The sequence below is a fragment of the Asterias rubens genome, chromosome 6 (assembly GCF_902459465.1).
Source record: "Asterias rubens chromosome 6, eAstRub1.3, whole genome shotgun sequence".
NCBI classification, from domain to species: Eukaryota; Metazoa; Echinodermata; class Asteroidea; order Forcipulatida; family Asteriidae; genus Asterias; species Asterias rubens.
Window position 1 is genome coordinate 1,339,313 of NC_047067.1, and position 72,089 is coordinate 1,411,401.

General features: G+C 39.5%; 1 protein-coding gene across 3 annotated transcripts; it reads right to left on the minus strand.

The window, feature by feature from the left end:
- Positions 1-14,690: 14,690 nt before the first annotated feature.
- On the minus strand, positions 14,691-43,505 carry LOC117291962 (transcription factor Sp9-like). Of its 3 annotated transcripts, none has more exons than XM_033773988.1 (2): positions 43,154-43,505; positions 14,691-17,532 (listed from the first exon to the last, which is right to left on the minus strand). In XM_033773988.1, exon 2 carries the CDS (start codon positions 17,497-17,499, stop codon positions 16,117-16,119), a length of 1,383 nt encoding a protein of 460 aa, XP_033629879.1. In that variant the 5' UTR covers positions 17,500-17,532; positions 43,154-43,505; the 3' UTR covers positions 14,691-16,116. The 3 variants fall into 3 exon arrangements, with proteins under 3 accessions (XP_033629879.1, XP_033629877.1, XP_033629878.1); XM_033773986.1 differs by lacking the exon at positions 43,154-43,505 and adding an exon at positions 18,000-18,129; XM_033773987.1 differs by lacking the exon at positions 43,154-43,505 and adding an exon at positions 17,727-17,823.
- Between the last annotated feature and the right edge of the window lie 28,584 nt (positions 43,506-72,089).

Below are 72,089 nucleotides of genomic sequence, written 5' to 3' on the forward strand. Positions count from 1 at the left end.
CTCACATTAAAACAGCTGGAACTAAAACCTGAGTTAAATTACTCCTGGTTTTTGGGGTTGAACAAAGAATTGACTAGAGTGGGATTCGAACCAACGACCTCCGGATTAACTGTCTGTATTAATTGTCTGTTTAGTGTTTTTTAGTTGCCTTTTATAGTAAAGCGCATTTTAGACTAATGGGTGACGCACCTTGTAAGAGCTATGTGTAGTAATAATTAAGACATTGGAATTTGAAGGTTGTGATTTTTTTTTCTTCTAAGTTATATCTCCCAAGAACTCAAATCAACAAGATGAGATAATAAGGAAATGTGTTTAAGGTTGGCCTTCCTTGTCATTTACGTTTTCATTCATAAAGGGGACGGGTTGGGGTGTTTCAACGTTTCTCCTATATTAATACATTCTTAATCCTCCCTGTTAAGTACATGGTGTTTATCTTCCACATAACCTACCCATGTCCGATCGCTTACCAATATGTTTTCCTCATCTGCTGAGACCATCAGCCAGAAGATCTTTCAATAATACCCTAGTACTACGTGAACCCGCCCTCCCACCCTTCACTTCTCCAGACATCGCGGGTCTCTCTCCTTCTCTCACGGCATGGTCCTACCGTCCAGTCGACCTTCACACCGGCAGTGGCAATGACCGAGAGTCGAGAGCGTTGAACCGTCGCGACTGTGCAACATCGGCATGTCAGACACTGATATCCCGGCTGTGAAGCCATCTAGAAACTGAAGCTTTTTACCATCTTATGGAGTTCAACTTTCTAGCGCAAAAAGGGGGATGATGTTTTACGGTTTTTAGTGTGTTGCAACAGCTCTTTATCACCTGCTACATCACGGGAAAGTATCGTTACAACTTTGAATGAACACCCCCCCCCAAGTGATTATTTTACAAAATCGTCTCTAGACAAGGAATGTTTACTTTGCAATTTTCGATAGTGAAGAATGCGAGAATCAAATAAATGAACGACCGAACCCCAGAAGATGGACAAGAGCAGGGGGTATCTAAGGTAGTAAGCCTTTGAAATATGAAGTATTGCTCCTTGACTTAAAGGCAGTGGACACTATTGGTAATTACTCAAAATAATTATTAGCATAAAACCTTTCTTGATTACGAGTAATGGGGAGAGGTTGATATATAGTATAAAACATTGTGAGAAACATCTCCCTCTGAAGTGACGTAGTTTTCGAGAAAGAAGAAACTTTCCACGAATTCGATTTCGAGACCTCAGATTTAGAATCTGAAACAAACAACTTCGTGTGACCATGGTGCGACAAGGGTGTTTTTTCTTTCGTAAATATCTCGCAGCTTCGACGACCGATTGAGCTCAAATGTTCACAGGTTTGTTATTTTATGCATATGTTGAGCTACACCAACTGTGTCCAGTGTCTTTAAAGACACTGGACATTAATGATAATTGCCATAGACCAGTAAACAAACCTGTCGTCAATTGGTCGTCGAAGTTGCGAGATAATAATGGAAGAAACAACACGCTTCTCAAACAAAAGTGTGTGCTTTTAGATGGTTGATTTCGAGACCTCAAAATCTAATTCTGAGGTCTCGAAATCAAATTCGTGGAAAATTACTTCTTTATCGAACACTACTTTACTTCAGAGGAAGCCGTTTCTCACAATGTCTTATACTATCAACAGCTCTCCATTAGTCGTTACCAAGTAAGGTTTTATGCTAATAACTATTTTGAGTAATAACCAATAGTGTCCACTGCCTTTTAAGGGAATGTATCTGTTTAAAAATCACTCTCGAAATTAATGGTAATAACAACTTTTGGTCAGAAGGCTATAATAACAGCTTTCAATAGCACAAAGCATTTTGCGAAATAATTCAAAACAATTGGTGAAGTCATGTAGGCCCTATATGTATCAAGATATCATTTTTTATGCCACAAAATTTGAATCTGGAAAACGTTACTATCAGAAACTTGTTAATTCTAATGTCCCCATTTGCTGCAGTATATGTTCCGGATAGTGTAATTTCAACTTAGATTTGAATCTTTTGCTGATTCTAGAAGCGCATTCGTATAAAAAGGTGATCGTCATTATTAGTCATTGACATTCTTCCACAAGTATCCAACAAAACTCTAGAAAATGTTATCAAAAATTGAGATGGTTCTGTTTTCTTGAAAACCAAAGAAATAAAAACGTTTGTCTGATTGTAAGTGTAATTTTTGATATCCATGCTTATTTCACTATCGGTAATCGTATAAGCAAAGGGACTTGGGGGGGGGGGGTCTTCAGATGCTATTTTCATGATTGGAACTACTTCGAACGGAACTTGAAGATTTTCATCTCGTATGAACTTTATGATGAGTGAGTGTTTAGATCGAAACGAATAATTCGTTTATGGTAATTAAAATTACTTGATATTTAACGAAAATTATGAGATTATAACAATGGGATCTTTTTTCGGTATCCACACGAACGTGCTCAAGCGCCAATATAAACAAAGGTGCTCATGGCGCTTGCTCCAAACATTGTGGATGTCTTCCAATGGTGCAAAAGCAAGAACATGATACTGCATGCACTATCAGCAGATTGATCAGTAATCTAAACTTTCTATGTAAATTAAGCGTGTCTTCATTCAAGGCTATATCAATGTTATGGTTGCAGTTCGCGTCACTTTAAATCAGAAAGTACGTGTCATACCAATTAATATTTTGCATAATCTACAATCCATGTTTTACATTCAGAGATGACATCTGCGACACCTTGAAGTGTCTTCAAAGATTGAGACAGAGTTGGTATAACACGGGATTTGGGCTCCTCGGTCAGCCTTGGGTTTGGGACACGCACCTAAGACACACGTTGGGGTATTGAATGAGATGACATGACAGAGGTGCTGGACTCGTATGTCTCGTGTTGTAAGAAAGGATTTGATTTCAATTTAGAAGAATGTCATTCGGATAACATTCCAAGAAACATCCCTCAAAAGGTGCTGGTCTTTAAGACATGTTCTCTAATGGTGAAGCCATTCAAAGTTTTATTTTGAGGAGTTATTTTAAGAGGACTGGTCTATGAATAGACAAACAACCCCCCCCCCCATGTTTTTCATTTTCTTTAAAGCACTCGAGCGTTGGCAAATGTCAAGGACCAGTCCACACTATCTGTGACCCAACATCAACATGAACAAAACCTGTTGAAATTTAACCTCAATTATCTGTCATTGGAGTTAGGAGTGAAAAACACCTTTATATTCTGTTCATTGTTTTCAAACAAAGGAATCGCTAGATCAAAACTAGCCGTTTCCTCCAATTTTCTCAAAAACATAAGCGTTTAAGGCAACAATCCCATTTCAAGGAAGATTAACATCATGGATTGCAAGTTATGTCATCTTTTCTTCTTCAACCTAAACATATAGAAAACGCAAAGCGGTTTTCCCCTTAAAAAAAACCATATTTTCTCAGAAACAATGCAGTTATTTCGGTTGTTTTAAGTATGTTTAGTGTTTCGATTCATTTATTTTCAGTCAATTTACTGTATTGATTTATTTGTTTTGTTTTAACTTTGTTTGTTGTATTGGTTTATAAGTCTTTCTTTTGTTTCGATTTTTGTTTTGAGTTTGTTTACTTTATTGTTGTACTTAAAGGGAAGGTACACGTTTGGTAGTTACTTAAAACAATTATTAACTTTTTTAAAACTGACTTTGTAACGAGCATTGGAGAGCTGTTGATAGTACAAAACATTGTGGGAAGCAACTCCCTCTGAAGTAATGTAGTTTTTGAGGTAATTTCCTACTAAATTCCTATCTGAAATCACACACATTCGTCCACCAAGGGTGTTTTTTCTTTTATCATTTTTTCGCAACTTCGATGACCGATTGAGCCCAAATTTTCACAGGCTTGTTATTTTATGCTTATGATGGGATACACCAAGTGAGAAGACTGGTCTTTGACAATTACCAATAGTGTACATTCCCTTTAATATTTTAAATCTGTTTATTCTGTTGAAATGTTGTTTTAATTCTCTTAATTAAAAATTAAATGATTTGTTTCATCCATCACATTCAGAGTTTAGCGCTCTCAGTTTATCGACAGTTTCACATTGCAGTCATGTTTTACTTGGTCAAAACTGTCAAATTAAAATTTAAGGTAAATATAAAGCAGCACAAAAACGACAAGAAAAACAATCACAGAACGTCTCTCTGTAGAAAACAAAAACATTTGAAAAATCGAGAGAAGAACTTTCATTTTTGTCTGTGAATATTTCCCCCCCCCCCCACAACAATCAGATGAAACGAATTTCTGAGGTGTTCAACATTTCACAAAGACACCGTGCACTTCACGGTTCAATCTGACAATTTAGGCAAACTAAGCTCATTGTCACTGTCATGTTTTATCACTTCCTTGCTATCTGCAATTAAACATCTCACGTTTCATCTTTAAGCTCTTGACTAATGAAACTATCAATGTCGAGCGTTTCTTCAGCGTCAGTTCGAATTTCATGTTTTAATTAAACCCGAAACCGTGATTTAAAAGAAGATTCACATGCAATGTTTAACTACACATGATGTCAGACCAATAGTAGAGTGTAACCATGTTCGCGACATTTACGAAACCTAAAGGACTGACACTAACATGTTATGACGGCCTATCATTTCTAAAGACAGTAAAGGCTCACTCGACCCATATTCTTCAATACATAACAGTGTTAAAATAAGAGAATCATTTGTGCCGTCATCTACGCGGTCAATTCGTCATCTCTCCTCTTATCACTTTGTATCGTACAACCTCCGTATACACTTTTTTGCACCAATCATCACGACTAAACCCTGTTTCGTAACGGGGACACTTTGCCTGTTGTATATTGTCACTGTAAACTCCAGTTGTATACTTATTACTTCATGTATCTTGTAATTTCAGATTATTATAGCATTTATTTGACAAACTTAAAACGTTGGTCCCTCGATAAACCCGTAGGCTTCTCAGCGGCTTCTCAGTTAACATGACGTCACCACTATGATGTATCCTGATGATGTAACGATGTAACTGTAATGTAACGATGTTACTATGATGTAACGATGTTACTGTGATGTAACGATGTTACTATGATTAAAAGATTTTACTATAATATGACGATTATATTATGACGTAGACGTAACAATGTTGATGTAGTGATGTTACTATGATTTAAGGATGTTTATGATGTATACGATGTTACTATGGTGTTAGATGTTCTTATGTCTGATGTAAAGATGCTAATATGATGTAAAGATGTTACTAAAATGTAACAATGATACTATGATGTAAAGACGTTACATCGATATAACGATGTGATAAAAGTAAGATAACACGACTGTTGTTTTATGCAGGCACAAACATCCTTAAAACATATCTAAATTATGCATCTTTCATGTATAAGGAAACCAGAGTTGTCTCTCACAAAAACTATTAGATGATTATGCATAATTTGTGGTATATACATGAATATCATTAGGTGTGTGGGCGTGTCTACTGTGCGTTTAAAAAAGGAGGCGGGTGTTTCAAGACAGACTTAGGACGTCCTTGCTTTGCTTTTGTGTACAAAACTAATCGAGACGTCCAAACAATGGAAGAACACAAATAAATCACAGATGGGTTGACAAACATGCGTGTTTTCCTTAAACTTTATATTGACGAATGAGTTTTGGGGGTATTTTGAACATAATATATTTCAGATCATATACATTCTGGTTTATTTATTTACTGCACTGTCGGCCAAGAAGGCCGATCAATATTATTTTTGTTTTAAGTAAGAATTGAGTTTTCAGTTGGAGGTGTCCGTGCCAACACTGTTGTTTGAAGATATGAAAAAAGTATATCTGCCCCCACTTGTTCATTCGTTATGAACAAAACTGAATGTATATTTAACTCAAATGAGATATCCTTTTGGTTCAAATGAGTGAACAAATAAGGCAAGATATGGAAATCTGTCCTCGTTTTCATAAAACAGTTTCCAAAAAAAAAGCTGATCTACTACTGTTGCTTGTCATTACTGACCCCCAAAAAATCATTTTAAAATAGTTTGTGTGAAATCAAGCCAACAGGGAATCACCACGGACTTATTAAGACAATGCTGGATTTATTCAAGTAACATTTACAACTCGCCGTAAAAATCCTCATAAAATTCAGCACTCGTCTCCTACGCTCATTAAGACCCTTACCTGGTTTGATGTCAATGACCTCACGGTCATCAAAGGTCAGTCCGGTTTGATCTTCGTCATCAGTCCGTGGTTAGTGCCGTGTTTCTCATTGATGAGACGGCATCGGCATCAGAGACAACCCCGGCTTGATCATTCCAACCTCGGTATCTTGGAGTAATGTTCGAATCTACGAGATTTTGTTCCAATAACATTATCGAATCCATTATCGAAAACGGGTTTCCTACGGTGGGATGTTAGTTCCTACGAAATCACTCCGTTGTTTTTTCCATAGATCAACAATTTTGGTGTTTTTCTGTAAAATTTTTGCAGCTTTTTTGTGTTACTGTGCACGAAACAGCGCAGCATCAGATAGCAAAACGAAGTGTATTTTCCGTGGTTTGGATGGGCTTTTGTATCAGAATGCTCTTTTGTGTTAAGGTATGCAGGCCCCAGCGATTTAGGTAGTATAATCTATTGTTTTGAGAGAACCAAAGCGAGCCCAATTCCAGAAAAAGCCGTCTGCTTTTGGTATTGGGTTGAAGTTAAAGCGAATTCAATACATTCTGCTGCGTATTTAATGTTGCCTGGTCATTTTGCATTAATGCTGGCCACAAATCAGGTATTTGGCTGCTGTACACGGCGATACCTGCTTGAAATGTAATGAACTACTTCGAACTAGAATTTATTTTTAGTCCCCGTGGAAATTACAAAGCTGAAATGAAAACAGCCGGTAGTTCATTTCATTTCATCAATGGTTTATTATCGAAATTTACAAATCGCGGCATCAGTCGAATTGCAAAAAAATTTAACATAACAGTAAAAAAATTCACAATTGCAATGAAAAAACAACAATAACTTTAAACAAAACACAACAAAACATTTGAAATTTGGTCGATGGTTCAAGCATGGAGGAAGAAAATAGAATATATTTTCTTCCTCCATGGTTCAAGTTTAGAAATGCAATTTGGGTGCCAAAGACAAAGATTTACATGACTTTCTGTAAAACCAATTGTCACTTTATGCAAAACATTACAATTTTTAAGATAATCAAAAGATGGTATCACAATGGTTTTCGGATGAGTGCATTTAACAATGTAGTTTTCAAACACAATTTTTGCTGTTAAAATGTGACTGTAAATTATGCTACAAGAGTCTCGAAGACAGTACTAGAAAAACTGGGGTGCTAAAATTAACACCATGGGTTTTGTCACATTCCCAATATAATTATTCATGGTTTCACTGCAACACAGCGTCTAAAAGCCGAAATGTACAGTTTACAAAAGAGTCATTAAAAATATTACATATTATATTAAATGAAAAGAATAAAATATGAAATATATAAACACACAGACAACAAATTGGTGACAGTAAAACATTAAAAAGGGCAGAAAAATATTTTTGTTTTGGCAGAAATCAGTGTTACTTAAGCACCCTAATTGATTTTTTTTTCTATTTGTGACAATACCTATGGTAACTTTTGTTCTTTCTTTTGCCAACATTTTTTTGTTTTTTATTTTTATTTTTACTTTTACACAGAACTGTTTTACCAAACTCCTAACAGCTAGTTGCAACTCTAGAAAACTGTTCGCTTATAAAAGGTGAACCTAGACTTCCAGTTTAAATCTTAGGTAGGCCTACAGGTTTTATCAGTGACTGGACGTAGGTGTTTTTGGCAAGATACTTTGCCAGGGAAAGGAAACACTATTGAAAGAAGGGGGCTGACTAACTCCCCGCTTTCCCGGACTAACTCCCCGCTTTCCCGGACTAACTCCCCGCTTTCCCGGACTAACTTCCACGCTCTCCCGGACTAACTCCCCGCTTTCCCGGACTAACTCGCCGCTTTCCCGGACTAACTCCCCGCTTTCCCGGACTAACTCCCCGCGTTCCCGGACTAACTCCACACTTTCTCGTACCGCCCATTTGGACCAAAATAGTGCCCCAAAGATAGTGACTTGGGGATCATTGATTCTTGGGGGAGATGAGGGCAGGAAAGAGGGGAGTGTGGGAGTGTGAGAGAGCAACGGATGTGAGGTGGGATTGCGCCTCTTAGTCGTAGTCTTTAGCGCAACCCCCTAAACTTGTTCAGGTTATGAATTTATTCACCTCTGGATTAAGGAAGTTATTGTGTAACTTCTTTCAACTGCTTTAGACTTTGGGTGTTTTTTTAAGGGATGTACACATTTGGTGCTCGATGTGGCAAGGTACGCATCCCTCCTTCTCTTGTATGTGTTCTGTGAATCTTGGGGGTTCTCTTTGAGGATATTAAGAGGGTGCTTCTGTTCAAGAGGAAAAGAGTGTACTCAAGTTGGGAACATTTGGGGGACACCCTCTGGCACCTATCGGGCATGGTGTTCGCCCACCCTTCTGTTTTCTCTTCCAACACATTAATTTTCTGCTGCCACAAGAAATGTACAATAAAGAAAATGAGATGACGAAAAAGAAATTTGTTCAGACAAGGCAAGATGGGTCAATAAAATGAGGCTAACTTATGCTAATATCTCATCAAACTCTCAGACAAATTATATTTCATAAATAAAACAAAACCACGACACGATGATGCTAGAATCTAAAAGAACCATGTTTTGTAACTCCGTCCGCGAGGAGAGTTTTCCCAGAGGCCAAGTGCTTGAAGCCGCCGATGTATCGCTCCGATTGCCCGGGGACTGAATCCTTCGACACCTTGGCTGCTACATCAATGCCACCTAACGCAACCCTCGCGTCCACTGGGCTGTCACACTCCACACTCTAAAATGGAACAAGCATTCTTTATTATTCATGCTGACGCTTTAACACCGCTTCATTAGTTCATAACTTGAGTTCCTAGTTACTCACCCATCATGTTTTTATTATCATATCGTGATACAGTTACGAGCTTGCAACAATAATGCATAATGGGGCATGTATCATGGTGCGTGGGGCAATCACTTCGGAGGAAATCTCCCGGTACTTCTTTCTCGACTGCTGTTGGAGATAAACTGATGCACAGATTGAAGATGGTCATGGATGGCTGGATCTTGAAGACTGTATATGCCTTACAGGTGTACCACCTCCTTACCTCATGGTAAGGGGATGGTGAGGAAGGATCCATGTTTCTTTAAGATCGGGCACTTTTCTAAGCTTTTAAAAAAGGGGAATTTAGAAAAAAATTACGTTTTTTTTTTTTTTAACATCCGGGATCCGACCAACATGAAACAAGAAAACACTTCAAGAAGCAACAAATTCGTGTTCAATTTATTGATTACATTAATTTATTAATTAAAATAAACACCAAGCTAGCAAACATGCTCATGATTTACCAAGGCCCAATTTCAACAAGCTGTTAAGCAGAAAATACTGTTAAGCAAAATGATTCGCTCTATGTATATTTGGCTGGTAAACCCTTTTTTAAAGCAAATTGGTTGTGTGCCCCCAGTGCCCAGTTTTATAGCTGAAGCAGATAACAACGCTAAGCCTATTTCTTTGCTAACAAAAATAGATCTGGAAACCAGTGGTGAACTTTATGCAATTTAGGCTGGTACCATTAGCCAAGCAAGTTTTTTTCTGTGCTAAGCAAGTTTATATGCTTACAGGCTTAATTAATCTAGCCCTGGTCGCTACTTTAGGGCCATACCAGAGTTACGACGAGATCACTGCTGCATGACTAGTCACATCAGTAACCGAAGTTGCTCTATTTCAGTTCGACCTCCCAGCATCATTTTACAAAACCCCATTCTTGAGATGTTTGATTGCCGTATATGGACGGCATGAATCTGACCCGATTAACCATGTACATCATCACGTGAGACAACTCGTCCTCCTTCGTGTCTATGGCATTCTATATGACAACACGCTCCTATCATCTGATGGCTGGGCATGATGCCATGGAGGGTCACACCTTCCCCCTACCCAGGGGAGGCATTAACCAGGATCGTCAACGCTAACTAGAGTTCCGATAGTTTATCTTGAGTGTTCACATCGCATCACCTCGGAACTTCAAAGGGGGAAATATCCAATGTTGGTTTGTAATATACTAGCATCAAAACCATGGAGAGTCAGAAAGACACAGTAGGAGCGTGAAGGAAGTTTCTAGCGGAAAGCTCACTGATTATCAAGTTTATCCAGGGCTACATTTCACAGAGCTTCTTAAGCACATTAAGTGGCTAAGCACAAATTAATTATGCTTGTAAAATAAGGTTGCAAGCCAGCTTTACATACCATGTCACACGTACAATTTATAACTGGTATCCTGCTCCTGTTTTTTTTAGCTGAACATTGTTGAGCAATATTTCATGCTAAAGCAGCTCTATGAAATTGGAGCCAGGGCCTAATTCCATAGCTGCTTAAGCATGAATTCATCTTCCTCGGAACATCATACAATTTTCTTCAGTAGCCAACTTTCAAACTTCACATAAAACTTACCCTTTTTTGATATATTTGCTGTACGTTGCTCTTTGAGCAACGACCTTTTGGATTGGCGCATTGTCAGTTGAAAATTTGATTGATTGATTGACTGATTTTCATCTCAAATTTAAGGAGATCATATAGAAATGCAAGGCATTGAAATATTACCATCTTATTTTTTCTTAAACTATAATATTTAGATTCTCGTTACATGCGAATTCACTACTCTGTTGGTGGTACGACGTCTTCACTGAAATGTACCGAAATTGCACAAAGTGTTCATTTTTGTGTGTAATCAACCATATACATTTGTTTGAAATAACAAAAATGTGAACATTTGGGCTTAATTTGTTGTATGAGTCGGGAGAAAATAATGAAAAAGGCATACCATAAACAATTTTCAGCATGTAAACAGCATGTCTTCAATTTCGGTTGTAACAACTGAAATCAGCTGTAGCGATTTTTGTTTTGTTTGGGTTAGGGGGTTAATATCCAATCAAGTTTTAATTAATAATAATAAAGAATTATCAATATGTTTATGGGTGCATGGGGGCATAGACATAATTATGTGTTATGACAACTACAGATGACTTTGTCCCTATAGTTTCAATCGTTTGGAGCGAATTTCAGTCTAAAACATTTAGAGAATAATGTAACGATTCGTTGATGCTTTTTGTCTATGTCATTTAGGAACAAGAGGGGGGCAAGAGATCTGATGGGGAAGGGGGGGGGGGGCTCTCAATGCATTTGAGACAATCAAGATAATAACAGAACCAAAACCACTTTTAATTGTCAGTTCATACACCAACACAAACAATTGTGTAAATTAATGTTAACTTGAATTAACCCTCTTTTGTTTGTACTTACACTGTTAACCAACATCTCCCTTCCTTTTTTTACACACTTTCCAACTTTCTGTTGTTTGCATCCCTGTTGAAACATGTTGTTCTTTCCTTTGGCCCTGTAGTTGAGAACCTCCCAAAGATAATTAATTACATCGACCTTTCGTGTTTCCTTTTCTGTTTTCTTCTCGGTCTCCGTAAGGAAGTGAATAATATGAAATCACACAAACCGAGGACTTATTTTGTTCACCAATTGTTTGGACTTTTCTCTGTTGTTCCCATTGTACACGAAAGCAAGGCGAGGACGTCCCTAAATCCTTTTTGTTGTAGTCTTCGGTTTCAACGAGTAGACACACCAACAAATAAAAATTGAGCAAAACACCAGAAGATGTACACTATAAGACAATCAGTTTATTGAACATTTATATTAATAGTGTAGCCCCACACTCTATAGTCATGGTAATTATACACTCTTACATTTAAATATATACAGACCCGTGGGGACAGGCTCATCATATGTGCACTGGTATAGTATTTCTCATTATTAAAAAATAATAATAATAATAATAGTAATAAAATTTTAACCAAAAAAGGAAAACAGAAATTTAAACAAAATTTAAGACAGAGTTGACAGAAATGAAAAGCTTACAACGTCTTCTAAGACCACGTGTAAGCGAGTCAAATACAAGACACATCTAATAGAGCTATTATTGTGACGTCATTTAAAAAAAAGGCAAATGACAGACATTGGTTGAATACCCATACAGTTACATAATAGTAATAGTGTGATAAGTAAAACAATATTAAGAGACATTATAATAAAAAGGATTTTGAATACGTTGTTCCACAAGTCGTGTACCTTGCACACGAGGGCTCCATCCTAAACGTGGTCCACGTGTGCAAAATTAACACCAATCTCCTTTAATCAAAAGGGTCCTGACTATTTCACCCACCCACCCTTGGTTTTGGGTTTTACAGGACGAAGTGAGAATTACAAGTCTTGGATTGCTGTAAACTTTCCTATATTAAAGAGAGATTTATATATCTTAATTAATATATATATGACAGTTTGTTTTTCCTTCTAAATTGATACAAGCAGTTTGCTGTAGCCCCCAATAAAATATTTGCTTCGGTTTTTATTTTATTTAAGTCCTATGTTTTAGTCTGTAACAAATTTCAAACCACTACAATCTGACACTCTTCGGAAGAAAGAAATTAATTTTGTCCTTGTTTTTAAACGGGGCAATCATTCCAACCTTAAAAATCCAAATCACTCATGTTTTAAAATTCCAAATTAAAAATGACCGAACCACCTCAGTATGTATAGGGAAATCTTTGTTCGGTTTTCCTGAAACTGTGATGAACTGCAAACCCAAACCAACCATTATTTAGTCAGGACGTCGTCATTTCAGCAGAGTCAATGGATTGTGGAAATTTGCCGCATGGACTCACATGGATTCACGCCAATAATATGGTCAGTGATTCCATTTTGTCTGAAAGTGAAAATAATTTGTTGCTTTTTATAGCGTAAACTTTATAGAGCGATTGGTGTTGGGCTTAAGATATTCTGTCAAACAACATTATCCGGTTGGTCAACTCAACATTTTAACCATGGGGTTGACAATGTTCGGTTGTTTCAACACAAGAGGGCGTGGATGATGTGCAAGGAACTTCACCCAAAAGTCACACCCGAGTTTTATTACAAAGTACTTGGTGTACGTTGTGTATCGGGAGGGGCAACATTCACAGTATGATCAGTTTCTAGAATTGTCAAACTCAGTTATAACATTTGAAATATATTATAAGAATTTTGTTTTATTTTAAATTTATATACAATTTCACCCTGTTTTCCGTTAAGTTATACCATTCAGTGATAAGACTCGACATCGGTTTATGCGTATTTTACAAAAAGTAAAATGGAAGTTCATATGACGACGCTTGAGTCCTGTGAAACTGGCGCCTGGCGATGTATGTTTGTGATGTGTGTTCCCTTACTAACTTTCAATTACGGGAACTATACACTATTTACTTAATGAAAGACGTCCAGTATACAAGTTGAACTCACCACGCCTATGAGATTTTTGTAAGACCGTTTGAATCAAAATCAATGAACTTATTTTGCAAATTTCTCTCTGATGGAAAACAACTTTCCTTTTGTACAGGCAAAACCTTGATTGAATCTTTGTGAAGAGAGTGTTGCTATGTGAGCTAAGTGTCAATAATTTGTACCTAATTAGTCATTGGATAGCTCTCGACATCTTGCATTTGCCATGCGTCACCCAACTACCCACCATTTTACGGCAAAACTCGGTAAGTCCCTCGCATCATTAAACTTGCAACATGGAAACGAAATATGACGAATCAACAACGATACTATGATAATTTAAGAGTTTGCTATAAAGCACCATTTACTGAGTAGCTTAGCTTATTTCCATCAAACGGTCAAGGAGCAATCGATACTTTGAGTAGGCTTAACCTACTGCAAATTGCTAACCATGTTGCAAGAATAAAACAACGTGAGGCAGACATTCAAAGTTTGCCGTTTCAGAATTACAAAATACTAACATTATTATTTACTTCAGACATACTGAATTTAAACGTATGTGGAATACTCATGTAATAACAGCAAATAACCATAAACCTTTTTACTTAGTAAAATTTGAGATATAGCTTAACAATAAGAAATAAATAAAGCAACAAATAGGCAGGTGTACAATACAAATGTGTTACGAAACAGATTATGAGAGTCGCACCATTTTTGATTGACCATTAAATGCATTGATGAAGTTATAAATAAGTGGCAATGTGTTGAGATCATTCTTGGACACCAAAGCTTTTTAGCCAAATGGATCCGAAAAAGTGCTCGATTTGCTTCTGTGTAAAACCAATACGGACGTCCTTTAAACAATCCAAACAATAGGAAAAACAAAATGTGTATGCGTTTGCATCATGGAGTGAATACGAACTATTTCATCGCTCAAAAATTATATTTTTTTGGGTGCGTGAAATTAGGATGAGGTAGAGATACCTATAAAGCTACTATTTATACAAAAATTGTACCCAAAAAGAAAGAAATACGAGTACAAGTTACATCTATTGTTGCACTTAAAGAATATTCCAACACACGCGTTCACAAGTATAAATTGTCCACCTTTTTATCTGAAGATTAGAATACGCAGACTTGTTCTTTGTTTATTTATTTGCTTATTTGTTTATTTAATGTTTATTTAGGGTTTATTCAAACGTAGTCCCACATCTGGCAGGAAATACTGTATGTTACAGCGCCGAGAGCGTCACTGGGTGACGAACATGTGCCCTATATAAGAAGCCACAATTATTATTATTATTATTATTATTATTATTATTATTATTATTATTGATATATATTTTGTTGTTACGAACTATCATCTTTTTAGATTCGTCAAAACTTCGCAGTGGTATCAACAACAATGATTATGTTTGAGAATTGTACTGGCTTTGATAATGAGTCCAGATTTGGTCCATGGTTTTAGTAGATTTTTGCTTTTGGGGGCATAAGACATTTAATTAGATGCGCTTTTTAGTGTATTTTATTTTATATCCCAATAAATAACAGGTTGAGATGATACTGAATAGTTCGCCATAAAAATCAGAGTAAAAATAATTATCAAAACAGTTGATTATTTTTCATTAAAAAGTTGACGTAATTTATCATAAAGATGGACGACGCAGCGTTTTTGAGAGCAGTATCACGTTGGCTTTTTCAAAAACTTAATTCAGAACATATGTCTACTTCTTTTGTTAACAATGACGACCAAACGTACCTATAATTTAATTTTACTATTTCTAATAAATTCTTAACAATACATCGGCTTCAAATGACCAGACAATACAGTTGTGATTGGTTTTTGCGTTCACTTACAGCGAACGAGGGCATTATATTAACTTTAAGGAGTGGCAAGTTTTAAAATTCCATCAAAATGAAAAATCATTTCAGACTTTGTCCGAATTTATAATGGGAGTAGACTTGTTGCCTAGAACATACAGCCCGTGTTATTATTTACATTGTCATTTATACACACACATTAGTCCTTAAATTACTTGCTGTAGTTAATTGTGACAGGAAAATACACACTTGATTGAAGGTAAGGTACAGTATTGGTTTGTGAAGTCAAACTGGCCTCGTACAGTGAATCTTTACAAGTGAAGAAACCAAGTTTTCCATCAAATTTTTCAAAATACTCTCCTTGGTTGGAAAGTAACCACACTTGTAACATATTTTATACAACTGAGGTTGATAATGTCCACTGGGTTCAAATATATACACATGATAATGTTGTTGCTTCTTACTCGCAAACCTATTGTCTTTGAATCGCCAAAGGAACACCAATTGCAAGAAAACACTCGGTGTGTTAGGCACCTAAATTCGAACCCCAAAATCCAGTCACAAGCCATAAATAAGTTGAATGAACAACATCGAGTATGCATCGAAAATAGATTGCTTTAAAGGTCTAAATTGGGCCTTGCCTTAAAATTGTAATCTTGGCAGTTTTCTAGCGTTGATATTTGAATTGATGAAACTCGTACATAAACCGACACTGTACAGTACCTTTGATGCTTACGTGTTACAATATTGTGGAATACTCATTATTAACAAAACTACATTTCAGGTTTTTATTTTAACGAGACTTTGCGTCACACGAGATTTTGAATACATCTAGATTTTATGTGAATATAAAAAGGTGGTGATGTTTTATTTTATCTGCGTTTCTCATTTTGTCTAAGATGTAATCATCTTTACCTCTGTGTGTTGCTGTCTGCTTGACGAGGACACACTGTTCTTAAGAGGGACCGGGGATGTGTTCCCTTCACTGCCGAGCTCGCACGGGGAACTTTCGGACTCGCTCCCGCTGATTACAGGCGTTACGGGTTTCTTTGATGACGAAGAGCTAGTGTTATTATTTGTATTACTGCTACCACTGGTGGTGCTACTACTGGTGGAAGTGGTGTTACCAGTGTGAGTTTTAACATGTTTGCTAAGATGATCACTTCTCATGAATCTCTTGTTGCACGTTGGGCAGGCAAACCGTTTCTCACCAGTATGTGTGCGTAGATGTCGCTGTAACTCGTCCGATCTTGTGAATCTCTTCCCGCAGAACAACCAGTTACAGACAAACGGTCGCTCACCGGTGTGCCATCTTAGATGGGCCTTGAGGTGTGAGGTCTTCCCGTAGACTTTACCACACCCTGGGATGTGACAACTATGAACGTTCTTCTTGCGTGTGGGTTGACCAGCCGCGGCAAGTCGCTCATTCTCCTGACAATTTGGACAGTCACATGTCGCACGGCCTGTGTACCGTCTATTTGCTCGAGACGACAGCGACAATCCGCTGAAGCCGTTGGGTGTGAGGAACGGGGATCGCATCTGCGATAAACTCATGAGGTCACAGCCTGGTGGAACTAATGACCCTAGACTGTCATGACTGAAGAGGGGAGGTGCCGGCATGAATGGGTTACCACTAGGGGAACTGAATACAGGGTGTGCCGCGTTTAGTGCCGCACACTCGGCGGCATAGCTCGAGTATTTAGGTAGCTGTGAGCTCAATGCCACGGCGGTGCTAGGGTGTAGATCCAACCAACTCGACCCTCCACGTAACTCCCACCAGCTCAGGGCGGATGCCGTGTTTGAGTCCCGGGCAATACTTGCAGCCGCCGCACTAGACGCCTTTAACCACGAGTCGTAAGGGTGTGGACACACCGGCATACCAGGGCATACATTCATTAAATGATCAGCAGTTGTCCCATGTAGTTTGTGTATGATAGCAGGTTGGGAAGCGGAATCTGTTGAAGTCCATGGTATGCTGGATTTGAGGGAAGTCCTCCCGTGCATGAGCATCTCGTTGTAGGCCGCAGCAGCGGCCGTGGAGCTGGTCAGAGATGAGTTGTGTAATGCCACTGCCGACGAGATACTGTAAGGGGTGAACCCGTTAGATGAAGCTGACACAATCGGCATCCTTGAATCGGTTAGGGCTGTGGGGAGGTCTGACATGGAGGATGTCTTCTTGATGAAGGGGTGAAAGCCTTTGGCTTTGGGTGTGGTGACGTCGTTGAGGGACGGGGGCGGGGTTTTTATACCAATCTTATTACAAGTAGCAGCTAGCATGGCCAGGGGTGTCGTTCCAAGACGTGACTGATCCTATATGAAAAAAATGAGAAAAACAAAATATACATGTAATCAGTATTCAATAAACAATATTTGTTGTGTTTTCCAATGAGCACCAGTAAAAGTGCACTTCAACACCAACAAGATAACAGACAGTTACTCCAACAAGCAAATCTATAATCGAATCAACAGTATAAAAAGAAAAAAAAAGTAAAAGAAAACGAAACTCATGCTGTGCCCAGACACATGGTTCCATTGACATCCTTCCTAACTCAAACTGATTTTCATCATTCCAAGAATGGTTCCGTTTTTTAAAGAGTCCCGACAAGAATTCACTGGACCGCGGCATCTCTAAAACTGCGCACCATCAAAATGCCAAAGACAAGTCTTTCAAAATTGGTCGAAGCATTTTTTTTATTTTCTTCGATCCTCGCCATCCCCTAAAAAACCAAGTCGCAACAAAATCCCCAGAATCTCTCATCATTGGACAATAAACCTACAGAGGAAGCAGTCATCAGTAGCCGGCGACTGTTGCCGATGTTTCTGTCATCATGTCCCGTTGCTGACTAGAGAGAAGAAGAGCAGGACCTCAGCGGATGTTGCCACACGGTCACTTCACCTCCGTAGCACGAGTCGTCGTAATAACGGGATAGTGCCTCGCTTATCCACGCCTCCACCACATCCCAGAACCCTAACCCTATAGTAGTTGGATTGCTCATACGGTGTGTAGCCACGGACAGACGGGGTTATGACTTGCCAGCAAAGTGACCGCACTGCACTGATTAAGGCCCTAGTGAACATTAATCAATATATCCCATATAGAGCAGTGTGTGACACTATACCCACGGAAGCATAGAGCACTTAATATATGCACGCTGCTTTTTTCTACGTAGGCAACCATAGGTGTCGCATCTGCGCTTTTCATTGGCCAGTGCATCATGTGACGTCATTTTTGTTTCGTCTGATAAGTTGAGAAAGATTAAAAATCATTAATTTTTAGAAGAATGCGGGGATTGAAGAAAACGGTCTGGGGGATTGGATTATCATTTTCTTTTTATAATAAAAAATGCATAAACATGCGGTGGGGTAAATTAGTAATCAATGCGTGTTAAATCCGTGCTAGCCAATGGTTTGATTATGTAATTGTCGAGTCGCTGGAGCAAACAGGTCATGTCACCCAGTGACCCGCCTGGGATTTCTAAATCGATCTCACACACCTTTAACACAGGAACACAAGCACACCGACAATCGGTAATCGTTTAAGCAAGAAGTTAAATTGCTGTAAAATTCCAGGAAGAACAAAAACTGAAAGTTTATCGATCCTGTGGAGTGGATGCTCACAGTCAACTCAGGTCATGTTTCGGCTGACTCCTCTAGTCACCAGAGCTTCATGGGTTCACAGGGAGAGACGGGAGAGAACAAACGGACTCAGTGGATCGGAACAGCCACCATTGTCAACAAGAATAGCCTCTGATTTACCCTGTTTTGGTATTTACTAGTCGCGGGAGGGAGGGAGGGATATTTTGGAGGCTGCCGTCTGGTGTAGTCATAATGCCCGGTTAACCAGCAGCGGATTATTGTCCACGAGGGGGGGTCATAACTAGTAAGGTCATTGACCGCTAATAGTTTGCAGCTTTGGCCTTTAGATACAGCGCCCCCAGCGGCAGCTGCTCATTTTATCACCTTTGGCGGTCCTCGTTATGGAGATTTTCTTAATGGATAGTACACGCAATTTTGTTTTCTGTACATCAAAATTGCTGTTGTCGTGGTGCTTTTCAATTGGGAAATTTTGTTTCTCTGAATCAATTAAAAAAAGGGAAATCTTAAACCAAATCAGGACTTTTTTTTCTGTTCAATTAAATTGCCCATCCCAAAGTGCTTTTCAATGAGAACATGTTCTTCCTTATCAATTCAAAAAAGTAATTCCTTAAAAAAAATCAGGAAATGTTTGAACTACAGGGGGGAATGCGTACTTGAACACACACATAAAATAGTCATGTACAAAATAACAGTGGAGTTGAACAAAGCCAAAATCCAAACAGGTTTTTTTTACGAATTATAAGTAAGTAGAAACTTAAAGTGCCAAGCTGGTCAAAAGTTAATAACAGCAATATAAATAAATAGTAATGTCGAAATTCACCCAACTGGATCTAAACGCCTTTTGGTAAATTCAATTTCAGTAAATATACAGAGAGTGAGATTATGCTTTGTGTCCACTGAGTTTGTGTCAATACAAGAGGGGGTTAACAAAGAAAAGTTGGACATAATAAATCTACCCCCGGAAAAGCTGGGTTTCGAGCAAAGAAAATCGCTGACGCGGAGTGGTGAGTCCCTGCGTAGCTCAGTCACCACGTACCGTCTATTGCACGGAGTGTGTCTGAGGTAATCTCACTTTAATTATTCCTCTAAGTTAATGTGATCTTGTGGAAAGTATTGCTTGGTTTCAGGTATAGTGTTCTGGGCTTTATTCTTGTGTTTAACGGAGGTTATCACTCGTCAACATTAAGAACTTAAGTAAGGGTATAACATGGAGGGTTACGGCCCCGGTGAAGCCCTCTCGCATTGGAGTACTCCAGACCTCTTCGTTGTGCTTCACACCTATATGTTCCGACACCCCTACCCTAACTCTAACCCTAACCATAACCCTAAACCCTTATGTTTAAATCATAAGGAGATTTTCGGAACATAGGGCTGTCGGAACAGAGGTGTCGGAATATAGAGACGTCGCAAACTATTGGATTAGTAAGTTCCACTGCATTATTTGATTTCACTCATACACTGATGTGTGTAAAGAAGAAAAATTAATTCATGCTGAGAAAAAAACACTGGAAAGGGTCAAAGCTGAAACGTTGCACATTGCTAAAGAGTATCAACCCTTAGTCAGAAATAACCCATAGGACTAGTGCATGTATTATTCAAATCAAACAGTTTTGTTTCCATCCAGTCAATTATTAGCACAGAATTAAATAGTAATCACGTGGTGATCACGCGGTGGGATCTCCAAAAAGAAAAACATGTCTCATCGCTCAAACCATCAAGTAACTACGGAAACTTCCTACACTGTCATTCCCGTCCTGTAAACGTTTTGACTTTTCATGGAATTTGTGGATTCAAATGCCGTTATGATGTTAAAAGAGGAACCTCGTTATTGACTGACATTGACATTTTTTACTTCTTAGTGGAAACGAAAACCACGATGTGTTTGTCACTGTTTGACTAAGGTTTGTTATTACCAAGACGGGGGTCTCTCTCTGTTGGCCAGCAGCGTGCAGAGCAAAAGGTGGGGAACTGTTAACCTCCCACCTCGCCCACACGAGCCTAGCATCTCGAGATTTTCACACTCGCAAACATGACTTATGAACACGTTGGGGTCTTGTCAAGCTTGAAACAGGTTTTCCCGGTCATTTTCGGCAGAAGAAATAGGCTAAGGCTCTGTTACTTTCACACATTTGTATTTAAGCGATTTCGCCTCTCCGGTTGAAACTGTCATTCGAATTCATTTTGAGGCATTCAAATTAAAACTATAACATTATATTCTATTAAACGTGTATAAGGTGTTCTTTTTAGCAAAGTAAAATGGGCTATCAGTTTAGTAGGTAGGCGAAACTAGAGGTTGAATTTGACTGCTGCGAATTTGAATGCAAATAAATTGAATGGTCGTGTGTTTAATCGCATAACGCAAAACAGCAAACTTACACATTACTTGAACTTGAAGGGTTGTATCAAAGAACTTTGGGTTTAGCGCACCTCGAGTGTTGTTGAATAGATAGCAAACAGAGTGTTAAAACAGAGTTATTTTAACACCCTACCATATGGTGTATGTTTTGGTATAATGTGACATCATCCATGGTGTTAATTTAACACCCCAGTTATTGCAATGTACCGAAATTACAAGGATAACTGAAAACAAAGATGTCAATATATTGTCATTAAAAGACGTGATAAGGATACTGTTCTTCGTTGTGAGAATATAAACACAAAGCGATGGTGTACAAATTGTAGCTGGACAAAAGAGGGGCGGGGCTTCCAACTATATATCGGGGAAGAGGTGTGATGTTCAAATAAATTGATTCATAATAATGTGGGAAAACTGTTCATTAAGTAAAACATAATTTGACAATTCAAAATCGGCAAGTGGAGTGCAATGTGTAGTAAATTTTTGATGGCAGTCATACAAACTGAAAATCCGTTTGGTACGTTTGCATCCGGACTAATGTGAGGTCAAACCAAAGAAATATCAATGCTTCCCTTTCCACTTAACGCGTGAGGCAAGAGGTGCCATTAGAAAGTGTAGTCGGCACACCTTCACCTGTAGTGTTGCAAACTGAATATGGAAGCTCAGAACTGGTCTATGAGGCACAAAGATTCAAATTACTTTTTCCACTGTTTCTACGTTAATCAAAAAACAAATAGCATGCAGATTCAAAGGGTTGATGGACTGACAGATTAACAGACGGTGAAAATAACTTCGTGACCGTCATAATCATGCGCACACGTACGGCACGACTTCAACATGTGACTTGAATCTGATTCAAATTGCATTGCAAAGTAGCCGCCAAGAAAAGAAAAACAAACAAGGAAAAACGGACAAAAAATCGACACCCACAGAATGAAAGGCAAGTTGTCTTAACTTTAACCAGGCAATTTAATGCAGCGCGGTGAATTGGAAGTTAATTACATTTTCTTGACGAGTCTCAAATGATTACGGATGCACTAGCGTGTTTATTCTCACCTCTTGAATATCCCCTCTATGGATTTCGTATCACTCCGTCAACCTCCGCTCGCTCCTACAAGAAAACAACCCCAAACCCGTCTTCCCGCCAATTCTTGCCCCGCTACGCCAAATTATACTGTCAAAATACTCAGTTTGTCAGATTTTTCCATAATTCATCGCAGGGAGCTCAATTCCTGCCCGCGTACGCCGGGCCCTTCAAGAAAACAACGGTGGGTTCTTCGACGGCTTTTGGTTGGCACTTGAAAGTGAGTGCACTTACCGCTATTTTCGTAGCCCGGGTTTTGAATGTTCATCACTTGCTCTTTTTTATTATGCGTTGGCAAAAAACTGTTGACCACTTTCCTAGCCACCCTGGGTTTGTACTTGATGTACACTTGATTGGGAAAGGAGGGGGCTGGGATAACTTTAGGCAACCCCGGTTTACTTTACAAGAGTCAACGGGAGTGTTGAAGACGGAGGAAAGAGTTAGAAACAGAGGCAGCAAAGAGACGAAGTCCGGCCGGCCTGTCATCCAAGTTCACCCCTCCATGAAGTCTGTATTATCTATCTTCCCCTCTGTCAAACTGGACGAACCACTACACTCAATGTGGAATAATGCAAGAGTGAAGACGAGTAGGGTTGAAGCCAATACAAAAAGTTATATTAGACTCAAAATACGTCAATACTATAGGACGGGCTATAGCAGGGGGAAACCTCATATAGAAAGGGCCTTCGTGAATGGTGCAGGAATGATAGGTTAATGACCAGAAGATGTCACACTGACATCCCAACCCTACTCTTGTTTTTATTAGAGTCACACAATAAAAATCGCAACACTATTAACAAGGAGACTTGGCGCACTAATCAGAGCAAGGTCAACCAACGAAACTGAGCCACTGGTTTGTTTCAAAGTGCATCTTCAAAATAGGCGTTTACACCCCCAATGCAACCAAATCAGTCTATGAAGACTAGTCCATTTTAAGCAAACTTCAAATTCCCATCCAGAATATTCTTAACAAAATGTTTGTTTTGAATTAAAAAAGACAAAATAAAGGAAGAAAATGGGAAGATACAGTCAAACACTAGCAATTAAGGAGAACCTTCAAACGAGATAGGACTACCAGCGGTCATACAAGTGACGTGCAAACTTCACACGCAATAAAACGTCGGGTTTGTCAGTCGGTGATAAATTAGATAAATTAATTAACTTAGTCAATTAATCCGTTTGATAACAAAATGCCCTTTAGAAATTTATAACAAATTATTTAATCTTTTAAGTTTTATTAATTGCAATTCGCAAACGTTACAGATTCGCTTTGTTTGACAGAGGCAAATTCTAGGGTATCGACAGCCCATGACGGTCTTGTGTTAAACGTTGACAATGGGCGTAAAGCCGACCATTCGAGCGCTACTTCCGTAAAGGTGCATACCGTCAAATGGTCATCCTGGCCCCACCGCCCAACTACGGCGACCCGCTCGAGTAGAAAAGCTAATAGTTATACGGTGCTACCGCGGGAAAATAATGTATAATTACTACGGCTTGGTCGGGTAGGGTTTTAAGATGGATGGAGTGTTCTAAGTGGTTTATAAAGGATCGGAGGTAATTACACGTCAGGTAGGGCTTGGTAAATCGTTCCTGGCACATGGAATTGATGGTGTTGAATTGCTAGATTATTAAATGCAACATGTCGAGTGCGTAGAAATGAACGCTTGCCTTTTTAGAAGCCGTCATTTTATGGAGAAGAAAATGATATTAAGTTGCTCATTCTAAGAAAAACAAAAATAGGCTTCGCTCGAATTTGTGCTTTTTGTTTCTCTTACTCGCCAATCAAAATGGTAAACCATATATTTGGTCTTTGTAAAAATAAAATACCTGCTAAAAGTTGAATAAAATTATGTCTAACATCAAATACTATGTGACACTTTTTTTACTTATTTTTTATTTTTACAAATATTTTCTGTAAAAAAAAATACCTGCTAAAAGTTGAATAAAATTATGTCTAACATCAAATACTATGTGACACTTTTGTTACTTATTTTTTATTTTTACAAATATTTTCTGTATATAAAATGGACGGGTATGGCAATTGTTTTTAAACAAATATTCCCTTTCCCTGTTTTTGATGTTCAAATAAACACAGAATTGAAAGAAACAATGGTACTGATATTCGATTGTTTACAACTATTCGAGTTAACTCAAACTGTCGTCAAAATCGTATTCTCGTTTTCGTTTGACGTGTCAAAAAGCACAGTTCGTAACACAACCCCTATCATGACATCGCTCGCCTAAATCATAACTTGAGCGTAATTCAATTATGGAACCCTGAGTCGATGACGATATCACAGCCGCGACATCGATAGATCAGTCAGCCGATACCCAACGCAAATCGTTAAATCTCGTGACTTCTCATCTAGTACGGTCAAGCGAGAGATTCCCCACAGTGGGGGGGGGGGGGGGGGGTCGCTCATGCAAGGTAGTCAAGAAGATCACAGTGATCTTCTTTGATTGACAGTTTCTACCCATTCTCTTCTGTAGACGTTTCACCACATGTCCTGGTACAAGATTTGTGACAAGACGGAGACTGACAAAAAAGAAATTGCGGTTGCTTTAACGGTTTGTTTTCTAAGTCAAACATCAGAAGATTCTGTGAGCAGCTACATCCCCGCCGGCCTAAGAAAACTCGGGTTTAGGGAATAATCGTATCTACGGATCTCTGGTCTCTCTAGGATTGGGAACCAGCGGGCGCAGGGGAGTATAGCCTGCTAGATGATGAGAAGGGCGAGTTCCGAAGCTCTTTTCACCCTTTTGTAACCGCTCCGAGCTAGGATGATGGTTCCGGCAGCCCAACTCGTCTTGTTTTACACGGCGGGGTTTTACGGAGAAGTATTGGGTTTTACAGAAGATTAGCTGCGCGGACCTTGTTTATCAATGTAGAACTTCAAGATGACTGGCCCTGGCTTTATACAGTATAGGGTGTGTAATACTCGGGTTGAATTCTGGAAACGAATGGCGTCTTCTTGAAACAAAGCCACAACTAAAAATTAGCTATGTTCATTTTTTTATCTTGAATGAGTGATTTCTAGCAGCTCGTTACTAAAATATTGCTTTAAAATATGTTGCTGGTTAAACTGTGACAATTTGCACTAGACACAAACTTTCACATTAATAAATTATTATGCTAATTATACGCAAATGCTTATAAGCATATACAATTTAAATGGCCAACCACACCACGTACATCACATACGTAGGTAAGTGTTGTATTAACCCAAAATAGGGTCTTAGGCAAAAGTGAAAATCGTCCGATAATGGACAAATTGGTACTATGAACAAAAAGCCTATATATAGGGTTAAAAGCCGTGTAAGTTAATTACTGATTAATTAAGCAAATTAAAGATAACTTTATGTAGCCTAACTGGTCCAGCATACACTTTTGTGTTCCTTTTTTTTTTTTTGGGGGGGGGGGGCAGGTACGTAGAACACCTGCACGTCGGGTGACAATTAATCAGTCTTGTTTCCAATCCCTTGCTTTGTAATATCTCATTATTTCAAAGCTTTCATGATAAGCTGACTATTGTTGAAATTAAGATCCACCCTCCATGCAGTATTAGTTATTATAGCTCCAACATTATTACCAGGATTTGTTCCTGTGTGATTTAGCGTCTGGAATTAATACTGATTATTCTATTGATAAATTTGGGGGGGGGGGGTGTTCCATCACCATATTGACGCTTCTTCATTCTCATGGTTTTCGGTAATTATGATATATGGGTTCTTTGTTATGCTTCGACATCTTGTCTGGAATAAGTTTTTTTTCTTGGTTTGTTTTCCTTCTTAGTACCAACGTGTGGGGAATTGCCAAAATGTCAGACCGGGTTCCAACTGCAATGCCCGCCCGAAGCCATACTCTTGAGTAACTCAAACCCAATAGCCCTTCGCAGGGCCTCAGTATCCCCGAGCCATATCCCGCCGGATTTGTTGCAATAATCGCCCATCGAGAAAAGAGCCTGTCCCCTGATCAAAACGGCACTAGCCAACGCAGCAAGAAAATGCCAATTTTGCGAGCAAATAATAAACCCACGGTACAAAAAAAAACAGCACAGCATCAGCAGCGCTCCTTTTTTTCAGTCCCAAGCAATCGTTGTTGAGCACAGTGGCAAAGTAGGAAATCCGCCAAATAACCCGCAGGGCAATACGAATAAAATTGTAACTATACAAGTTGGCTACACGGCCCGTACGGTATTGGCACTAACGGAAACAGAGCCTAATACACCCACCTAGGTACGGTACACATTACGACCGCACAACGGTCGCAAGCGAGGCTACGACACCGCGGGGCATAACGTACAGTGCGCGGTGCAGTTATGCCCCGAGCGTTGTGTCACAGTGACAGCCAGTCGCGGTGCTATCAGGCGATGAAGTCAGGGCTACACATACCCGAGGTCTTTGACCATCATTGTTCAAAGCAGGCGCTAATTATGATACCCTATATCTACCTCATTGCTCTAGGATTCATTTCAAAGTTGGTTGTTTTTTATCTCCCCTTTTCTCGATCTCTCTCAATTCGCGACAGCCTCTTTGGAGGGAAGTAATTTCCCCATAATTACACCTTGGTAACTACCGGTAATACAATGGAATATTCCAACCACTATGTGAGCAACAAAGTAGAAACCACATGTGTACAACACATATCATAACAACATTCAATGTATACAGATGTTTTGAGGCATTGCATGGTGAGGTATCAATGAACATGTACATGTATGTTCGATGTGTTACGCCATCTGTACAAAGTTAAGAGTTTGCGAGAGTTCCAACAGATGTGTTCAAATTTGTAGATAAATATTTTTAATTTATGGCCCCGTATGAAGTTAGTATTTTCTCGTAAAAGGTGATTAAACAACAACATTTTTTTTGGTATACGATTTTGTTTTGCGTTGATAAGACCCGTTTATTTAATTGGAGAAATCTGGGAAAGGTTTTTAAAGTTTGGGAACTTATAATTCTTTAACATTAGCATTTCAGATGAACAATTTTTTATTTACACGTATAAAAAGTGATAAAATATGAAACTTAGAGACAATAATTACTATCGTGAAGCAAGTTATTAGAGCGTCGCTTAACGGTCGACAATAAGTGAATGTTGCAGCCACACTCTCTCAAGATAAAACAAAACAATTTGAGCAGCGATTTTATGTGTAGAATTTAATGGTTTCTAAACTTAATGGCGTAACACATCGAATACACAATGATACCTCACCATGTATAATGCCTCGAAATACGATAGATATAGATCAGATATAAAAAAAAAAGACTTCCACAAATCTAGTATTAATTTTTTCTTTAAATAAGAATGAAATTTAATAATTCAAATGCGAAAACTTATAAAGGAAATAGCAAGATTGTGAGACAGAATCTACTGTGAAGAAGATCAGCCTAGCCCGTTTTCGACATCATGTTTCGAGAAAACACCGATTTGAAAAATTACAAAATGTGCCATCGTTAAATTCGACAAAAAGAAACATCAGATTATAAATTAATGTACGATCACATGTGCGATCACGTGCACCAATCACATCAATGAAAAAAATGTAAATCAAAAGTATGCAATAGCGATAGATTGATGGACATGACATGTGGATATGTTAATCACGAAGAATCGGGTAGCCGCAAACAAACCGAAATTTGTTTTAGCTGGCAGTTAAAAAAAACATTGTTCGATGCTGACTGCATTATAAGCCCGTATTATTTTAACGCCAAGAAAAAATATCATGTCATGAAAACCATCTTAACAGCTCGGTGTTTTTGTTGTTTATAAATTATTATTAGAGAACCAGTGAGTTCTTAATAAATTGGTTTATAACACATTAACTATCTGGGTTTCATGCGAGTTTGTAAAGTGACAGAAAAATTGAAAAATGCGCAGGCGATTTTAGTCCATCGCTACAAAGAGAAAACGCGCGCACGAAAAAACAAACAAAGTTCAACGAAATAATATATGAAAATGTTAAATAAACAAATTAACAAATAAATAATAATAGTATACCTGTAAATGGTGGAATATCATTAATCCTTCAAGTTTGGCTTTACAACTGCTGACGTATACACTGCGATCCAAAGCCCAATGTGTCCTTAAGCGAAAATAAAAACCACGCCGCCGAACTAGTACCTCTACCCAAGACTAAAGAGTCCAAAAGTGTGAGGTTCGAACCTTAATTTCCAGTCTTCTTCTCTTCTTCGACTTCTTTTTTTCTTCTGCCATTCAAGGCTGGACTGGGTTTGTCGTCCATTGTGCTGAGATCAATAATAGAGCTGCTTTTGTGTTGCGTCATTATACCTCGTCACTCACTCAGCATGGACCGGAGACAAGGGTGGCGCCCATAACATTTATGCAAATTGCAATATATATATTTATTATCCAGTGCCAAAACACACATCATCCTCCACCTCCCACAATGCATCTTGACCATGCCAAGACTCATCGTATTTACGGGAGTCTGTTGTCCGCTGGCGCGCACTCTCGGGCCGGGCCTTTGGCACTTTCCCGACGGTGGGTAGATTTTCCGATCGGGAGACTCCGCAGACGCCCCTTTGTCAAACCTCACAAAATCACAAAAAAGTGGGGAATTATGTAAATTATGCAAGTATGTCTTAGCCAGCTTTCGCTGATCTCAAGGTCTTTTCCTCCGCCTGAGTTTCTCCCGGCCATTGACCCTAAGATGAGGGTTGCACTGACTACGTCGTAGCGCCTATAGGTACCTCATTGCTCGGGTCATATTCATTCAGGACCGTCTGCACGTATAGTCACCATGCCAAGCACCCAACCTTGGGGGTATAGGCCATTCGTGTGGAAAAGTGCACCGGGCCTATGTCATACAATCAATACAGTAACCTTGGCGTGGACCAACCCATGCCGGCCCAAGCTCTCAGTAAAACCGTCAACATGGTTCATCCAAATTGGGAAGTGGACCGTAACAATACATGTCTTCTCTTGAAACGTCTTGCTCTCTACCAGGTTTCTTAAAGATGTTCCGGATCTTTAAATTGAGAAAGTCTCAACCCCACCCTAAAATATCAAGGGGGTAACCCCATCTACAAATTTCACGGAAGTTATTCAAAATAAAATAAAATAAATCAATTATGGTACAGAGGTATTTTTTGTTAAAAAAAAAAAAAAGAGATACCAGAGGGGGAAAACGCTCAAGGAAACGAATAGTGTGAGCATAAGTTGACATTAATGTCATGTCAATAGTTAAACCCAAAAGATGAAAAGGCATGTCTGTAATTTTTTGTAGACATGAAAACATAGATGTTCACAGATGGACACATAACGTATGGTATATAAAGATGGTCATGATGGAAAACATCCCTTGAAATATGTCTGCGGAGTACTAGAATTGAGTGAAACATTTCGTAGTGATATCGAGTCTAAAATCATGGTTATTAAAACAATAACAAAAATAAAATTATAAAGAGGGTTTTTCAAAAATACTTTGTGACTCTGATGACCGATTGAGCTTAAACTTTCACATGTTATGTCATTTGTTTAATGTGCTGGGTCACATAATGTGCGGGTACTAGTCTTTAACAGGTATCAATGATGTCCTTGTGCGTAAACATAATATGTTAGTATTATCAGTGGCAAGAGGAACAAACAAATCACAAAATGTTGAAGTTGAGAATCACTGCAATACCAATAGGGACAATAGAAACAACATACCAATTTTAACCAGTTTGTGTTATTCTAATTTTTTTTATCAAATAATAAACCACAAGGGAAACTGACTTGGTACATTTTAAAAAGATTTAGGATTGAACAAAGAAAATTTTTTTTTAGAAAAAATGATTTTTTTCTAATTTTTTTGAAGAAAAAAGAAATGAGCCATCAGTAAATGTTGAAATAATTTTCGTAAAAAAAACGATATTTTGGTTTTAAAACCAAATTCTGACTAAAGTGTATAATTCAATCAGTCTGGAAGACACGGTTAATATTAATAACATCTGGTGATCGTCGAAATCCAAAAGTAAAATTTAGTCCGAAACATCATGAGTATGACAGTTTTCCCGCATAATTTTTTTTTTTGCTAAGTAAAACAAGAGAAACGAATCACATACACGTATAACTCACTATCTATAACTTGAAATAATGTCACTCTTATGTACGGTCCACGCATGCCAAAACCAACAAGCTGTACCATCCCCCGAAATGCAACATCTGATAGAATTACAACTCGATCCCAAATCACACACATCACAACTCGCGTTCGTTCCCCCAGCGCCTCAAAAACTCCCAAATGTTGGACATGCACCGTGATTGACACGAGTTGGTCATGGCGCCCGACCGCCTGTCCCCGTCAGGACATCGGCGTAAGAAATGTCCCTTGAGCCCACTCAATGATAGACACATTTCATGGACAACAAATCGGTACGGGACACAATGGTGGTATAGTTGTACAACAAGTTTGACGGAGTCAATAAAGTTGGTGGGTGATGATGGGGTGGATGTTGGTGTTTGTTGGAAGTGGACGTTATGACATCAAGAACACCGGAAACGGTATGTGTTCATTGCGTTCGGGTTCGAACAGATGTTTAGTTTGAATCGCGGTTGAAGAATGCTATGTGCGTTTTTACCCATCGTATACCGATGTGTGTTTTAAAAGCACTCCACCCTCCCAAGTCCAGTGGCAAACAATCCACATGCAGTACTCAGTAGACTGTAGAGGGGTCGACTTCACAAAGAACGTATGACTAGTCCTAACTTAGGACTAGTCGTGGAGGAGATACTAAACACTTGAAGGCAGTGGACACTATTACTCAAAATAATTATTAGCATAAATCCTTACTTGGTAATGAGTAAACGGGAGAGGCTGATAGTATAAAACATTGTGAGAAACGGCTCCCTATGAAGTGAAGTAATGTTCCACGAATTTGATTTCGAGACCTCAAGTTTAGTATTTGAGGTCTCGAAATCAAGCATCTGAAAGCACACAACTTCGTGTGACAAGGGTGTTTTTTTCTTTCATAATTATCTCGCAACTTCGACGACCAATTGAGCTCAAATTTTCACAGATTGTTATTTTCTGCATATGTTGAGATACACCAAGTGAGAAGACTGGTCTTTGACAATTACCAATAGTGTCCAGTGTCTGTAAGGCTAGTACTAATAGGACGAGTTGCAGTTAGGACGAGTAACTACGCGTCCTAACTCAAGATAAGAGCATAGTCTTAACTCTTTGTGAAATCCACCTCAGATGTTTTCCATTATAGAACATCGGAGCTTGCGTTCGAGTAGAATGTTAATTTTGAATCAAAACTGCTATGATTGGTGTAACCATAAGTTAGGGTTCGATGGTTTACTCTTCACTGGTGTTCTTAAACAGAGTTTATTAGATAGCAGAGGGACAACTGAACACTGTTTTATGGTGAATTGACAGCAAACAAATACAAATGTACAAAAGCAAGATACATGGTATCTCCCCGAATGAGAAGATCAAAAAAAAAAAAAAAAAATACCAATAAAACTGCCTGGGCCTACGTCATGAGAGTGACGAAAGGATGACTTTCAATACTAACACATGAATAGACAACCCAATTTTTTCAACGGGTGCATACTGTTTCCCAAGAAAATATAAGCTTTGTGTCAAGTTAAAGAAAAAGAAGGAATTATTATTAATTCTGTGGTTGTCCAAAGAACAAATCTGATCACTTTTGCCTCGTTGGAGAGAAGACATATTGCAGGATGCTTTAATAAATGCATAGTAGTTGTCAAAAACGGAACCGAACGTTTCAATGAAATTTTCATAGATGTATTGCTGCAACAACTTCACTGGAAACTAGGCAAGTTTAATGAATGTTGGATTCCCGGAGGACAGGTGCATTTTTAGGTCCATTTTTACTTCAGAGTAGTAAACTTGTTTTGATCAAAGTGAAAATGGAAGGGTCGGAAAAAGGGCAAAAATCTAGTTTGATATATTTAATGAGTTTTAGAGCAACCGGATGCTGGAAGAAATGCCAAAGACGGTTGCATTATCGGACAAGATATCATTAAACAAATATTTTTTGAAAACAAATATCACTGAAAACCGGCAAAAGTCCAGCTGGTGAAGCACGAGAAACCATTAACCATAAACTCCACACATTCCCTTACACCGTTATGATAAATCAACCGTTTAAATATATGCTTTAGTTGATAAATGAGCAATGGTTTGGGCGGGAAAGCCATGCTGTTCGCTGCAAATGGGAAATGCACACTCACAGAAGGCGGACTTCGAAGGTTAGTGACACAAATCTCATGACCTAACCTCGGTTATTGCGATGCCGCCTAAGAATAGCTCTAAAACATTAACCATATGTTGGCTAGAAACAACCCAAGCCGAGTCGACATGTACTACACGTCAAGAAACAAAGACGCACGGTTTAAGTCTGGATACGGTTTGACGTTCGACACGCCTTAGATACGCCATGATGTATATCTGCCCGTGTGGAAGGTTGATTATTTAGGTCACGTGCGATATGGTTTCAGCTCAGTTTACGTAATATTGACATATAAAACATGACCTCCTATGTTCTGTCGATGTTAGGCAGGCAGTAGCTGCCTGAGCAATGTGGGGGTAAAGTTAGATCACAACATATGTAATTCCAATGAGAGATGGGGATATATTTCGTTACATGCCTCAGCTGAATGCAGTTTATAGGGCTTTTACTTTGCCCACAAAACACACAACAGGCTCATTCCGTGTATCTTGGATTCACTCACAACTTAAAGACACTGGACACTATTGGTAATTGTCAAAAACCAGTCTTCTCACTTGCTGCATACAATAAAAAACCTGTGACAATTTGCGCTCAATCGGTCGTCGAAGTTGCGAGATAATAATGAAGAAAAAACACCCTTGTCACACGAAGTTGTGTGCGTAAAGATGCTTGATTTCGAGACCTCAAATTCTAAATCCGAGGTCTCGAAATCAAATTCGTGGAAAAGTACCTCTTTCTCGAAAACTACTCCACTTCACAGGGAGCCGTTTCTCACAATGTTTTATACTATCAACCTCTTCCCATTATTCGTCACCAAGTAAGGTTGTACGCTAATAAATATTTTGAGTAATTACCAGTAGTGTCCACTGCCTTTAACTTGCTGGTTTTTTCTTCACCTCCTTAAACTAGCAGACCCTTCGCCCAACTGCTCCTTCCTGTACTTTAATGCCGACATTTCTTGTTTTCTTCATTCAAGATGAGAACAAATTTACGTTGAGTTAACAAAGCACGCTGTAATGGAAAGGCTGCATACAGAAGAGTCTCGCGCGCACACTGTGAAAACACTATGAAGTTGAAATCAAAGCACTTTTGATTTGCTCCGCGCTGTTGTGATACACGGTCCGGGGGAAACGACGACTTTTTTGTCGGCGTCCATCACATGGACACGTCGCACAAAACACCACTACCGCGCCTTTGATGAGATAAGAAAGGAAAAAACCTGGCTTGTTCTTGGAGTTAAATAAGGGGCGATGCCTTGGGTATTTGGATAGTTTCATCCCGGTAGGGTCGGTTTGTATGAAAGATAGAAAACATCCCCTTGTACTGCCTGTTATGTTGAAGTGTATACACCATCCTCAGACCTTTCTGTACAGGTGTGATGCCGAGACTTGATGGTATTGTGTTTGTACTATCAATGCTGAAGTAGACAATGCACCTTGGAATATGTATTCTACTGTCGATTGAAAGTGATTATTCCGATGTTATTATTGTTAGAACAGCATGGCACTGGAAAGGCACTTTTGTAAAATCATAGAGTTCAGAAACTCTCTACTAAAATTCCGCTCTTTTCTTTCCAACAGGAACAAAATGTTATTTTTTGTCCTTTGTGTCGTGAATTTTTACAAACTTACTTGTCAAACCAAAGTCGGGGCCAAATTATGATTAAAAAATATCCTATGATGGTGATTGTGAGTATTATTGTAACATTATCTGGAAAATAAATTGAGGAACTTTTCACTGTGTAGAGAAGATGATAAAGAAATTTTAGTTTCAGATATGGGAGGAAAACCTCTGGGAGGAAAACCTGACCTAAGAAAACCCACACAATCACGGTGGCGACTTCAAAGCCAATCCACACGTCAAGGCTCTGGCCTGAAGCGGGATTCGAACCGGGGTCCTAGAAAAGAAAGACGGGGAAGAAACCTCTGATCCAACCAACGAATTATAAACCATGGCAGAATTTGTCAACTTTGTATACATCTTGATTTTGTTAGCATTCCTCATTGTGCTCATTATACGAGAAAATGTTTCTTAACAATATAAACCACACCGAAATCACGCGAGGTCTTGAGAATATGACGAGGAAACAGTATGCACCAAATTAACTGTCCAACCAAAGACCAAACCATTGTGAGCCGGTACCGCGCGCATTTTCGTTTGACGAAACATCATGCTATCGGACGCATTCAGAAACTCTCTCACATTCAACTTCATTAGAGGCGGCGGCCATACCGCGAAGATGAAATGATTGTTAAAACGGAAATCGGTATTTATTAAGGGTTGATAGCACCCCACCACTCCAAATGGTGTTCGCGGGGAAATAGTAAGACACCAATGGTCCACACTCTCGCTGATAATCACAGGAATTTTAACAAGGTCGGTTACAGCATGGTGTTCACGCCGACCAGAGTGACTTCAGTCGTTAGCCGGCGGAAAGAGCCAACTCCCTAGCAAACTAGTCCCAAATGCTCAAACCGCCCTTTTGCGCTGAGCACCGCGACAAGCAGACGACGAGGAGCCCGTAAGCAAACCTCAACAGACGGGGGGCAAATAATAGGGAAGAGCCGCGTTGCTCTGAGATCCGTTGCCGCTTTCCGAAAACAATAGTGCAGGTGATGGAGGCTAGCGGTGTGAGGCCTCTCAAAGACGGCCTTCTTCAACTGAGGGGATTCACGCCTGGGTTCGGTGGCTTCCGCTGTCTACGAGAATCCAGTCAGTGTCGCTAATTGATAACAACTTGCTCCGTTACATTTAGATCACACCTTGGAGACAGTGAATGTGACTTGTGTCCCTCACTGCAAGCTGTCCGGACCACTCATGCTGCGCTCGAACACAACTGTCTTTTCTAGCAGATTTGTTGTGTTCTTGTCAGCGAATGTTTTTTAAAAGATGGCGTGCTTAAAAAGCCTGACAAATAAAATAGAACAAACCATGGTATCACAATGTTTCACCCATGGTAGTTATGTTTAGAAGTGATTTTTGATATTCTTGTCAAACCGTTCCACTTGCCGTGCAAAATAAAATATTCCCATTAAAATTGTATAGAGACTGAGGGAGTCTTCATGTTTGATGTCATATTCCGTGGTTATGTAAGCTTTTATGCAAGTTGAATCACGTAAGATAATTTAATTACTTCAGTGCGGTTATTATCCTCACACAAGTGCCGCGTCCCGGTGACGAACTCCCCCCACCCCCCTCTTCCAACCATCGCCATACATCCCCTTTAAAGCAAACACACAATTGTCAAATGCAGCTGTCGTAGATATGAAACACGTGATCATACGTCACCTTTGAATATATTATGTAAATGAGTTATCAGCCCTGAAGTCATCCTAACACAGAGTGCTGGTATGAAGTGTTGAATCAACAAACTATCAATGACAGTAATAAAACAAAATGAGGGTATTGGTTTTAAAGATGAAAACACATGGTGTCTGCTTCTCGTGGTTTGGTTCTCAACTATGGTTTGGTTTTCGACTATGTTAGATAGAAGTCACAAGGTCAGATCACTAGAAACACTAACTGCAATATTATTCTTCATTGTTTTCAATGTTAACTCGTTCAAGTTCTTTTATGTTGTTGACCATGGTGTAAAAGCAAAGTAGGGGAAGGGGGGGGGGCCTGAGACTTGAACTTGTAGTCTTTTTCCATCCAATGAGTTAAATTGTATTGGTAATTGAGAGTTAGATACTGATATAGCAGTTTGTAAAAATGGCAACTGGAAATAAATTGTTCAACAGTAAAAAGTTATTATTTAGGCGGCTGGGTGAGTATGGTTACGACTCGAGCTCAATCTGTTTACGCTGTGCGAGTGACTTTTTGTTGCATGTAATAAGTTTGATAGCAGACTGGACTGGTAACAGCCCCAGAATGCGTCTTTAGTTATAATCGTGAAGGTGTGATAATAGATCTTTGTTTCCAATTCCCCCACTTGTCAGAACCAATACCATTTAGTCCATCACTCCCCGGGTTGTATTGAATCTTTGCAGTCCAATGACATGCCCTCACCCCCGCCGTGTTGGAGACACTTACCGGTAGGGGTGAGTACCGACCGACAACCCCGGCAATATGACGGCTAGAAACACGCTCGTGAACAGGGCCAAAGACCGCTGTGTTCATTCATCCAAACAATTATCATAAAAAAACCTCAAAAATCCATGCTCGTTTTTCTTGATGAAAAGGCTTTACATATAAACGAGATATACTGAGAGGGTGACAATAGGAGGGGCCGCCAACCCTATAAACCAACAACTTCCAAATAATAACACAAAAGCTGGATAATTTGGAGAAGGCCGGACGGCCTCTCTGATTTTCCCAAGTAATTGCGGCTCTCATTTTCAGCTTGAACAAACCCGTCCCAAAAGTATGGGAGAAAGATGTCAGTCTAGGTAGGGGTGCCAGTTCCATTGGAACCGTTAGTTCCTTGTCATTGACTTTTCGCCCTGTACCAGCACATGAACTTTTTTTTCCTTTCTTGTATTTTGTCTTCAATGAAACACTGTTGGTTTTGTGTATTAACTGTGGGTGGAATGACACGGAGTAACCCCATACACTGGTTGCGACATAAGTATAGCGTTACAATGCCTGCCTTTATACCTTATGATGTAAATGAGTACAGCACCACAGAATTGCATTCAAAGTAGCGTCCGATTCCCCACGGGTGGGGATTCTATTCCCCAGGGGGTGGGGATTCCATTCGACCCGGTTCTGTCCACCGTTACGTTGAATGTTTAATTATCATATATACAATTTCTTACAAACCAAGATTATGTTTTATTGCAAAAGCAAAAAAAAATGGACGCTTTTCAATGAACAAGGTGACGTGACGTCATAAAAATAGACACTAAAAACGGCACCCCTTATTTGGATGTGTATAATTTTAAGTTTCACAAAATTTTCGCGCCAAATATTCTGACACTGACGGTCATGTCGTACTGTCGCCTCGAATAGTAAACTGCACAGTAGTCACATGGCAACACTTGAAGTACTTGCAACTCCGTCTGACAAAACATTTTCTCTCAAATTTTTAATATAAATGAAAATTCCGAAAATTGCGAAGTTTTTAAGTCGGGGCAAGAACACCGATTAAAGCCGCATTTGAAGAAGCAATTGATGAAGTTTTTTAAACTGAAAATGTAAAAAGGGTGCTCACCTTTTAGTGAGCAGAGTGTTAGCAGTTTAAAGTAACACGGTGCCTAGGATAGGCCAAGATGGTCTTTGAAAATCATTTGAAACCGTTCGTTATAAAATGCATATGGTTTAGATAGATGATTTAAATGTAGAATATAACGTTCGGCAATTTTGTGGAGTCAAAAGTTTGACTCCACAAAATGGCCGACCGTGGTAGTTCGCAAAGTAAAAGGAAAACCGTGCGATTTGGAGGCATGTTTGTGTGGATCACTATATTCTACTTGTAAAACATCTTTCTAGCCACATCGATTTCATAACGAATGGTTTCAAACGCTTATCATGGACCAATTCGACCGATCCAAGGCAACGTGTCCGGTTTGATTCGGTGGAGCGGTCAAGTGAACTTGGGCTCTTGTGTTTCTGTTTAGCAGAGTGTGGGTTCGAGTATTGGTCTTGACTGTGTCCTTAATTTAATCATAACACTTAAACCATTTTGCTTCAAAACGAGAAGTAAAGAACCTAAAATAAAATAAAAATGACTAAATCATCTGATAATAGTATTTGTCTTTCTCTGTCAAGTTTCCCTTTTGGTTTTCTTATTAGTTTCTTGTTTTCTCTCTCTTGAGGGGGGGGGGGAGGGGGTAGGCCCGAGAAGGCTACATACTCCCGTAACTCACACTATCCCAACAATAAAGTATCATAAACGTTCGTAATTAAAGCAACACCAGTGCATGGTATAAGAAATCAATAGTAGAAGGCTGCATGTCATGGAGGCTGGCTGTTTATTTAACACCATCTGGGTGTATAGTGGCCGGGTATCCTTACTAGCATTGAGGTGTGGCCGTACGCCCAGCGATTGCTAGCCAGTCCGCCCTTCCGTACACATGATACGGGCTGGCGTTACTGGGGGATACCGTAGACTTCGTCGCTCGTGCGGGGGCAGGGCATTCGGAGACGAGAGAATAAAATGAACCTTGGTGTTGACAATTTTGTTGTTTAAAATAGTCTCGACTTGTGGTGTGATGTTTGATTGTATGTTTGGTGTTATTTTCTTGTTTTACTCATGATTTAGTTAACTATGCGGTATGCCCCATTGTAGAAAGCCGTTATGTGAAACTTTATGTTAGTGATGTGTTCATTTAGTGTGTTCATGATGTGTGCATGATGTGTTCATGTAATAGTCAATCTTTTCCTAGCAGATGTGAACTGCTATAGATGATTCGTTTCGGAATGGCAACTTATTAAAGCTCAGGTTCTATTGGCAGTCACAGTCTGCCAACTTTATAATTGTTTCCGATTAAAATAAACAAAACCTTCAAATTGTTCCTAGTCTAATATTTGCTCTGTTTTCATTGCGGGGGATCATTGATAAGCGATTTCCCTCAGTACCAACATCGTGTACACCGACTAGCCTCTTCACAAGATGTTATTCGGCATCACTTGACTACACTTGTACACATTGGTGTATTCAGATGGCATAAGGTGATAGAGTCAGCCCCTTCAGCGCTTGGATGACGGCTAGCTCCTCAAGCGAAAGTCCAATCTTTCTTCTTCTTTTTTCCTTCCTCTTCTTCTCCGACTGAGCAACCGACCGAGCGAGCGAACGGGACAACGAGCTAGCGGTCATGGACCCCGCTAGGCTACCCTTACGTCCCTGCTCCCATGCGGTCATTGTCATTCAAGAAAAGAAAAAACGTACCCGTGTGCACTTGGCCCGATTCAGTTATACAAAAAAAAAACCTCCCCAATCATATCGCCCGGGCTGCTGGCTTGGATTCAGTCACCCTGTCTATTCCGTATACCCCCGAGCTATTCTGATTGTACACCTCCAACGTTATAGGATATTATTTTCCCCTACCCCCCCCCCCTTCTCTCAGTGCCCCCCCCCCTTCATTTCTGATTCGTTTTTAGTACGCTACTCGGGTTTTAGATTGTAGGACCGCACGCTATTTACGCAATCGCTCGCTGGACTATGGGTGTAGAGCAATTGTGGATCGCTTTCACAGCGTGCATTACTTGGCTGGCCTGACTTAATGGCCACAGAGGCAAGGCCGGGTTCGTCCCACGAACGGATCCCTGATCATCACGGCCAGCAACGAAATTATCTATCCACGGTGAAAGATGGCAACAATTAATGGAACGGAGGGCTCAGAACTGTCCCCTGTAGTCACACTCAATCTTCACAATCGAGAAGAGATATTTGAGAAACAAAGAAAGAATGGAGGGTAATCCAGTCCTAAGTTTGTGCAATTTAGTTTCTTGCAAATACTGCCAAAGCAATAAGTGTCAATCCAAAGAGCGGCACAATCAACTTTCACCGCAAAAAAACCCCAGCTCAATTTAATAAAGAAGTCATCAAGGTGAAGTAATACAAATATAAAATAGAATAAAGTAAAACATTGAAACAGAACATGAAATGACATGCGAGCAAACAATGTGCATAGATCCTGCTGGATTAGCCATTCTACTGATACAATAATCAAATCACAAAGTCAAGACCATCATTAATAAACGTATAATCAACTCATCATTAAAGATATTGCATCACGTCATGTTTTGTTCAAACCAAAGCAAACAATCACACAAAGCTTCTTCTTCGTGACTGCCTCGACCTTTTTGCGCGATCAATGGCTAACTGAACTATGGGCGCTGGTCGTGACGGCAGGACACCAGTCTTTTTCTGTGACAAGACAATACGATCCCAGGTCTCAGGGTACTAGACAATGTAGCGTTTGTAAAGGCCCTTTTCGAAACGACTGGATTTGGCTTGAATTCGGCTCTGGCTAGCTTGGCCCCGCGGTTGTTTTGACAATTGCGCGTGCTTCGCGTATACGCGCCCGGGGTTTCAGACGAGACGGAGCCTGAAGCCGAATCCAAAGCAAAAAAAGGCCACAGACTCCCTGGTTGTATATCCATAAGCAAGTCGTACTTTAGTCTGGTGCTCGTATTGACTATTTGGTACTCATCCAACTACTTATCAAACAATGCACAAAAACGACTGGTTGGCGCAACTCTTTATACATTACATAATAACATGTTATTTTCAATCGTCATTTTCAATTTTACAATAAAGAGTCGCACATTTTGTGCACTTCATAAATTCGCCCAGTTATAACAATTTAAACGAACGTGAAATAGGAATAATTTGAAATACCCGGGTTTTTTGCATCTGGCAGACCGCCTCCTATCAAACCGCCAGTAATAGGGTAACGCCCTGTTTAGGTCAGTACTCTGTATACTGAACTGAACAATCAGTGTTGTCGTGCCACAAAAAGACCATGACTTCGATGCTAAGCAGGCAAGGGAGGGGGAAAGGGGGCAGTCCGACGAGGAGAAAACCAACCCCGGCTGGCGCCTGCTACGCCCCGGGCCTCTAGGTCTGCCATACCAGACGACTAGGCTTCAGGTATTGGATTCTTCTATTTGGTGATTAAGTGGCGCCTTTGGTGACGTGGAAAGGAATAATAAGAAGGGGGAAGAAAGCTAAAATTACATTCGCCGATGACCTTGGCCGTGAATGCAAACCTCATCTAAGAAGTACAGGAAAGTGTATACCTCGCTTAGGTCAAAGGTCAAACACGTGTGATTTAAGATAGATCTTAAACGAAAAGCTGAAATTCAAGAAAACGTTGATTACGTTAAATTAATGTAGACATTAATTTTGTCTCACAACACTTCTATCTTTCTTTACTATTATTAACAACATTAAAAGTCCCTTCCCCTCTTTACAAAGCCATCAAACTGTCAAACGAAACCGAAGTTTACCTCATACCGATTTAGCCTCTCATTTGGTAAAACTTTACAACCTTGCTACAGTTTAGCAAGGGACCCTTGCTAAATTGCTCTTGTGAGAAAGGGGCTTTATGTTCCGTGACTATTATTGATCACATTAAAGGTCCCTGTTCCCCTCTTCACACTGCCATCGAACTGATGAACAAAACAGAAGTTTATGTTACCTAGAGCAAAAAGGGGAAATTATTCTACTTATTTTGTCATTAATCCGATCCCATGATGGGCAAATTGCTGCCATTGGTTTGCAACAATACCATACAACCAAAACAAAGCAAACCTTAACTCAAAGGTGGAACTCAGCGCCCATGCCTTTAATGTTCAAGTATTAAATCGCTTACATTCAGAACGCAGTTTTTAATTAAACATAAATCGGAAATTGAATTTGGAAACTTAAAGCAGTTCATTGCAATAGTCAAACACAGAGGCAAACCCAGGCCAAACGCCCCCCCCCTTTCCCTTGGCGCGCATTTTGCCATCAATAGTTGAAAACAATAACCCAAATGACCCACGTCTGCCCTGTCTAGAGAAAAACAAATATCATTGCTTAACAGAATGGTAAAACTCAACAAAACATTGAATAAGTTCCATTCGTACCAAGTTATCGACCGACACTTCGGAGGCCATCTCAGATTTTGTCATCAACTTCCAAGCGGAGGTTTTGGTCTCCCCCCCCCCTTTCCACCCCATTCATTACGCTATCATCGATTGGTTTGGCGGTGTATGACCATCGAAGCCACAAGCTTCCCCTCTCCCCCAATTGCCTTCACAAACGGTATTTTGTCTGTGTAAATTGGCAATGGTCCCCCAACAGAAGGCATGAGGGACCATTGTGGTTTGCCTTGTTTAGGAGGGGTGCTTGTAGTATTTCGACACTTCTGTATTCATTGTAACGCCCTCCTGATATCGACCTGAGCTAGGCTAGCACAATGACATGTACTGGAGTAAACTCATCCGGCAGACGGATTTTGGTCAGAGTACAACAACCCGGAGTGGTTTTGTTGAAGTGATATCGGGTGTAACCTTTTGGTAACTAACTAAACAGTGGAAGATACTGATAATGAAATGCAGAATGCAAACTTTACGCCACAAACACATCGCTTGAGTGATATAATTGATGGGTAAGGTATGAATAATTGTTGCCCAATGGTTCGAAACATTCGACCTCAATGCAAACCAAATAGTTGCGAGGTATTGTACTAACAAATCACAAAGAAACACTGTTATATTAATATTTGAGTACACACGACAATAAACAGAATCATTGCAATGGCGATAAATATATCTGTCGGTGTGATAAGATAATCATTCATTGTCTTCTCTCAATTTTGGTTTCTAAATACCGTTTTTTTTTTGAGAGTCATTGGCTTTATAACCAGATAAATGAAATGAAACAAATAACTATTAATAGCTAACTATAGGATATCATAAATGACAATAATGACTGTATCAACGACACTTCGGATGACACTGACAATAATGACCACGATGTCTACGACGACAGCAAATAATGACAACGACACTATCGGCGACTCGATGACAGGTACGATCAAAATAAATGTAGAGGAGCAGGGAAACACGAGGGGTGATGATGATGGGGGAAACAAAGACGTACCAAAGAAGGAAACGAGAAGAAAAGAAGATGAAGAACAAAATCAAAATTAAAATCGAATTCATTAATTGGAAAAAGGGACAGATTTAAAGCTCTAATTCAAGCGAAGATAAAAAATTATACACATTTGTAAAAAGGCTGAAAATACACTCACCGGAAATAAAGCTTGATTTTTCTCTGTAGTCGGTCAGCGTTTAGTATAAAATAAGGCCAGTTATTGTCACTTTTTGTCCGCTTTGGTATGAGTCTCTTGTTTACCATGTGCACATCATTTTTATCCGAGTGTGTATGTAGAGCGTTGGTTTAAAAGTAAGACATTTTTACTGTTTTATCAGCAAACGACGATTACGGATTAAACTTGAGGATTTGCAAGTCCCGCTTGAAGATGCTGCTGGATAAAGGAGGATGCCTTGAGATGCACTCCTCGTCCGCGTACCACTTGATGTGATATGAGGAGTTGCTAACACTGAACGCCATTCGAGCTAATCATGCCATCATATCCCCGACGGTGTCTGCTAGTGCGTACGGCGTATAGAGGGCTGAATCCACTCTCTAACTGTTCCAGTCACGGGTTTTTTATTCTACGCCCGTGCCGTCTATGCCCCATTCAAACTAAAGCCAGATTCTTGCGCCTGACTGCCTCGTCTCTGGCCCTACTCTGACTTTTTCCTCTTCCTCTTTCTTTCTTTAACACACACAAAGCGCATGCAGATGATACCGAGATGTCTTGCCCCACTGTCGTCCCATAAGACTTGTAGACCGGGAGCCTGATGCGGGAGGGATCCCGTGTGGGATCCCGTAAGGGAGGGGCCTGTTTAAGAACTCCTGATTCCTATCGATCGCAACCTGGGGTCATGGTAGAGCAAAGGCCGGGGAAGGAGGGAAGAGATGAGGCCTAAATAACGGCTTCATCGCCTCGTTGAGTCCGGATTATTATCAGTCAATTTGGGTCCCTCGAATCTTGGCTAATACGTGAGAGGTTGGATGCATCAGATGGTAAAGAGTCGCTATGGAGAGCGTTGATTGCAGTTGGGTGATCAAGGAGTATCTCGTTATAGCGTTGGGTTGCTTCCTTCACAACGACGGTTTTTGGTCATCTTTAAGAGATGGGTTTACGTTGGTATTGGAACATCACACCAATTAATTATAAAGACACTGACTGTGTTATCTTGAAATCACGTGTTATGGTTGATGAACGAGCATAACGTTGTTTCGTTTTAACGATGGTTCGGTCTCTTTTTTCGTGGATTCGTTAATAGAAACTGTCATATAAGCTATGCCCATTTAAGAGTTTGGCTGTAGGGCCGTAATCAACGGCCGCGGCTACGGTTGATGCTATATTGGGTGTTGTTTGAAGTCATATGAATGCATAGATGACGCAGCGATCTAGCCGTAGCTGTAGCCGCATCAGCCAATTTGGACACGGACCTACGTTTTTTTCGAAACTACAGTTTAGGCGCCAGCTCCGATTTAGGCGGCACCGTACGCCTGTTTGAAATTTACCGAAGGTTTATACGAATGTTAAAAATAATTGACGTACCTAAGCCGGAGTCTCTAAACTGATGCCCGTGTTTCGAAAAGGGCCTTTAAACTGTGGAAGCGTAAAATAGACGCTATGTGTTATTAATTTGAGATATCAAAATGTCAAAGACCTACGGAAATAAAGAAAACTACACGACACGGTGTTACTTTAGCACAAATTCTGACATCTCCATTTACATGAAGTGTGCAAAATAACACTCGTATCTCTTCATTTGATTGCTTTACATCATGACAGAGAACAAACTACAAGTACCACCCACTCCCTGCCCCCGCCCCACACCAAGGGACACCTTGTAAATACAGAAAAGATATCTTAATCATACTTTAAAGACACTGGACACAGTTCTCACTTGGTATATCTCATCATATCCATAAAATAACAAACCTGTGAAAATTTGAGCTCAATTGGTCGTCGAAGTTACGAGATAACTATGAAAGAAAAACACCATTGTCACACGAAGTTGTGTGCTTTCATATGCTTGATTTCGAGGCCCTCAAATTCTAAATCTGAGGTCTCGAAATTAAATTCGTGGAAAATGTCTTCTTTCTCGAAAACTAAGTTACTTCAGAGGGAGCTGTTTCCCACAATGTTTTATACTATCAACCTCTACCCATTACTCTTTACCAAGTAAGGTTTTATGCCAATGATTATTTTGAGTAATTACCAATAGTGTCCACTGCCTTTAAGTCATCAAAACCAGCACCACATCAATACAGTTCACCCCGAGTAATGGCTAATAAGTCGATGGTTCGTTATCTACTGTGACGTGATTGACAGTGCCCTCTGACATCTAACGTCATACTGACTACAACAGACGGAGACTCTTGGGTTCTGTGACGTCATTTCATTTTCATGACTTTCAGATTCCGAAAGTTTATCGACAGGATTGTTCCTGCATCAGGCATATACACAGGCATACACAGGCATATTATTCGGGTGGGATTCGAACCCACGACCTTTGTTATTCTAGGGCAGAAGCCATACAAACTTGACCACCGAGATTGCCTGGTAGCTATAGAGGCAAAACAAACAACAACCAAACACTACGATATCTCTCCCTTTCACATTGACATGTGTATGTAAAATACGAAACTTGAACCAAAACGAAACCAGATAAAAAGTCAGTGAACAACCCTGGGTTGCCGAAAAAAAATTATCCCCCGAAGCTGTAGTCTTTAACAATTTACAACCAACCCCCCAAAAAACAAGCAAAATATGAGGCACTCACCTCGGAGTGATTAGCGGTTAGTCAGGGATGGTAGAGTGGGAAGATTAAATGGTTGTAGGCGGTAACCCTTTGAAAAGAGAGACGGCCACAAATGCAGCTCTTATTTCTCTCATTTCTCTCGGTCAAAATACCGGGGGTACCACTTGCTGATGGCGTATCACTTAGTGTAGCCAACTTCTGTGGATATCAATTTAGGTCATCCCGAACCACCAACGATTATTACTTTGTCTCTTCGTTTTCTTGGGAAGAAAGTCCTTGTAAGTAGTTCAACGTGGAAACTATCAGCAAATACTATATAGGTTATGACTCACCTAATAAAACCACGCCGCATTTGTCGACCTGGCCCCAACACGCAAGCGAAACCCCGTCTCACCGTTAAGATCCTCGGATCTAATCGTGACTTAACCCCCCCCCCCCTCCTAAAAATGATGACCATTTTTGAAGATGATGAATTCTTCACAAAAATCATTATTTTAGCCTTTGTGCGACGTAAGTTGATCCCCACCCGCCCGGGAAAATGTACTTGTGGTGAGGCTTCGACCCCAGACAGGTCGGCGCTACTGGGGCGCAAGACTGAGAAAGGGGACACCTACAAGAATACGGAATCTCGTACAAGGGGCTTAAGTCTGAAGAAATAGATGACTTTCAGATGTGAGGAGCAGTTGACGAAGAGATCCAGTAGATTACTTATAGAGAAAGAAGTAAGACAGAAGACAAAAGGATGACATTTACAAGAAAGAAGGCATTGAATCATTGTGTCAGACTTAGAGAGTGTCAAGGTGTATAAGAAAAAAGATAGTATTGTGACTTTGGCCGGAATCATTATTTGTTGGAGAAGGTCCCAGAACAAGAATACTGTAGGGACGATTTGTCATTAAGACCCAAACAACTTTGTGGTCGAAACGTGCATCTTCATAGGTGAGCTCCTAGGTGAATGACGTCATCACATACAACGCCATTTTGTTTTATCGAGTAACGAAACATGTGTGAGGTGTTACCAACGCAAGGAAACATATCTTTTGCATGGTTCGCCTTCATAACAAAAAGTACTGAGCTAAATAAAATCAGATAAATAAGTACAACATAACAATAAAGAAATCAGTAAATGCATTCTTCTAAATAGTTGGTTCATGACGACACTACAATGACATCAGATGTGTTCAATTGGCGTCATCAAAAAGACATGGACGGTTTATCTAATTTACATACGGCATATTCACTTGTGGAAAAAAAAACTAACATTGGGGATAACAACATCACTAAGTTCTGGGTGGGTTTAAGTTTCAACTTGCATAATTATCGAAATCTTTAGAAATCCTCAAACCCAAAGAGTTAAAAACAAAGCTCACCATTTGAAAGCAGGCGATTGATTGTCTTAGCAAGGATTGTTTACGTCTATGTGAGTCAGTTCGATAGGGTTGGGCTTCGGGATACCGTGTTGTGGATAGATTTATCTACTTTTTTTATTTTTTTTTATAACAATTGTTAGTAACTTTGATTTATTTATGACATGATAATTTGTAATATAGCCGGAAAGTTAGTTATGTTTTCGCATTTACGCCATTGCTAACAATAACATCCAAACCCTAATGGGTATACGTCATATGATTATTCCCGTGTATTTCTTTAAGTTGAATGAGAGTGTTGGTGACCGTTAAGTATGCCGGCCTCTCACCGCGTTCCAACAATGTCTAGCAATTATTTAAAACCATTCAGCAGCTTATGATATCATCCAATTTGAATAATATGGCCAAGAAGAAAAGGAGTCTCTCCTCGATGCTGGATAAAAAAAAATCCCCAAAATCCCTAACAAACACACACACATGTGTGTAATTTGCATACTACTTTACAAATTGATGACGTCTGGATAGAAAAAATAGCAAGACTTGTAAGGTTTAGCATCATGTTGTGTTATACATAGAGGTATCAGCCGATCTATCATAATAACTATTCAATGACAAGTAAACACGGAGTAATGTTTCATCCTTTTTTCATCAGTTCCCGAGCTCTAACTTTAACAAATACCGGACCTCGTGGATTTGAAGGTTAACCACGTGTTAATGAAATCCCGCTCAGGACAACCCCATCCATGAGCTTCTTGTAGCTCTCTATGCATTGGTTTGCAATCCACCCCCCGATGGACGACGCAAACCTAGCGTGGAGTTAGCGCTAACTTTACACACGTTGTGCACAACGCTGGGATTACGGGGGCAAATCTTGCGGAATTACCGGACGAGTGTTGGTTTTAGTGCTTCGAGCAATGGAGCTGACGATAAAATCCCCTGTTGTCTTGTCGCTTTTCCAGTTGGAAAGGCTTAAAGGAAATGCCGGTAACACTTGAATTGAATTGGATACTTTGAAACAACTCGAGAGTTAAACCTCGTTAGAGCGATTTACACACAAACAACCAAGAGGCAATGATATTCTATTGATAGCACTTTGACAACACAACTCTGATTCAAAGTACAAACACAGATTCAACGGAACAGCCCCTCTTTAGTTTGTATATTGTTTTAAGAATGTTTTGAAAAGTCTTAAACGCACAAGCACAAATTATGTCCAAAAAATAAGCTTCACAAAACGACAACTCAATTTAAAACCACAGTTTGATGCAAATGGAGCTAAATATTAAAAAATAAACACTTTAAAATGTAAACATTGTGTGGTGTTATTTTCTGCACAAAATTGTTTTTAATGGCATGACGCTTCAACCCCGGGGAGTCTTTCTCGAATCGAAGGATAAACAAAAACACCAAGAAACAACCTGCTGGATGGAAGACACTGTTTGCAGAACAATGAAGGTATAGAAGGACCATCAAAAGGGAAACTGCAACAGAGATCATTTAAATGAGACATTAGATGTTGCAGCAGTTTTATAAAGTCTTTCTCACCCCGATTTCCATCGAAGAGACTTTAATTAAACTTGGTAGACAACTTGGGAGACTAGATCAGGATATCCAACAGTGACCCTACTTCTAACATAAGAAGATGGTGTGCTAATAAATTCTTTCACTAATGAGTTTTAAAAGATCATGAATGGCACTTTAAGTAATATTATTCATTCACAACACGATGATCACCATTATAATTTGCAATTCTAAATCATGAGTTTCTTTCACTGTTTGTTTTGGAGCTCTTCACAGGACAGTTGATTTACGCTCCAACGCACGAAAGACATTTCACAACGAAATTTGGTATCCTCTTTATTGGTAATGACGAAGGTGCAGTGGTGTTTTCCCAAATGCCAAATTTAGCTCCTGCTTATGAATCCAATTTTTCCGCTACTTCTGAACTTTCCCTTCCCTGAAAACGCTTCTCGGAAATCACTGGGTGAGCCAAAACCGGTGCCAAAGTCTTCAATCCGAAAAGACCCAAATGTAGCAACTATGATCTTACAGGTTATTGCTTGAATAACACCAGCGAGCTTCTGCTACTTTATGAACGGTACGGCACAATTGGGCATGCTCCAAACCTCGGTTCAGGCTACGTCTTCGGCTAACGTGGGATGTAGGAAACACCTTGCCAAAAATGAACATTGGTCCAAGCTTGATAAAGTGGAGCCCAAATAGAAACCTGTGCCCAACTAGGGTTGGGAAAAGGCCACTTGTAAACAAAATAATATGATTGACGCTCACTGGGACTGGCCAAGAACAATACCACGACGAGACCCGTTTGTTCCCTCTCCAAAGTGACACTTCAGGGGTAGGCCTAAATGTTTGATTGGGAAAAACTTGAAGAACAAAAACTACCCAAATATTGGACCACCTTTAAGCATTGTAATATACGCCAGGCTTCATTCGCGGGTAAATCCATACGAGCCAAATACCAATATAAACCAAATCTCAAAAATAAACTTAGGACTACGGGTCGGTATTGAATTACTGAACCGTCGGATTTACGCTACTCCTAGAAACTCGAGTTCTCCCTCTTTCTCTCTTTCTCTCTCTGCGTCTTCAAGACACGAGGAATGAAGCAGTAACCACGTAAGTAGTTGAGCGGTTACATCCAGACATAACCTGAGGCCACAGCTTTTTGCGAGGTGACTCCTTGATCAGACTGCAAGGTTGGAAACGCAAAACCATTATGATCCGTGTGCTTTTGGAGTCGGAAATTCATGGTTTTATGGAGCCTTGGGTATCGTTTGTGCTCACCTTTTTGTGTGAGTTGTGCGTCCGCGTGTTGTGTGTGTCGGAGCGACGGAGTTTGGCAAGCATATTAGAGGCAGTGGAGACTACTAATCTTGCCAATCCCTACGCCCCGGGTTGATGGTTATGGATGGGCCTGGCCGGCGGGGGTTAATTCCATGGACAGAGCAACGACCGAGGCTTTCTTGTAGCTACGAGAGATGTTTGCAAAATGCCAAACCGTTGAAAGCTCAGTGTGTATGGCTACCGGTGGATAGGGTGTTGCAGGTTTCGAGCGGAGGTGTATGTTAAGATAAAGATGGATACAAAGCTACACGATTAAAGCCAGGAATACCTCAATAATTACTCTTTTGGCAAATCAGGACACCGTGAACTGATTATGATCATCACTTCTTACACCCAAAGTCCATATTAATAGAACTCTATCGATATAGAAAGTTGCGCTACGGAGTTTTCGTGTTCAGAGACACGTGTTGAACAATCACGTGTGACGTTATATAGGAGGTACAGAATTTACAACAAAAAACAATTGGAAATTCATTCATGAGCAGAAATTCATTCTTTCTAGAAAAATCTCCCATATCTTTTATTTAAAAAAACGGAGGTAGATAAACTTCCACATGACACGAAACAGTAATCATTTCAAAATGGGTGGCATTATAACCTTTTAAGTATTTATACTAACGGCTGTTTCGTGATTATTTTCTGTGAGTAATATAATGAAACTTAAAAATGAGGTGGTTTTATTCTAAACGGCTTCCTATTTTTATTTTTATTTTTGAAACTTATTCTATTTCATCTTACGGCAATGAATTAAAGCAATCAAGAAATACTGATATGTTTTAGCATTATGCGGATTGTGATTATCATACATCGTTTTCTTGAGAATGGAGCAAAGTTAGTTTCCAGAGAAATTTCATTTTAAAACTAGACAGAATATATCCACTATAAATCTCGGAAAATAACTAATTTCCTTAACGGTATATAGCCACATTAAAGTAACACTCTGTATGATTAGTGGCAGGCAGTTAGAGAAGTATGACAATATGGTTTGGAGTTCACAAGTTCAGGACGTGGTGATATTTCTCCATTAAAAACACCCACCTGTTTTGATCACATAATGACAGCAAAGGATATTCTGTTTTCTATCTCAAACCTAAGATCCCAAATCACCAATTTGTTGCATGCTTTAAATTGCATCTTAAAATGAGTCTTAATCTTGCTGAAGAAACCCACTAAGCCGTGATGTATGTTTGTTTCTAAGGTGTGATTGCGCCACAACAACCCTTTTAGTTGTTTTCAGCTTCCAGCAGTAAATACTAAATTCCCTTTTCCAATTACATTTGTTAACGAGAGGCAAGCTCCACAACCCTGCCTACGGTGGACTTCCTTGAAGTTGCAATTCTCCTCGTCAGAGGGAAGAGTAGCAGAAGAAAGTTTGTTTTCCCCGTCCGATTTGTCTTGGTCAGAAGGAGTAACCGACTGTTTTCACTGGGGAAATTGTTCTCGGGTGACGAGGCAGTGCCCAACGACAGCCCCGAACGAAAACGAGCGAGGGAAAAAAAAGAAGCGGGAAAAATTCATTTCGACCAAGCGGGGAGATATGGTGGTTGATTTGCATATAGATAAGCAGACGTCAAACTTTTAACCCTTGGCTTTTGGCGGTTAATCTGAAGGCACTTCGTCGAGCTATTCAACGCCGGCTCAGCGCTCAGCAAAAGCTGTATAATAAAATAACGTGTTCTTACCAAAAACAAGTTCACATCCCGTAGCTTTGGGTAATTTTTAAACTGCTCAAACAACATGTTTGTCGGTACGGTGTCCTTTTTAATAAGCAAAAATTTTGGATAAACATCGTTTGAAAGTCATTTCCGTCAATCGAGGTGAAATTACAGAAACATGACATTTTAAAGAAAACATTGGTAAGTTATTTCATTTACTTTTTAATCATTTTATTTCATGTTGTTGCATCTCACCAATCGATTCCTTGTTCTTTTGTGTCTTTTTGTCTTCTGTTTGTAATCTTCTAGGGTCGTCTTGCCAGTTAGTTTAGTTTGTTTTACTAAGGTGAGTTTGGGGCGTCTGTCTCATGAAAAGATCAAAACATGTCGGTGTTAGGCTTACGTAACAGGTCTCTGTAAGCGAGAAAGGCGTATGGCCCCATTCGGGAACTATAGCCTGGGGCCCAACCTTTTTTCTTCGCTTTTTAAAATTCATTTTCTTCCCTTTTGTGCATTTGTGTTATGCGCTTTTGATTTTTTTTTTATGTAATTGGTATTATATAAATGGTTAACTATAATTATTAATGACAACAATCCAATCATACGGCCATGATGACGTAAGGTCTGCATCACATTTCTTGATGCAGTGGTTATACAGTGAACATGTATAGCAACAATGAATGTGTGCAGTAGTTTCGTATACATTGACCGTATCCGAATTGGATACGACTGTTGCTGAAGGGTTGCCCAGGGCGTCCTATCAGTGAGCGAATGTATGACGCGGTGACAGCCGTAGCCGTAAGCCGAAGCCGCCATGTTGGGAACAGTTTATCTGCGTATGGCTATCCGATAACTAATGTCACGGTGGGGAGCACCGGATGTGACGCAATGCAAGGACGTCATAATATCATAATCTTCTAATAGAATTATTTGATTCAAAATTACTCTTTCATATTTACTGATAAGTTGTGTCAATTGTAATTTTAGTTACGGAGGAAACTATTATTAGGCTTACGAGTGCACAGCACAAGCTGGATAGGGTGTTCAAATTGACAACATGGGCGTTGTCACGTACCGAAGAGAGAACCGAAATTAGCATCTTAGGGTGTTAAAACAACCCCAATATAGTTGGTAAGACACTGCTCTGGAATTGCAAGGGTCGTGGGTTCGAATCCCACCCGAGTAACATGCCTGTGATATTTTTTTTTCTTCACATTCTTTATCCTCGGTGCAAATTTAACATCTCATAAACCCCAATATAATTGTGTTGGCAGAAATTTGTGTTATTTTAACACCCCATGGTGTAAATGATGATTCTTTGTTCGGTGTCGTTATTTGACAAAACAAAAGGTGCCCATTTCAAACCCCATTGCAGAGTAGGCTAATATGGAACATGTTTGGAAGTTCGAACCTGTTATTTCATTTCCTTCAACGGAACAAACAAGAGCTACTTGGGGCTGTCAGATGCAACAAATAATTGCCCAAGTAGATGTAGAGTATAAACACACGGGTACCACGGACCTACCCATTTCCTATAAGCGTTTCAAAATCCTAAGGAATGTGAAACACATCACAATAGAGGAAAACATTCATAGAAGTGATATGCAATTACTATGTAAAATGCGCATCAGAAAGTTTCATCAAGTTGGACACTTTTCATTTTAAGATTCCTCTCCTCATTATGTCAAAAAACATAGTTTCATCCAAAACAGATGTTGCTATAACTCCAAATATTCGTTGTTAGACATCAAATTAACAGCTTCTCTCGTATTGTTTCTTCTATGCAAATAAGAGTACTCGTCTTTCAATATGCATTCTGGTGACCGAATGGTATGAACGACATCAAACACTCACTCTACAGTAAAGAATAAAATGTGGTGTAATTTTAAAATCTTTTACTCTTGGTGTAACCAACATACTTCTCTTTTCAAATGTTTACACACCTACGCTCCGACACCCTTATATTTCGATACCCATGTTCCGACATCTGTTTATGTTCCTATTCCTAACCCTAACCCTAACATTTAAATCACGAGGGATTTCAGAATAGGGTGGTCGGAACATTGAAAGGGTCGGAACATTGAAAGGGTCGGAACATTGAAAGAGTCGGAACATTGAAAGAGTCGGAACATAGAGCAGTCAATTTTTAAATAGACATAACCTTATGTTCCGTTGTGTACATCAACAAATTACTTCTTTCTTTTTAAGACATGATGTATACATTTGAACTATTTTGATATAAAGACTAGTAAACTTGAATATTTGCCGAGTTTTTGTATTGCCGAGTTTTTGGGTTGAAGTTTTATGTTCAAAATAACTTAAAATGGAGTTCAGGGAGAGAAAAAAACGCACATTTTGCAATAACAGTACTGGGATAACACACACTGTTAAACAAAGTGTGTACATGTACATTATTTTTGTTAGATCCCAAGAAAGGAACAGCTTGCATTATGTGCTGGGGTCTTTGATTGACTTGATTTGGGGGCTAAGCCGCCGCGGTGTCCAAAAGAGAACTCATACAATCCTTAAAAATGTTGCGTCCTTGCCAGCGTGTGTAACTCGTCCTTGTCTGTTGTCAGTAGCTGAGTTCAGCGGTCGTTAACCCGCCTCATGTAGTCATGAATAATGCATGAGTCATGTTTTTTAAAGGTTTGTGGATCCATGAGTCTTTTTATGCTGTCCCAGCCTTGGTCAAAAGAGACTAAGAAGTGATCGATAGAATGTTTAACCATGTTGGCCGCCCGGTCGGACTGGGGGCCATTCAGCATGCAGCTTGCATAATGTTATAAGTATGACTAATCCTTCATGTGGAAGTGTATATCACCACAGTTACCATGGACACGGAGTTGCGTCGGACACCTTATCTGTAAATCCTACCCTAACACCATTAACGTGGAACGTTAGTTTAGATTTAGTACGTTTAACATTCTTTTTAACGAGGCTTTCTAACATGATTTTAAAGATTATTTGTCAAAAGTCAACAGTTGGACATTACGTATGCTTTCAAAGAATTCAATAGTTAACCAATGTGTCAATGCTTTAATGAAGAGCCTCCACGGTGTTACAATGATGTGTTTTGAAGGTTGTTGCCATTGGCGGGTAGACTGGTGTGACGTCACGGCATTTGTTGAGTAAAGCTTTGTTCGCCCAAAGTCATCAACACCAACATCCAAGCGCCAAATGATGACTGAGGATATCCCCAATCTCCACGGTTACGAGGTTATCCGAGATCAACCTCTACCTCATTGTCATATTGATCACTTTCTTCCTACTTCCATACACACCAGCGCCTTATGATAGCTCCCTTCATGTATTGGTTACTAGCCCCAACACTTCCGTGTCACGTCTTAAAGTGAGAACAAAGCCATTGTGTTTCTTCAGACCTGACATGGGCGTCTCAGCCGGGCTCGCCCCCAACCACCCCCCCCCCCCCCCCAACGCGCATACGCTCATTGAATTAACTCCCTCTGTATTATGCAGACACCTCTGGCTAAAACTCATACGGGAGAAGGAGGGGAGGGGCGAGGAGGAGAAAGAGGCCGCACCGATACACCAGAGTAATCGGGATTAGTGACCGAGAGTAGAGACGAGCAGCCCGTACCCAACCCATACCCGATCGTCCACCCGGCCACCCGGCGTACAGGCCTGCTGCCTACCACGGTGTTTATAACACATGTGCCCAGCGACTATTACCCGAAGACCTGTGAGATTACAAGACAAGACTAAATGCCCGCCAGAAGCGATTTATTTTATGTGAATAATATCGATACATATAAGTTGACTGGTTGAAGTGGTATTTATGATCACAAACCTAACTTCGGTTTCGGTAACTTACAAGAAACAAAACCTTCTGTTTCAATTAGTCAATATTAGACACAGTCTTTATCTCTCAGATAATCAATCATTTTGGATAATTGTTTACGCAAAGAAGGTGTTACTCTATTTCATAAATATCCAAAAACAATGTCACTTTCTGATTCATTATTCGTTGAGAAAACTGTGTTTAAATACTGTCTTATGTATCTTTCCACGCCTCGCTTGAAAAGAAGTCAATGAACTAAAATAAACTCATCCCAAACACCCATGTATTAGTCTTCCTTAAACTAGAAAACAAGTAGTGCGGCGTGTCTTCATGGTGTAGTTTGAGATGTTATTCGACTTGGCTGTGTGCGGCGTGTCTTCATGGTGTAGTTTGAGATGTTATTCGACTTGGCTGTGTGCGGCGTGTCTTCATGGTGTAGTTTGAGATGTTATTCGACTTGGCTGTGTGCGGCGTGTCTTCATGGTGTAGTTTGAGATGTTATTCGACTTGGCTGTGTGCGGCGTGTCTTCATGGTGTAGTTTGAGATGTTAGTCGACTTGGCTGTGTGCGGCGTGTCTTCATGGTGTAGTTTGAGATGTTAGTCGACTTGGCTGTGTGCGGCGTGTCTTCATGGTGTAGTTTGAGATGTTATTCGACTTGGCTGTGTGCGGCGTGTCTTCATGGTGTAGTTTGAGATGTTAGTCGACTTGGCTGTGTGCGGCGTGTCTTCATGGTGTAGTTTGAGATGTTATTCGACTTGGCTGTGAATGTCATCGCTGCTTTTTATTACAGGATGCACTGTGATATTAGGGACTTTTCGTTTGCGACGACGGATGGTTCTGCGACGGTTGTTCAGCTAAACGTTGTCGTTTTCAGCACAACGAAGATTCATCCCAAGTACTGTCGTAGAAATTGAGGGACGACCGTCCTCAAAGCCGACGCATGCGCAGATGACGCCATATGTCATCTTTACTGTCGCAGAACCATCCGTCGTCGAAAACGAAAAGTCCCTATTATACATCTTTACAAACAACAACACTAGTTCACATAACAATGTACAGATGAAACAAAATACAATGGTTAAACTCATTGTCATGTTACAGACTATGTTGATGATATATTTGTTTACTAATTATTGCTTTCTTTGAAATCTAATTGCTTGTGATGTCTTGCATTTAATAGTTGACATACGTGATGTCAAAATTTTACAACGTCTTAAAGAACAAAATAACATTAAATCTTATTGTTGCTGATACACTTTCAAATTTCTCAAAATAACGTGAAATGTTATTGTTTTGGACTATTGCATTTAACAAGATACATAGTGTGGTGTGGAGTGTATACATGGTGCCAAACTTGTACCTAAACATAACGTGAACATTTATTGCTCATGTCGAACATACAAACCCCTCCTATTTTTTAAGGAGCAAAACAAAAAAAGAAGTCCCATTGTTTCGGATGATTACTTTCAACATTGACCATGCATATTGTCCAATAATACAACCAACCCTCCAATTCATATTGTACCGGACTATCCCAGGCTAGAGGGACATCCTTTCTTCTTGACATTTTCATATTTTTGGACCCTAGAAGTTAAAAAAAACTGCTGCTCTCTGGTAGCCCACTCAGCGAGTTCCTACAGCGCAGTATCCGTTCTTGAATTGGAATTAAATAAAATTACATCCAGATAATTCGATCTGCGCACTGAACCGCGTTTAATAGTGACAATGTAGGATATGTTCTTGCCCGTTAGAACAGTGAGCACGTCTGCTAGGGCCCTAGCTTGACGTACTGTTAGGCCGTCATTAATTACAGAACTAACTGTATTAACCGAAGGGCTAAATAAAGCCCGTCTTGTAAAACCGTCTAGTATCAATTGCATCTAACAACTAATAAATAACCCATAGGCAGGGGGGAGAGAAAGCATCCAAGTTGCCACAACAAAAAACGTCGGGTTTGGTAAAAAGAAATTAATTGGATGTTCTGACAGCTATGGCATGGGTAAGCTTATACAAACCAATAAAGACAAATACTAATTGTCTAATGTGTGGTTGTTGTCCAGCGACGATCCAGATTTAATTGGTGCTTAAATTGGTTTTAACCACACACATTATGACGGCACGTGGGAGAGGCTTGCGAATCCTGAGGTTATTGTTAACAGAGTGCCGCTTTAATAAAGGAAAAAGCATTCAGGTGCAGATTAAGATGTCAATGTACTTTCTTAATCAATGTAAACACAGAGCAAAGACGTACATAACCGTCTAAATAAATGTGTACATAGAGTAAATTGAATAAGAGGCTTGGACAACGGTATTAGAATATGATCTCAACAGCAAAGCAAATAGGTTTTACGAGAAATATAAATAAACATCTCTGTGCTGGTGAGGCACCTTTCATTATTGGTATTTGTTAAGTGAGTATGTTGTATTTGCTAACTTGTGTCGAGATTTTGTTACTGCAAGGAAATGGTGTCAGAAAACAATGGCCGATTGTCAACTCCCATCTTCACAAAGACCTGCCCCGCCCCTCCCTCCCTAATTAAACCAAACAACAAAGATGACTCAAGAGATAGCTGTCCATACACATTCGCAACCAGTATAATTAGTAACATAACCTCGCGTGAGCAAGTCGAACTTCAAAAGGTTCAAGATATTGCCGATAGGTGGCGCTGTTCAACTTAGCTGTAATGCTTTTTTCCACTGGGACAAATGTATTATTATATTCTTATCCATTCTATGGTAAATGTTCCACTGTAACAAAAACAGACACGTATACTTGTAGTATGTATTAAATATTTGTGAAAGTGCAGTTTGACTATTTGTCAGATGCAATTGTTCGTTATTGAAAGGATGATGAGTATTAAAAACGCAACTACCCATAGCAACATAACTGTCTGATCACATTTAGCATACATGACTCAAAACCCACTCTCAATCCTAAACAACTCAAGGCAGCAGATAGAGTGGGGTGGTTCCTTGTCTGAACATAAACCCCCAAAGCCTTCTAGACGAGATTAAACACAGGGTTACTCTTTGTGTACACAGGCGACTTTCGGCCTTTGGCTTCTCTACCGGTAAATCCCATTGTTCAGCCAGTAACCATCTTTGTCGGCACGATGTCCCCTCGCCCCCTTCGGATCTATCTCTACCCGTTTTTGGAGCTCCAATCTCCCACGGGTGCAATCTGCGATAACTATCAACAAGATTATGCTTGGTTAAACCACACCATAGAGAAGCGTTTACAGGCAGCATTGAGGTCGCTGCTCGACGGTACATCAGGCACCGTAGGGCCGGGGTTGGGTCTTGGGGATTTGGGCAGCGTTGGCACGGTTTAGGGTGACCCTGGAGTTTACCCTCGCATGTTGATTTTTCCCGACTGCAAAATAGAAGGGATTTGTCTCACACTCATCCCCAGGGGCTACGAGTCCCGATACGTACTTTATCGGGTTGTTTTGACACCGTGAACGAGGTTGAGGTCTCTGACATAGGTGAGCCGGTCTGCCATTTTGGTTATTTTAGGTTTGGGTGTTTGTTTTTTCTTTTCTTGATTCGCAGCGAAATCATTTGAAACAATTTAAAAGCTATTAATTGTTACTACAACTTTCCATATCTGAAACTTGCTACTTCTACATTGTTATTCCGAAAGTCATTAAAATAATAATTCCAGATGATTTTTTTTTGGAAAATCATCCAGTTATATTTTTGTCTAACATCATCAATGAATTGCCGTAAATTTGAACAAGTAGCGTCGATAATATTTACAATACAACAATGACAAATATCGATGACAGTACAAACAATTCTGATAAAGAGTTTTTGGGCAATAAATACATAATCACTGATACATGACAAACTCACATTACACTGTGCTGTAACGAAGCGACAACTACAAAACTAGGGCAGTTTGGAGACAAAACTGCCGAAATATAACAACAATAATATACCAATCAAAAAGCCTTTTCATTTTGAATGTAAAAAGACCTTAACGACATTCAACAACAATATATTTTTACGAGCTTATACCAGTGATCTATGTAGGCCTACATAGTCTAGCTATGTAAATAATGACAGAGTTGTACACTTTCACTCTCATTTGCAGTGAAAACACATTAAATTGGTTGACAGATCATAAAATGCTATTTTATGTTCGTGTCTTTGATGTGAGTTTGAACAATTAATTTATTGTTTATTAATAAAGACGCCTGTAAAAACTTAAATGTGCGGGTATGCAGGGATAAGCCCTGAAAGGTACACCAGTAGTTATAAGGGAAAGTATATGTTGGGTCTGTACGATGCTCGAGTCCTCTGTTCTAAATGTCATTAATGGCAAAACCCTTTTATTTCGTTGCTTTAATCCAATGTTAATGTAGACTATGTACAATAAAACTACCTGTGAAAAATTCACTTCAAAAGATGTTCGCGTTTTTGATATTGCCGAAAATCCGGAGCGATTAATTCAACGCAGGAAGAACTTAATCCGTATGAGAATCGTATCAGACAGTAACATTTCTCAGTTGGGAGAATGATCTAAAATTGGTGTACTTTAAACGCCCTTTGATGTCAATGTTGATTCCTTGTTTTTGTATATATACGTGGCAACACCCATGGTGTTAATTACTTTAACCCATTGCCAGGGTGTGCAGCATGTCCTCACACAGGGTTTCCAACATTGTCACCAAACAGGGTGTCCATATTGTCACCAAACAGAGTGTCCAACGAGGTCATAAAAGGTAGCCCATCAATGTCATAAAACAGGGTGCCCAACATTGTTACCACACTGGTGTCCAACATTGTCACCATACAGGGTGTCCAACGCTGTCATAAAAGGTAGCCCATCAATGTCATAAAACAGGGTGTCCATATTGTCACCAAACTGGTGTCCAACATTGTCACCATACAGGGTGTCCAACGCTGTCATAAAAGGGTACCCAACATTGTCACCAAACAGGGTGTCCAACATTGTCACCAAACAGGGTGTACAACGCTGTCATAAAAGGGTGCCCAACATTGTCGCCAATATTGTCACCAAACAGGGTGTCCAAATTGTACCTAAACACATGTCCAAATTGTACCCAAACGGGGTGTCCACACGTTACAGAGAGAACACTTGGCATAAAATGTTACTTTCTTCGGCTAAAGATCCACGCATCGTTTGATTAATAAGAAAACACTCCGAGCGAGAAAGTGTTGTTTATCTTGATCCACCTTAACACCGAGAAAGATCAAGATTCTGTCTTCGTAAATAGTTCGCCACGAGGCTCAAACCTTAACGCCAGAATGGGTTCATTTTGAGAGGAATATTAATGAATGAACACTGCCATAAAACCATAACTATTTGAACCAATACTTTGTAAGTAAACAGCTTAAAGCTGCTGATACATTCTCACTGAGCCCAACATTGTTTTGGAAGCTCAGTGTCAGAATGAATCTAGTGAGATACCATAATAACACCAAATAAACCCTTTTTTTACACAACGACTGAATTATATAATACGGTAGGATTTTTGTTCACTTGCTTGACTAAATTTCGTAGTGCTGCTTACCGTGGAACAATGTAAACGTAGAATTGTTTACTGAGCAGAGCCATGGAAGTAGACCCTGGTGCTCGACTGATTTGGACAAGTATTAGTTAGTAAAATGCGCTCTAGGGGTTTATCTCTTGAACTAGGAAGAAAAGATAGAAAGTCTTTAAAATATCTAAAGGGCAAAAATAAACGAAAATAATATGAGTACGGATAGTTGTTCAACGTTTTCAATGGGAGGTGGTATACAAACGACCACAACTTGCACATTCATTGTGTTTTGTCTCTCAACCGATTTGATAGATTCGTTTGGGTCAAAACACACTGACCCCACGCTATTTTTATGCATGTGTGCATGTTTGAAGATCGACAGCCATAGAATAAGCACAGTCATTCAGCACATTTATACCCAAACTTATTCATCCGAATCAACCTGGAAAGGATTTTTTTTAATCGTCTAGTTTTTGAGAGAAATTTCACAAAGACTACCGCGTTGTAAAAATGGCGTTGTTTTTGTTTTGTATTGCCACCAAGCAAAGTTTTAAATCTTTTTGAAACTATGCAAAATTTTTACAATTGAAACCACGCCAACTTAATCATGATTGATATTTCCTGGAGAAATGAGAACTAAAAATCTGTTCCAAATGGTTTGAGTGGTAGGCTTACCCTTTTATCGTTGATATGCTACCCCTTGTCATTGGTTGCGTAAGCCAATAACCCTTGTTCATACCCATCATCTTTTTGACTGAGTGATCCTCTCTCATCGGACGTGAGACATTATGACTCGTTCACACGATAAGCAGGAAGAGAGGACGAAAAAACATATTTTTGCTGGAGAGTTGTTTATACGTGTGAAAGTTTGACACTGTAAAGTGCTTGTGAAGGAAATCGGTATGAAATGACACGACAAAGTAACTGTTTTGGGCTCAATGACGGCGAGGCCAGATGTATTACACTACTGGGGATGTTATGAATTCATTTGTAATTATATTCAATGATCTACTTTATTAAATAATATTTAATCCTCAATGTAGTTTAAATTATACAGTCATTTGCAATTGTAATTTCCACAGAAAACCGACGAGTGCCGAAAAAAGGCAAATGTGTTTAGTTCCGTTTTACGTCCTGAGCGAAAGTGAAACTGTCTTCAAGAATCTAATGCCCTTTCAAAAAACGGCTTGCGCTACGGCTCTGGCTTAGGCTCCGTCCACCTGATACAATTCACGTAACGAGAGTGTAGGTTTTTAACATAACAGACGAAGCCCAAGCCGGTGCCTCGGCCTTTGTTTCGAAAATACTTAAAATGTCTTCAATGCAAATGTCTGCTCTTTGTTCATTCAAACCTTTTCACTTTAAAGACACTGGACACTATTGGTAATTGTCAAAGACCAGTCTTCTCTAATAGTGTATCTCAACATATGCAGGAAATAACAAACCTGTTAAAATTTAAGCTCAATCGGTCGTCGAAGTTGCGAGATAATAATGAAAGAAAAACACCCTTGTCACGAAGTTGTGTGCGTTCAGATGCTTGATTTCGAGACCTCAAGTTCTAACGCTGAGGTCTTGAAATCAAATTTGTGAAACATTACTTCTTTCTCGAAAACTACGTTACTTCAGAGGGAGCCGTTTCTCACAATTTGTTATGCTATCAACCTCTCCCCATTACTCGTTACCATGTAAGGTTTTATGCTAATAACTATTTTGAGTAATTACCAATAGTGTCCACTGCCTTTAAAGTAATGTTGTTATGGGCAAAATGTGTAATTTGTTATCCCCAAAAATTGAAAGTGAGAAACGTTAATGTAAGTAACGTTTCTCAACCGGTATTCCAATAAGGCTTATCTACCTGCGTGTATATGACCGCTCCGTTTTTTGGCGATATCTCAGAAACGAACACAATAACAATTTCACAGGTTGTTGTTTAATATATCAAAAACCAAAGGAAAACTTTCCATTTAAACTCCGTAATACCAAGTGTATTATAAAATTGAAAAGATCATTTCGTATGGAAAGTAAACCTTCTCATTTTCTTTCCTAGTTTTAGAGTAGATTATTCTACTTCTACTTTTCGACAAACACCATACATCCTGAGAAAATTGCATGGAATTAGTTTGTTATGTGTTAAGAGTAAACGACGAAAATCTGTCGAAGGGGAAATTGTTCACGTTCGATGTTGGCTTGTTTTGATTGAGGCAATTAAAATAACATTCATTTGTAATTTGAGTTGGCTAAACTATTACTTAACGGAAATATATCAATGGGGGATTGATACTGGTATGAACTTGTGAACCAGTGAGCTTTCAGATTAAAATATATAACATCTGGTAATTTTTGCGGTAAAACCATGGTCATTAAATCTCTTTTTGTGGTTTGTGGTGGCCCGATTTATAGAGCTGATTAAGCAAAACAATTATGCACATCAAAATAACGCTGACCAGGACAGGGTTACCAGCCGAAAAACTGTTAATTCTTTTACTGGTATCCTGCTCATTTCTGTAAAGCAGAAGATTTTAATCAATATTTGTTGAAGCACCTTTATGAAATAGTGCCCTAGTGGTGAAACAACTCGACGTTTCGATCTATGCTGTGATTGTCTTCAAGAGCAGGCTAAAACAAACGAGTCTTTAGAATGCATTAGAATGTCTAGTTTGACACCACAAGTCATGCAGAAAAGTTCCCGTGTTATTTCAAACCTGACTAGATTGTATTTCCCACCATGCAAAGCTTTTTCAATCCAATTAAACTGAGACACCTAAAGACAGAAGGCAATGTGTACAATTAAAGGCGAACCATCGGGAACCTTTTCCCTATACTAATTAAACGCCATATTCCGCTAATTACAGTAAAGCATCATGGTTTAATTTAATTCTAGTTGTGCTTCGTTAAGTTCAACCCGATCCAAAGGGCCCGCCTTACCGGTAAATCACAAGTCGCTCCATTCAAAGGAAGGTTAGTGTACGCCCCCCCCCCCTCCGACCACGTCAGCAACCAATCATAACAATGTCAACATCCGTTGCTAGGAATCGTGACCTTCGACCTCCCTCTTGATACTGAATGTCTTGACCTCTGACCCTCTTGACACATAATGTAATGTCAAACGGTGTAAAGTGTTGGATTGCCGCCGAAGGTTCCTTCATCGGGTTTCATTCATAAAGTGTTATTATTATAAGGGAAATACTTTAAAGGGCTTCTCTGCTGTTTGAACATTCTCAACATTGTTAAGAATGTTTCTCAGTCCACTTGGGGCACAAGCGACATTTAAAGTCTCACTTTTATTGCATATACGTTTTTTATTTTATTTTTTATTTTAACTTTTATGTTATTGTTATGTTATTGTTTACATGACAAAATTAAAGACTCAAAGCTTCATTGATTATTCAACATCATGTACCTTTTTAAGGGATTCAATTTTCTACCGTAGAGCATTTTAAGGGGACGCGAGAGAGGGGGTTATTTGTGTCAACATTGATGTTGTTTTGTTTTAAAATCTCATCATGGACCAAATTTCTTTTGAGCTGTTGGAAAATGGAAATCGGTTATGGCTAAATATCATATTTCATTCATATTTAGCGGCGTTTTAAAAGCATGATTTGTCTGTGCCGAAAAAGATCAATGATTTTGGACAATGTTTTTGTTGTTTTTTAATGAATAAAACACATAACTAAAAAGACTTATGAGGGACAAGTTTCGGTATGAAACCCAAAATGTCTTGAGTGAATGGTTGTTTTAGTTTTCCTTATTTTGGCAGAGGTGACTGACTTGTACGTGGTGGTCATGATGACATCATTAGCTTCAGTCTAAAACCCAGCACATTGACTTCCAAATAGTGTCATCTAACACCCAAACCTGTTCATTCCAAGCCAAACCAAAATACACTCTCAAGAGTAAGAGGGCTCTTCATTTTCCAAATTACCATAAACTGTATGATACTAACAACTAACCCCGCACCTAACAGAGAGATAGACGAGGGGACAACCCGCCCGGGCTCCCCGCCCGTAGTAGACGGTTTAAGCTTAAAACATTCCCAATTTGCACCAGCGCGGTTCTGTGATAATAGTCCGTGATTATTCCGGAATGGTTTAGTCAGTCTCATGGTTCTACCTGATCAATTTGAGCGAGGTAGCACAGTAATAATGACGCCTTAGGCAACAACCCCGTCCATACAAGTAGTTACGGGCCATTTTCCATATACACGGAGTTTTCTATATTCTCGGTCTTCCCCCGTGCGTTGGTAGGACTATGTGTTTGCTGGCTTCGAAACGAAGCGAGTTCAGTGAACGACTGGTCAAAGGGTCTAGCGGCTGTATAAGTACAGCTAGCGGCCTCATTTGCAACCGGCGAACAGTCTTAACCTGGCGCCCCGTCAAAGCTTGCCCGCAGTACAACCATCAAAAACCCAACCAGATTTAGCAAATGGGGGCAAATACCAGCTCCACCATGCTAGTCTTTTTTTCCATTTAATATGTGTTGAAGAGAAGCCCTTCCAGGGATTTACACAGAGACGTAATAAAGGCTTATATACTTTTTCCTGCATGTTTTTGGTGTGTATTTTAAGAAGCTTTCTCAAAATGAAGAGAGAAACAACAGCTCGGCAGATTGTGCCTGGAGGCGGTAATGTGACCGCCTGCATGTGGGATCATGTTGCCTCGTATACGTTTGTTCCTAGAAATAAACGATGCGATTTGAAATGCAAGAGAGTCGGACCTCCTTTTTTGTTGGTCACCATGGGTTTTATTAGCTGATGGGATGGTGGCCCACAGCAGTGATATCTTCAAGTGATGAAAATAAAACATTAACAACCTGTGAGGAAGGCTGTGTATTAAGATATTAACACAGTGGTTTTCAAATTGAGATGTACACATTGTAGTAAAATACTATATATTGCCGTTTTAACATGAGGCGCTATGGTTATTTTCCCTGATGTTATTTCTCCAACAGAAGGTATACGACATTAACATACAGTAGGAGATCGCATGCTGTAGTCGTTACTCTATTGTAACTATCGGTAATATGGTTCTCCAAACAGGTGCAAATGGACAATTTCACCAGGATACCATACTATAGGGTCTTACCACATCCCATGACCCAATCGTCAGTACACCCACATTGATAATACAGATACAAATTAATTCAAAATGTAACCTGACTAAAACGCCCACTATCTATTATCCTGACTTTACATCTTTTAGACTGTGGACTGACAAAATGCATCGCACATGGGTGTCGTGTTCCTGGTGTTCAATAGCAGTGTGTTGTACCGTTATATTCATCACAGCGGAAGGTGTCAGACTATAATCGTTGCATATTATGGGTTGGTTGAGTGCACCGACTTGAATGGACTAAAACACAGACTAGGTCTTGCACATACAGAGAGACAATGAAAAGCCAACTCTACATTTTACCTTACAAAATCAATATGATGCATACCTTTTGATTTACGTCAAAATCTTCAGGAGCAGCCTTTTTATTATTTTACTTTCACTTTAGTTTCTCTTCTGTTTCGATGAGCAATAAAAAAAACAATCTGCATAACATTATGGTTGTTATTTTTTACTCAGACAATCCACTGGCAATTCACCCTGTGATTATGTTACGCCACTTTTCTCGTAGCATGACAAAGGGACTGGGTGGAAGTTTCAATGTTTTCACAATTTTCTGAGCCTGAAACTCTAAAAACAGCCATCCCAACAATGGCCAGGATAATGCACTTAACAAACAAATGATGGTGCTTGAGACAGTGTTTGGTTATGTATATTTAAGGTATGTTAAGTGTCATAACTCGCCCTAAGTGGATGCTAGTGATATCAATGTTTTACTCCCAACCCCTCAGAAAGAAGAAACGAAGAGGACAAAAAACTTTCATGGATTCCTCTCGCGTTTTTCTCGCATCCCCCGATCGAAAGTCCGTCTCCTTGAGTCGGCGGATTTATTTGCCCAGGGAAGACTGATGTCACCTCTAATGGTCGGCTCGGCCTTTTGGGACGCAACAGGCAAGGTGTGATCTAGCCTGATGAGACGTGAGTGGGAAGAGGCTCCATTGGAAGGGAAAGACGGGGCATGTATGAAAGCCTGTGCCAATTCATTGACTACAGCTCCATTAAAATTGACTGATTAAAGAGCAAGTGTTTATTTTGTAATCTACAGCTGTTTATATACTGCCGAGTGTGCTTTTGTAATTAAATCATTGTCGAAACGAGTTTTTTCCCCGTTCTCTTGAGTGAATTGAGCTCACAGATAATAAGGACGTGTTGCAAGAGAGAGAGAGAGAGAGATAGAAGAGGGGACATAGTGACGGGGGGCCAGGGGTCCAGAGCGCGTGTGTGACAAGGAGCGGACGTGTTAGATCAATATAGGACTGTATTGATACGCTGTACTCAAAACACTCACTACTGTCTGCCTCAAACTATCGATGGTCAGCCGCTACATCAACTAGGGTAGCACACCACTAGTTTAGCTCAAGTGTTCCGTCTCTCAGTACGGTATACTTTCTCTCTAGTTTAAATTAAGCCCCCCCCCTTCATTTTTGTCTTCTTCTATCTCTCTCTGCTCACGTCCTCCATATGATAACAGAGTATAGACAACTGAACAAACATAGCTACACAGTTGGCATTATACTTAGTGACAACTGTTTTTTAGGCGAGGGATGTTTGATTGTCAACCGGTAAGCGAAGCGTGTTGCCATCGGTAAAAGGAGGGGGCTTTGCGGCTCCTGAAAGCACCCTACTCCATACATTTTGAGACAGTATTGAGCGGTATATAGGGATGACAACTAACCTGCGAATGGCAACACTTCGCACAAGTTAGCGGGCGGCACTTATTGATCGTCAACCATTGAGCTCCGATCGCTCACATTTATGCGGGCCAAGCAGAGCATAAATTGGGGGCTTGATTGGCCCTTTGAAGCGCGAGGGGCAAAGAATAAACCCCAAACAAGACACATAATACCATCATGTCAAACGGTCCTTAACCTATCACCAGTAAAAAGGCTTAAGCATCACTCAGTCCGACAGACAGACAGACTTCAAATCCCAATTTGTTTCCACATGACTACCCCCTCGCAAAAGAGTTCTGACTCCCTCCTGCAAAACACAAAGGTGGTTCTCTACTCTGCCCCCGCGGTTAAAAAACACACGAGTCACACCGTGCTCTAGATTGCCCCAATTCGCACTCCACTCAAAAAAAAAAAAAAAATCACTCTCAGAAAAAGACTTATTTCATGGTTAGGAAACGTCTGTGAAGATGAGTGGCAGTACTTCAGCCTGTAATCTTGAGAGTGTCCCGCCCAGTCATGGTTAAGACAAGACCAAAGAAGTAAGACAAACCGCCCTGGCTTGGCAGGCGCACAAAACCATCCCGCTGCGAGGCATTGATGGTGATAGGGAATCAGACGAGTAAGAGGGACTCTAAGCCGCGGATCAGGCCCAGCGAAACAGGGGCTTCAACATTCTGTCGCGTGCTCGGTCTTGCAGAAGCAATGCTATTGTCGACGGGGCAAGGCGGGGGAGAAATAATGGAAGAATTAGGTTGTCTGAGTTGGGAAAATTTAAAATTTTACCCTAATCTGTGAGAAGCAGACTAAGCTTGAACCAAGTAGTTGCATAACGTTTGTAAAACAAACAAGACAGCCTAGTAGACAGATGTCTGGTGAATGGGGTAAAGTTCCGGTGCAGGGTGCATATGCAATCACTCTGAAACAATTCGCACGATACACGCTTTGTTTATAACATTCTATATTTGCAGGTCATTGACAGAAGAAAATGGAATCTTCTCTTGCCCAAAAAGTGACAGAATTGGTGATTACTTCCACTTTTATTAAGGGGAACCATACCCGAACTATACAACAGTTTTGTCAAATCGTCTTTTACTGCATGACGTCTTTTCTTTTGAGGGCAATTTCAAATACATCTTAAAGACACTGGACACTATTCTCGAAAACTACTTTACTTCAGAGGGAGCCGTTCCTCACAATGTTTTATAGTACCAATTTCTCCCCATTACTCGTTACCAAGCGTGGCTTTATTCTTATAATTATTTTTGGTAATTCCTTTAAGCAATGAAGAGCCTTCACGAATCTTTCCGCATCAAAATCTTAAAAATGACATCGTATCATCGGTTGTTATTCCTTTTGTTTTCTTTGAAGGAAGCATGTAACTTCACTCAAATCTACAAATAAAGGCCATGGATTCTGGATGACTCGAACGATAAATGATACACAGCCATCAACATCGGACACTTACATCATTGGGGTTTTTGTTTGTCTTTTGGGTGGTTAATTCTTCTTTTTCCAATTCATTCTTTATGTTTGGTTCCTCATTCTTATTCTTAATTTTTTTTTAAGTGACGACGAAAAGCGTTTGAATTTTTCGAAGCAGTAGTTCCAGGCAAAATGCATTTTCTAAGTTGTCAAAACAAATGTAGGATGATTTTCTCCTCTCAGCATCTTACCCCCGTCATATATTACTTCTGTCTATGTTGGTTTGTAACATTCTAAGCGCTGCTTCTCCGTATTCAATATACGCATACATTGAATGATAGCATATTATATGCAGCACGAATTATGATTGTCTATTCTACAATTGATATAAATTATCTCAAGGAAAAGCCAAAAAACGTGATCCCATTATAAATTGCGAAGACAAAGTATCAAATATCCTAGTGATGTTAAGGTCCATTGTGGCCTTATTAGACTGTGTTTTTCTAACTGAGCTCTTGAAGGAGTTTGCTTGTACTACGGTGTCAACTGAATGAGAACATGGCCTGATCTACTCTTGCTTCTCTATATGGATCTGGAATACTACTTGGCACAGTTCCGATTGAACCAGTCACAGATGTGTCTCATACTCTATGTCTGACCACAGTGTATCTCAACCCCAGCGTGATCGGCTGCCATGGCGTGCACGAGCGCAAACAAACGCTCTTTTTTAACAAAACGCGTTCTACTTTTTGTCGCCCTTCCTCTCACCGAGACATGAAATTTGATGTTTCTGAAGACGTGATGTGCCTTCTGGATTGACAAGGGGACATCAATGTTTAGTCGATGCTGTCAAATCATAGTAAAAGGCTGAATAAATTAGGGATACCGTCTAAGCGGTTTTTGCAGAAGCTAAAATAGTCTTAATAGGTCTGGTTAAAAGAATTCAATGTTTAAAATCATCATGTTTATGGTTCAAAAATTAGTCTTTAGCTAATTTCTTCGTCATGATGTAAACTGCCATTTGTATATTTTAACTAATGTTGTAACTTCCCCAGGGTGATGGGGTATGTTCCTTTGGAATAAAACAAGAAAACAAATCAAATTATTGACTACACATGCATGTTTAAATTGTCCCATTATATCTTTGGTTTTCAAGTTTTCCATTGTAGTCTGTCTTTAATGTCTCTAATACACACATATATTTAATTTTAGTGTTAGAAAAAGTGCATTGCGAGGATTTTGGGTCATCATTCAGGCGTGTCATATCAAAATATGGGAAATGATGGTTGTTCTTCGCAATTTGCCTCATATTTAAAACAGAATGATCATTTGAAAAAATAATTATAATAATAAGATAACACCAAAAAACATACAACACCATCAAGTGATTACCCAAGAGGTATTGTCATTCAATAGATAAGTATTAATCTAAAAGAAAAATAATCCATTAGAAAAAATATATAATGTGGTGTAGGCCTATCCATGTTTCCAGTTACATATTGACCGAGTTATGTTCGTCATGGTTCACATATTTGCAGGAATGAGTAAGCGTTTATTTTACTAGCAAAGACACAACATAATTCAACTCATCGGTGCATAATATCAAAGATATGATAGATTTGTCGTATATAGGAGAACATTCAAACACTAGAGTTTCACAGAAACCAGGCTATTCGTTGATCCAGTAGGCACTTCACCAAAGGAAACTAGCCTATAAACCCATGATCAAGGTCTGCTATGTGTTTCAACATATCTCTTGCATCTATAGTCCTTTGCAGGGCAAAAGGAAAAAAACAAGACCGGGTCAACACAAAGAAGACAGAAATTCAAAAGGAAATAACACGTCTAAATATTAATACCAGTATATTTATTTTTATGATTTTACCAAGCAAGCTTTCGGTCTGCAGTCCGTTAATTTAATTTGTAAAATAAAATTGAGTGGCATAATGTTGCCGGCAGTGGTGGTGTGTAATACTTGCTGACGATTTGTCATTGGTTTTAGTATAGACACCTTGATTTGGAAACCCCATCAACTGTACACGTAACATTATCATCAAAATAACGTGCACAGAAACTCAAATTCAAATAGGGCTTATCACTTTTAGAAAACAAGAAAAAGAATGGTTACATATTTCGGTAGGCGTAATTGCTTTAAAATCTAACTTTAAATGGAATTTACATAGAAATTTCCGTCAAACTCAAAATACTGGATAAATTTCCGTAGAAAATCAACTTGTTTGATTAGTATGGGTACAAAACGGTGCCATGTTTACAACAAATTAAATTAAACTGTTCAGTAAGTTTGTTGAGATTAATCAAAGGCTATGCCTCCAAAATTGTTTACAATCTAACACATTATTTCATAGATTTATACATTATATATGAATGTGTGTTATGGATAAGAGCAATACAACTGAACTATGAACCCCCCGAAGCAACTTTCTCTTTCTGGTGTCGAAAATAGAAGCCTATTCATGACGCTGAGTAGTGATTGATTTAGCGTACTCGCATGACTCTGGTTAATTTGATAACTACACATTTTCACGTAGTTCTAGCCAAAGTTTTGCTACATTCCAAATACTCTTTTTGAAACATTCATGGAACCAATTTTAATCAGTATGTCGTTGATTTTCTACTAAACGAGTTTTAAACCAAACGCTTATTTTGTTGTATAATTGACTAATTGATACTAAACTATATCATCAAGAATAAAGTAAGCGTGTGAACTTCCTCATCACCGAGAAAATTGAATTTTGAATCTTGTTATTTTAAAAAAGAAACACCTTGCGTCTTTAGAATCGTGATAAAAACTAACCGTTTTCTTGTAAATATCCACTGTTTTCAGGGAACAGTTTACGTATAATTTGTATTGTGACTTCATTGGTTCAGACGGATGTTAACTTCCTCAATAACGTTTTATTATCGTTGCAAATTAT